The 72089-nt window shown below is 38.1% G+C and overlaps 1 protein-coding gene across 2 annotated transcripts; it reads left to right on the top strand.

The window, feature by feature from the left end:
- The first annotated feature begins 19315 nt into the window (after nucleotides 1-19315).
- Nucleotides 19316-66733, top strand: AGTR1 (angiotensin II receptor type 1). Of its 2 annotated transcripts, XM_019748925.3 has the most exons (4): nucleotides 19316-19611; nucleotides 28743-28827; nucleotides 60574-60719; nucleotides 64751-66733. In XM_019748925.3, exon 4 carries the CDS (start codon nucleotides 64791-64793, stop codon nucleotides 65868-65870), a length of 1080 nt encoding a protein of 359 aa, XP_019604484.1. In that variant the 5' UTR covers nucleotides 19316-19611; nucleotides 28743-28827; nucleotides 60574-60719; nucleotides 64751-64790; the 3' UTR covers nucleotides 65871-66733. The 2 variants fall into 2 exon arrangements, with proteins under 2 accessions (XP_019604484.1, XP_019604479.1); XM_019748920.3 differs by lacking the exon at nucleotides 60574-60719.
- Nucleotides 66734-72089: the final 5356 nt, after the last annotated feature.

Genomic DNA, 72089 nt, shown 5'->3' with positions numbered 1-72089 from the left:
AAAAGTGTTCTGTGCTCTGCTTCTGGGCTCAGACACCCAGAGCCCTGCCAACTCCGTAGGTATATAAGCAACCACACCGTTATGCCCCCTGGTATCTTCTTCATAAAGCCTAGACATGAACTTCATGGATAATGTTTAGACCCCTGGACTAGGCTCACAACCTGACTGCCCACCACCTTGCCCGACATATATCCCCAGAGCAACTTCTGCTTTTCCCAGCGTTCCCTGGCAGCCTGTGGTATTTCACCCCTGGATGGCACAACATACACCCTTCTCCTGATGCAATGCCCTTGACCCCTTACTCCATCTGGTGAACTGGGACAATGACAGAATGCCCACAACCCTCATCTCAGGTGTTCTCAGCGCTACAGCAGTATTTGTGGGTAATATATTGGCATTCCAGAAAAGTTTTTATTCCCACTTAGTCTACATCTGATCAACAGGACTGGCTGAACAGCCCCTTCCCAAGTCATTCTCAATTCAGAGCACTGAGGAAGAAATTCCCAGGTAAACAGCTGGAGGCACTCACTCCTCTGAATTTCAACACCAAGTCCACTCTTAGCCTCTCTTACTTGCCCACACTCATTTCCTCCACCCTGGGGATGGACATGCCCACATATGAGAATGACTGCCCTCACAATACCATCTGTCACTTTCTGTTCTAGGACTTATCTCTAGTCCAAGATTAATGTGAAAATTTAATTCGCTTTTCTCGAAAACATTACACATGGCTGACATTCAGTCTTGCAAATCAAAGGGCCTGGAATTAGCTGCTTCATCATCCATATGCTTTGCTTTATCTCCCACAACATCCTCAAGTAAAAATTGCAAATATTTAGTGCAAAACTCAAAACGCTTTACTGGATATAAGAGCATCAAAGGTCCTGGGACCAGATTGATCCTCTGAAGTTCCCAGGACAAGTGGTTCATCTCTGGAGCAGCTGGCACCTCCTGAAAGGCCTAATCTTTCTCTCCTGTCATCAGTTGCCAGGAGACAGCTGGGAATACTTGGTGGAAAACATGGGACCTGTGAAAGCCTTTGTGCCTCACATCTTTCCTTCACAATCCCTGTCCTGCTCTGGGCTCTTCCCCCAGACCTTCCTGCTGTGCCCTCTGGGACCTCTGCGGAATCACAAACAGAGTAGCCTCTGTCCTGGGCTTCTTGATGCAACATTTCATGTCTCACCTTCCTGCACAGAAACTGGCTTTTCCCATTAGACATCACCTTCCCTGTGGCTTCACAGGGGCACACAGCATCCGCTTACTTCCCCAGTGCCACCTCCGGACCCCCACACCTCTTTCTAACTTGTGTAGTCAACGTCTGCCTCTTTGAGGCTTTCCCTCTCTGGCAACATCCCCCATGTCACCGTCACTCTTGGAAGACATGATAGCACCCATCTTGTTCCATTTCTCCTCCCCAAGATCTGATGTCATCCTGGGTGATATCAATGTCCACACAAACTACCCAACAATTTGACCTCTTTCCTGGATCTTCTCATTGCCAGGGACCCACATATCCAGTTCACTCATGGCCACCTTGGCCTCCACACAGGCACCTCCCAAACTAAATTAAAGCATCCTGCTTTGGCACCACTGCCTTTGCTCCTGCCAGCTGTCTGCTGAGGCGACGCCTTTCCTGCTTCTTCCGTCCACTGCCTTCCAAGCCACTGACCTCTCCTGGCTTCACTGTTTTCTTCTTAAGATTACCTGCAATATTTCAGTTCTTCAACAATCATTTGCCAGTATTCTCCACCCTCCTGAACATTATCTGTCCATAGCACCCATGTGTCAAAAAATAATTTTATTTTTATTGTTTCATTTCAATATTTAACTTGGGATACAACACTATATTCATCTTACATGTTATTATTTAATCAGTTAGGTTTTATTATATTTTATTAACGATATTTTCCCATGTATTATTTGTTATAATTTTCATAACCCTATTTAGTGTAAAGTACCATGTACTTAAAAACGCTGTGTAGAGCAGCCACCATGCTGGGGATATACAGCAAGTGAGGTGGTTTGCAGCTGGAATGGCAGGCCCGCCAAGGATCCTTAACTATGCACTTCCCTTGCTTGCAGCATGGGGGAAATTGGCTAATTTTTAACTATACATTTTTAATATTGTACTTTTCATCTTCGTTTATAAATGAAGCAGAGGAGTTGGGGTTAAGAGTGCAAGAGTCGGATGGAGCTACAAGAGCTGTCTTCTGCTTCATTTCCCTGCATTCAGCTGTCAGCCCTCCATGGGACACACTTCCATCCGGGGCCACCATAAGTGGTTGTGCAGGTTGTACCCTGCGAAAGGGCACCTGGCAAGGAGGCGAGTGGGGGCAAGAACTGCATGTGCATGCACTGCTCTCTGAGGTCCGTGTTCTGGCTTGGAGGAAGAAGTGACTTTTTCTAATTCATACAAAGGTTTAATGTAAGCTACCTTTTCCCCATCCCCTCCAGTGCTGAAGCTCCAACTCAAAACACATTTACAACAAGTTGACCCAGTCAAACTACTGCTGATCTTCTTCTCTTTTCCCATTCCTCCACTTCTTCTATTCCAGTGAAAAATTACAAAAAGGGACAGCTATGTATAGTATCTGCACTCAGACATAACTGAATTTGATCCAAGCTCAAGTGTTTCCACACTAGGACCTTAGACATATTACTTGACCACTTTTAGCTTCAGTTTCCTCGTCTGTAAAATGCATGAGTACTAAGTTTTTATAAAGATCACAGGAGATAAAGGTAGTGAAGCCCCTAGTACAGTGCCTGGCATACAGCAAGTACCTAATAAGTATCTGTAGTTCATTAGCAAGCAAGATGGATGGATGGATGGATGGATGGATGGATGGATGGATGGAAGGATGAATGGATGGATGAAGTGAAACATAGTCTTTGGCTATCTCCAGTCACTCTGCCTTTAAGAAGTAACATATGATCTACATGAGTAGAGTAATGACATTTCAGGAGAGAATCCTAAGAAACCAACAGGGGAGAAAGTTTTGATAAATGGCTTTTATTTCTAGAATTTCCACCATTCATTTTGCCTGGCTGTTACAGGGTTTTGTAATGGCAAGACAAGGAATGATCCCACCTGTTGTATGGGAGACCCTGCCGGCTGCACCATGTGTCGTGCAGGGTGGCCTGCGGGGCCTCTGGTCCTGCTCCCCACATAAGAATACAGGACATGGTGAGGCCAAAAAGGAACACCAGGGAGCCATAGCTATGGGAGTCATACCACTATATTATCTGGCCACCGGGCGAGACACACACAGTAGTAGCCACACCATCCACAGTCTGCCATTCACATCTCTGCCTGCCAACCAACCAACCAATCAACGCAGCCCCACAGTTACATCAGTAGCCAATTGGCCAACCGGTTACAGCTGATGGCCAACCAATCACAGTTGATGGTCATTCACTCCCTGAGCCAGCACCTCCCCAGCGAGGCCCAGAGCCTGGAAACTGCTCTCTGGGACTCTGTCCCCACAACACCTGACCCAGGAGGTGAGGAAGCTGAAAGAAGATTCAGAGGGAGAGGAAGCAACTGTGGGCTCAGTGGCCTCCCCACACCTCCAATTGTCAACGCGAGTGAGCTGCAATAGCACCCGCATTGACCTTCTGAACGTAAAACAATATGGAGGCTGCTTCTTTTCCATCTTTCAAACCTTGCCAAAAATATCTCCTGTGGCCCACCCCAACTGGAAACAGAGTGAAGGGGATTCTGAGAAGTGAAGTGGAGCCTAGCCAAGCTGACATCACAAAGCCACCACAGTCCACCTCTTGTCAACATGGTACCCAAATATGCCTTTAGACCATATTTAACTTCCAAATAAAGAAGGAAAGTCCTGCATCCAGCTAATATGACACAAGTATCCTAGGTACAACTGCAAGAAGCAGTTGGGAAGTCCCTTCCCCAACTTTGAGGGATATTCATTCAGCTCCAGATCGTGGCTGGTCTTCCTAGTCCTTGGGCTTATAAGTCTCCACCCAAGGGCTCTCTCTCTCAGAGTCTGACAATGGCACATGATTCTGCTAGATCTCTATGTGCTTCCTCAGAGCACCGGCAGCACGCCTGCAGGGGTTCTACTGCAGGGAGTTTCCTGTAATAAGTGTTCCCCTAAAAGGCCTACTGTGTGCTCAGAGGATCACTTTCCCTTGTTTGCTCAACAACGTCTTCTTTTAAAATCAATGAATAATGATGACACAATTAAAAATTAAAATTTCCCTAAAATTGTACTGGGGATAATATTTTCATGACTGTTCATGAAAAAGACCTCAAGCAATTATGTAATTTCCCCCAAGTTAAAGAATCTATAACTGTATCAACTCCAAGACTTTGCAATCCGAATTCCTGATATTTTCCTTCTAAAAACTGAATTTCTTTCTCCCGATTCAAGATGTTTTGTATGAAAAATATTAAACTAAATGAGTTGCAGTGTTAAACTTTGGCGAGAGATTTACCCAGTGATCAATCCGTCTATTTAAAATCCAATTTACCTGTTGCTTATCGATTCTCATTTCCTTCTTTTTCACATGAGAAGTACAAACTACTTTACTAATCTGCACATGTTTAATTGCTCTCTCTGAACACTGGACTCGGGCCAGAATCTGTCAATTTTGTTTCCTGTATGATTCTGGAACTTGGTGAACAGCTGAGAATAAAATGAGGAATTATCATTAAGACAAATAAGGTTATAAAGGTCAATTGAACCAAGAAATGAGAAAAACTCGAAGTAAAGATAGTTATTAGCCTGATTTTTAAATAGTCATGTTTATCCTCAAGTCACTCCATGTGAATTTATTCAAGGAACTTCCTCTTTGTTTAGTTTTTACCAGCATTTCATACATTTTAATGGATGAGCTATCTTAGAATAAATTAATATTTTTCTTTATTAATAGTTACCATTATCATATCATAGTATTAACAATGCAATGTAAACACTATTAATTTTACAATATAAAAACATTGATGTCATTAACAATATTAATTTTATAATATAAAGACATTGATGCCTGAACTATGTGTATCCTTCCTTAATCAAATTTGGCAGTTTTAAGTTCACCCTCCAAATTTCAATAGTATTGAAAAATATAGTGGTACTATCCTAATTTCATGTAAATTAACCAATTTAATCTTCACAAAAGATTATTGGGGCCTAGAAAGGTAACTTGACAATAAGTGGCAGAAACAGTATTAAAACAGACAGTATAGCACAAGTCATGCCCAAGTACTGTGTTCTAATATGTAATAACATCTTGCATGATATAAAGCTTTGCAGCTCACAAAATGCTGTCACACTCTCTTCTCACCAAAACTAGGAGGTAAATATATCCATTTTCAAACCAAAGTTGCTAAGACCAAGAAAAGTTAAACAATCGTTCCAAAGTTAAACAGCTGAGACGTGATAAATCCAGGATGAGAACTCTAGATTTCTCTCAATTCATCTCTACTCTGCTTCCTATTAAATAGGTTAAAATTAGCAACATGTGACATGCATGGCAAAAGTAAAAATTCTTGTGCTTTTTTCAAAATTAAAGTTTATTGGGTGACAATTGTTAGTAAAGTTACATTGATTTCAGGTGTACAATTCTGTAATACATCATCTATATATCACTTTGTGTGTTCACCACCCAGAGTCAGTTCTCCTTCATCACCATATATTTGATCCCCTTTGCCCTCATCTCCCACCCCCCACCCCCCCTTACCCTCTGGTAACCACTACACTATTGTCTGTGTCTATGAGTTTTTGTTTCTTTATTTGTCTTGTTCCTTTGTTGTTTTCAGTTATATATACCACGTATCAGTGAAATCATATGGTTCTTGACTTTTTCTGTCTGACTTATTTTGCTTCGCATTATAATCTCAAGATCCATCCATGTTGTCAAAAATGGCACTTTTTCTTCTTTTCTTACCAGTGAATAGCATTCCATTGTGTGTATATTCCACAACTTCTTTATCCATTCATCTATCGAAGGACACTTTGGTTGTTTCCATGTCTTGGCCACCATAAATAAAGCTGCAATGAACATCAGAGCACATATGTCTTTACGGATAAATGTTTTCATATTTTTTGGGTAGGTACTGAAGAGAGAGATTGCTGGGTCATATGGTAATTCTATTCTTAATTTTTTAAGGAATCTCTACACTGCCTTCTTTTTCTCTTTGTTTGTTTGTTTGTTTGTTTGTTTTTTGTCACAGTTTCCTTTAACATATCCAGAATTTGTTACATTTAGTGCTAATTTTTTTGTATGTGTGAGACATATGAGTATCAATTTGGGAATTAAAACCTATGTTATAAAAACAGTTTTTCTTTCTGATCCATCACAATTCTTTATAAATTTAATTCCTCATTTGATGTGTGCTATTAATAGAACACTGGATAGGGAGTTAGGAGAGTTGCCTTCTGGTTCTGGTTTTATAAGTAACAAGTGAATGTGGATGAGTCACCTAAGTGCTTCAATTTCCTCATCTACACAATGAAAGGCACCCAAGTTCTTTACAGCTCACCCTTATGTTAAATCAGGATGTCTTCACAAGACACTTTCCATGTGTTTTAGTGTGTCTGTGGCAAGTAAAGAGAGCAACTATACAAATTTTATTCAACACAGAAACTTCAAAGAATGTATGAGTGAATTAAAACATCACATAGTTGGGGGATTGTCCCCCTAGGAGAGGGGAGATGGATGTTGCTAATAAGGCACTGAGTTGTGTCTATGTTCCAGACACTGTGCTTCATGTTTTCTTATGCGTCTTCTTGTTACGCAGTTCCAAAGCACCACAAGAACTTTAATCAGCTGGCCTGCAAACATTGATCAGGCACTGCTAGACCTGTTCCTTCCATTGCCAACATTTCTTATACTCTATTTTCACTTTGTCATTCTACCTTAGCACTGTTTTTTTCCATGATGTTAACTGGTTTCATCTTGTAATTTTCCAAGGATTGAACACATTCAATTAAAATATAGCCAAGGTTCAGAAGCCAGAGTTAGTAATTATGTAATTATGTAACTTTATATATATATATATATATATATATATATATATATATATATTCATACACACACATAAAGTGATAGATTCAATCCAAATCCTCAGAAATGTCATTTATTTAAGAACTTTAAGCAATTAAAAATTAACAAAACAAGGAAAGTAATTAATTTTAAAAACTGTAAAGACACTGCTGAGCATCTATTTGTACTATAATATTCATTGAAATCTGTTATATTCTTTCTTTTCTCCCTAGGTAAAATTGTTACCATAATGTATCGATGCAAATTATATTTAAACTTGTTCTCTTTATTTAAAAGCTGTATGTTTTGTGTTAGGAGAGGACCATTGTAAATTTGTTAACTGTATGTTAGTCTCCTACTGATTTCAGAGACTATTAAGCAATACAAACAGCATCTTGGTGGTTGGAAATTTGCCTCAAACACAGCATATTCCATAGGAGTTCATATTCACAATCTGTTTCATACTGCAGGCAAAACACTAAAGCTATAGGCAACAGAGTTTTTAAAATATCAAATGAGACTTATATGATAATAAATATTTGACAAGGATGAAGAATCAGAACAGATCTCTTCAACGAATAGATGACATTTGGCTTTCTCCACAGCAAATGATCTTTATTGAGCATCTACTATATGCCAGACATTTTTCTGAGCAATGAGAATATCATGAGCAATATTATACCATCATTTTCCTTTGAAATAACATACCAAGACCAGGATTTCTTATATTATTTCAGATACATATGTACTCAGGTTTATGTATTCAAATGGAGCCAACTAAAATATATCAACAAATAAAATTTTCACCACTTGTGTCAGTCCAAGAGTAATACAGTATCTCTGGAGTCAATTGAATATGTTGACCCTTATTTTTGGTTTCTTTCTTCCCTGTATAAGTGTGAAGCCTTTGGGTGTTTGTGCTTAAATATTTCATGCTTCTAAATCCGAAAGTAACACAAATGATGCCAGGGAAGTACAGTTTTTTATATTACTTTCAAATTAAACTATAAGTTTTTTTTAAAAAAATAATTCCTTTGTCATTTTGGCTGGAATTTGATAAAATTAAAATGTCCAAGACAAAAATGGGTTAGCAAACTTAGGTGTTTCCGCAATGTAGATTAGAAATGCACACCCAGCAACAAAGCCTATAAAAGCTAAGCTAGGATTACACATTTTACTGATCTCAACAGAGCAGGAATTCTGCAAAGTTGTGCATGTTTTCTTCTTCCAAGTTTAAATGTTGGGAAATAGAGGTAGAACCTATGATCAGTCTAAATGTTGAAATTCCTTGTTCTTTCAGGGATTCAGCCTTGTTACACTCTTATGAGTATGATGTACTCTCTGCAGAGACCAAGACAAAAGGAAGTCAGATAAAACACAGATAATAGCTTAGTAAGGCTTTAAAAAGAGCCTCTTAAATGCAGTTATGTAAGTGGGGTAAATAAGAAACCCTCAAATACTAGAGATTTAGAAAGCCATGAATAATTTGACTAGTCACCAACTTGCAGGCAAGTCATATGGGCTCCAACTTGTGATCTTAAGTTAATTCGTATGTTATGTATTTCAATTCACTTTCATACAGATCACCTAATATTCAATACTAGTTAGTCTTTGATATCTCTTTTTACATTTGGATCAGTGTTTTCATTTTTAGCAACAGTTTTCTAATTAAATATAAAATGAAATGTGACAACTATTCAGAAAATTTGAATAGGCATTGTACTTGAAGAAACACTTGCAATTTGTATTTAATAGAAATTTAAGATCCAGATATCAGGTAGGATCCCAGTAAGACACAGAATTCACCCCGGAAGGATCAGTGGAGACTTTCACAAGCCTTATGGAAGTGTGGATAGGGATAAGGAAACAAATAGGTGTAGTAAGATGCTTGGAGGCAAGCAATAGTGGGAAGCCATTATCACCCATAGGACTAATGAGACCAAGTGGGGAGGAAACGATGGTCCTGCAACCCAGTGAACACAGGAGCCAGGGAAGCCAGCCTCCCAGAGGAACTAGACACATGGAGGAGTGGAACTACTGCTAGAGACTCAATTCCAAAGCAGGGAGGGAGCCAGGAAGAAACACTCCAACCTCTTCACCCTCAGATCTCCTGCCTTTGCCTCCTATCAGCCAAACTCAACAAGAAGAAAGAACCAGAATCCAAAAACATTTAAATGTATTCCCTTTGTTGTTATGAAGCTATTAGAAGACGGACAATTTAAAGGTTATGCTTCTAACCTTTAAAACCTGGGCTTTTTCTCTGCAAAAAGGTATGATCCTGTGTTTTGGAGCAAAGAGTAGAGGTATAAAATTATGTTTCTAAAATAATTTATGGTTGAAAATTATCATTATAACAGACCCTATGACCCAGCTATTCCATTCCAGGTGCATGCCTTGAGAAATGTGTATACAAGTGGAGCTGTGTACAGGGCTGGTCATTCCAACGATACCCATATAGACAAAACATCAACCTAACTGTCTATCCACGATAGAATTCGTGGGGTAGGTATATATACAAAATGAAATACTCTACCATAATGAAAATGAACAGACTAGAGTTATACATAGCAACATGGAAAATTCTTACCATTATTATGCTGAACAAAAGCAGCAAGATGGAGAAAAATATATTAACAGTCAGAATGGATCAATATGGATCTATCTACCTGAAGTTTAAAATCTATATTGTTTAGAGATACCATCACCTGTGGGGAAGGTATAAAGAAAAGCAAGGAAATTATTATTATAAAAGTCATCATAGTGGTGACCTCTAAGGAGAATGTGATAGAACAGAGACAAAGGGGGGCATCTGACATTCTGGCCATGTTTTATTTTTTTGACTTGGATGGTGTATTCATCTGCTCGTGCTGCCGTAACAAAACACCGCAGTCTGGGTGACTTAAACAACAGACGTTTATTTTCTCCCAGTTCAGGCAGCTGTAAGTCCAACATGAAGGTGCCTCCAGGGTTGATCAAGGCCTCTCTTCTTGGCTTTTAGATGGCTGCCTTCTCACTGCATCATCACACAGCCTTTCCTCTGTGTGCTCAGGGAGTGGGACAGGGCTCTCACATGCCTCTTCTGCTTCTCATAAGAACACCAGTCCTATCTTGTTAAGGCCCCACCCTTCTGACCTCACTCCACCTTTATTACCTCCTTGTTGGCCACACACAATGGAATTAGGGCTGCAGTACAGAGTCTGGGAGGACAAAATTCAGTCTGTAACAGCTGGTATTTACATGGATGCTCGCTTTATAATTACTTGCTACTGTGTATGTTTGTTTTACGTATTTTTCTACATGTGTGTGATATTTTACAATGAAAATGTGATTTTTTCTTTAAGATTACCTGAGTTTTTTTTACTTGAATATTTTGCATTTTACAATGAGGAGCCTTCTTGGTAATTAGACAGATAATTCCTTTCCAGGAAACTTTATCCTTGAAAGTAACTTCCTTTGGTCCCTAATCTTTAATTAGAGCAGTCACTGAACATAATAAATTAGAAGGAAACATCCAAAACATTTTGTTTCTGAAACCTCTTTTGAAAAGGCATCTTATGTGTATCTGTACAGATGAAAGTAATTTGTCCCAGAACACATACCCAAGCATCCATCTTTGGAAGGAGGTACAGGACAGAAAATATAACTGCATGGTCTGAGCTCAGAGGAGAATAATTATAGTATGGAAACATCATTAAATAATAATTAAAATAATACCAGTGTGCCAAAAATATATAAAATTGGATTCTGAGTGACTTTGGACTCAGGGACCTATCACGGTAAGGGTTAAGGTTAGTGATAAGAAAGTTATATACTCAGAGATCCAGGCAGAGAATTAGAGTCCGAATTTGAGCTGTGAAGTTATTTATTCAAATAATAATCTAGTCTTACTATAACATTTGAATTCTGTTCCTTGAAATTTAGAAAAGTTGCATTACACCTTGGCATTCTTTTTCTTTCATAAGTAAGAATGTTGGAGATGTTACTTATCATGGGGAATGAGAAATGTTTAAATAATAAGGGGATTTGAGTATTATCTTTTTGTGCCAATTTTCTTTAGCTTTTTTTTCTACTTTTAAATGACATGTGCTCTGAAGCTATACTAAGGCTTTCTTCCTTTGTTGAACTCCTTTTCCCAACATATTTTTCTCACGACCTAAAATATTTCTACATGCATTAATTGTTTTTACATTTGTTCATTTTTCCTTTATAATGACTTTCTCTGGAGCCTCCTTGCCCTTCCTGGTTAGCACACAGTAAGGATCTGAGAGTTGAAGATTTTAGGAATTGTTTCATTGGCAGAGGCGGGGCAGTGGTGGGGGTGGTGGAGAGCCAAAAGAAAGTCATTTCCTTGTCAGCTTAGGTAATTGTCTCTAAACTGCTGGGGAACCATGGAGGCCTTAGCAAAATTCAAACTGCAGGTAGAATTCAGTTTTTAAACACCACTGTTTATGCTCCCTCACTATTCTTAGATTCTCTCTACAACATTCCTCAATTATTTAGAAAGTAAAAAAGAAAAAATGGAGATTTTTGATGTGGTTAATATTACAATGATTTCAATATGGATTTAATAAACTGTCTCCATTATTTTTCAACTATACGCAAACATCCCTAAATTTTTGGCGAGTTTTCTTTTCACCCTCAAGAATAATCCACTTACCTGCTATCTGACTATCTAAAGGCTAAAGAGGACGGAGGGATGGTTATAACATTATAACAAGTCAATTGTTCTACAAATGATGTCATCAGAGCAGGTCCCCATGCATATATAGGAATTACCTAAATATAGTTATGTAGCTGAGAGTTGTAATGCAAGATTTCAGGATGCCATTCCTGGGAAAGCTCCTACTTCTGTGGTAAGTCCTTCTGGAGGTGTTGTGGAGACTAAATGAGGCAACATATGCAGAACGTCTAAGACAGCATACCTCACGCCTTGTGTTCCAATCAATGTTAGCTCTTTTGTTTAACTCTCCCCCCTTGTGTGTCCCTTAGGAATGTGTTCCCCAAGAGTTCTTCTTAATTTTGCCCTCTCTTTTCTAGTCACACCCTTTCTTATAAGCCTCATCTCCTTCCATAGTCTCAAGCTATATTCATATATCTCCATATTTGGGACTCTTAAACAACTACATATCCCAGCCCAGATGTTGCTTTACTTGGACGCCCTTCAAGAAAGCAAGCTGAGTACATCCAAAATTAACTCATTCTTCCTCTAAAATATGCTCTCTTTTTGTATCATTGATTTTGGTTAATAACACTGCCATCCACCTGCCTCCCAACCCAGAAATCCAGTCATTTCCTCTCTACCTCTTCCTCACCCTTCCTGTCTGACAGGTTGATGAACCCTTTCCACTGCACTGTGGAAGCGTGTCGCCCCATCCACAGAGTAACCACTTTGAGTTCTCTTCAGCTCTCTCCTGAAATTTTTAGCTCATCTCCTAGAATGTCTAACTCAATGTAACTGCATGCTGGTCCTCTTTGGATCTATGTTTCCACAAGAATTACTTTTCATCTTCCTCCAAAACAAAGGGAATCATAGGACTCCCTGCTCATTGACCCCTGTGACTCTCACTGCCCACAAAATAAGTCCCAACACTTAAACCTGGCTTTTCACAATCTTGTCTTCACCATATCCATTCATCCCCTCAACAAATATTTATCGAGCATGTACTATGTGCCAGTGCCATGCCAGACTATCGGTACAGCAGTGAATAAGACCAGCAGAAAATGGGGTTCTGATCAAGCAGAACAGATCAAGATTGAACCAAGAACCACCGCATTTCCCTCCTACCCATATTGGAAAAGGCACACTGTCACAGTGCCATCTGTACGTGTAGTGACCTTTGTCCAGAATACTCTACCCTCAAGTCCTGGCCCAAATACCTCCTCTGGTATGGACACTTTCCCCATGTGTAACTATCAGAGTTAATGCTGGCCTTCTCTATATTCTCTGGGCACATCTCTAGTACTTAAACACAGCATCACACATTCCTCCTGCTCTTGCCCCACTGGATTATCAACATCTTCTATTAACTGGCTGTGTCTTATGGATGCCCCACGCCTAACCCAGTAGTCATCATAGGTGCTTTAATTAACTGTGTCTCTTCTGTGACTAAAGGCCAACAATTGGTTTATATGTACACTACAATAAGAAGCAATATTTGAAAATATCAAATAGTAAAAAAATATTAAAGAGACAACATGTTGCTCAGGAATAAACAATATGAATAAAATAGTACTTTGCATTTTAAAATAATTAATTTTAATAATTTGCTTTTATATATTTGTTTAATTCAGGAAAAAAACAAATAATTTTCCAATAAAAGCATATTTAGCTGTTAATGCTTGATTTTTATCTGCTAATTTTGTTTCTTATTTTAGTATGTTCAAAGCATATCTTAGTGAAATATAAATCTCTTTGCTAAGAAATATTTGAGAATATTATCCTCCCAATAAGATATTTGTTTTATATGAATAATATATTTATACCCTGTAGATCTTCAAGTCATAAACAATGCAGAGAATAGAGAATGATGGATAGGATACAGAAAGATTCGAGGACATAATTATAATAAGAACTATTCTAATCTTTAAGATGTGCCAAAGGGGAGTTCCAGGAAATTACCAGTTAACATCAGTACTAAGAAAGCATAAGAACAAATAATAATAGAATCGATCAGGAAGTACTTAGGCAAGAACAATTTAATGAGCAACTAGCAGCGTGTGTTCCTCTGAAAAGATCACCGAATACAAACCAGACAGAAAGTGTGAGTACAAGCAGTCAGCCAAAAGAACTTGAATGTGTCTATTTAAAATTATGCCAATAATCATGTGAAAAAGTGTCTTGAGTCAAGATAATCCTATAAGGATAAAGGTAAAATTAACTTTTGGTTGATATACTAGAAAAGAGGGCAATTAATTTTAAAAACTAGCTATCCAGAAGATACACATCCCAAGTGCTGTATCTGAGTGCCAACTGTATTACTTCAATACTCTTACTCCATCTCCCAACAAAATTGCTCAAACCTTGTTATTACGCGATTTTCAAGTCAGCCAAATATGGACTATTAACCAGGCTGTCTTTGCGAATGCCTCCAGCATGAAAACTAATGCAGATGAAATCCTGACAAGACTACAGTTGTTAGTAATCCAGAGGCTGCAGGTGAGTCCACCAAGTTTTACTTTTATAAAGATAATTTGTTTACGTGTAAGAAAGTATTTGGACTGACAGTCAAGTTAAACATTCTAAATGGACAGGAGGAAGCTTCATTCATTAGGAGTTGTCTCTAACCTAATGGAGCTCAAATAAACTATAACATCTCCCCTCTGTCAAAGACAAGCCTTTCACTGATTAGGGAGGAGCCTGCTGGGGTACCAGAAACCAGGCAGCTCACTCAGCAGGGCAGGATGTGCCCTGGGCCAACAGGGGTGGTCCAAGGTGCAGGCTGTCAGAGAAGCAGCATCCAAGGAGACAGCCTGATATTATGACCTCTGTAGTAAGTCAAGGACGGCTAGCATGACTGTGGAAACAAACTATCTGACACTAAAGAAGGGCCCACCCACCAAAATTGAACCAAAATAAAAAAATTGGGATTGTATTCTGAAGACAATGAGAATTTAACTAACATTGGGACAGCCTAATCTCTTTATTTTTCTTCAGTTAATTCAAACACAAATTTGCAAGTGTCACCCATTTTTCTAGAATTTTTAATCTGAAAGTCTATTGAGTTCTTTATATGGGTCAAAATATATCTTCTTTGCAATCCACCTGATTCTTTCTAGGTACTTTATTTCTCAGCACCTCCTTTTTTTTTTTTTTTTTTTTTTTTCTTTTCTTTTTTCTTTTTTTTTTTTAGCATTTATTATATAAAACTTTCTTCTTTTAAAGTTAAATATTCAAGAAATTGATACCACTCATGTATATCAGTTCCTTTGTACAGAGTATGACGTATTTATTCAATGATTGTGAACAATAATGTTCATACATTTAAAATGCTCATATATTACAACTCTCCTGTTGGGAATTTTATTTGTATGATTTTTTTTCATTCTTTCCTATCATCTATCAACATTTTTATTGGTGAATATAGTAATCCTGCTTTTCTTTTAGAAAGTGAAATTAATTAAATCCTAAATTGATCCATCTTCACTTATTATATCTGACTTCATCTCTAAAGTTAAGAGTAGCTTTATTCTTGTTATTCTTTTTCTTCATGAACATTTAAATGTTTTTAGATATTTTATTCATAATTAAAGCAAAATACAACTTAGAATAATATTTTCCTCTTTTAGATACTTTCAAGCCTCTACAAATTTTATCACATTCACCATCTTATTGGATAATATCTTTATGCTGTGGTGAGTTACAGAACGTTACAAATATTCTTTCTCCATCTTTATAAATGAAGGTGATAAGAAATGGTAGAAATATTGTCTGATTAATGATCTATAAAGTTTATAACTTTGTTTTTTTTACAGACGTTACATTTGTAAAAGATAAAAAATAAGAAGGGTAAAGCAGTTGTTTACTCAGACTACATATTAGTTTCTGACAGTATACTGCTGTACGGACAATTGATCTAAACCACCTGAGACTCGGACCCTCATTGCTGCACACAGCATTGTAACACTCAGTGATACTTACTGAGGCTGTCTGTGTGCCCCGGCCAGGAACGCTCCGCAATGCTGCTTTGTCCTCAGCCATCTCTTCCTTTATATTCCTGTTAAACTATTTAAAGCAGGATATCACTTTTGGTAAATTATATTAAGTAAGAGAGATCCTTTAGGATTTCTTAGAAGAGTGATGGTATTTGAATATTTGGACAACATAATGTTTAGAATTATTGGAGTTAATAATAATAATAAAAAGCTAAAATTTATCGAGCACTAATTACAGACCAGGCATTGTTCTATTTGCTTTACATGTATTAATTCATTTAATTCTCATTCACATTGAATTAGGTGCTCCTAGTACCCACATTTTACTGATGAGTAAACTAAAGCATAGGAGGTTACATAACTTGCCTAAGTTCACACAACTAGTAAACAGGATATTGGAAAACCCTTATTTTCAGGAAAGATCTAGATGTCAACTAGCTTGGCCACGCTGCACTGATGCTTCTTGAGAGAATGGAAAATGGACTCAGGGTCTCAGCTCCTCGTTAACGTCTCTTCCCATAAAATCACGTTCCATTTTATTTTCAGAAACAGCATAGTTATAGGCCCAGTCACAGGGCAGAAGCAACTGGGGCTTCAAGTTTAATGTCAGCAAAAACCATCCACAGAAATTGCCCCTCATTTTCCTTGCTTTCCAAACCGTTCCTGTGCTAAGTTCCCGGCCTTCTTATTCATTCTAATTTCTTAATAGTGATGTAACTGTTATATAAAATTTGGATAATATAGACAAAAATAAAAAGAAAATATAACTTAAAAATACCCATAATTACCACATTCAGAAATAGCCACTGTATGCATTTTAGTGACTATACATACAATTTTTTCCATGTGTTTGCATGTGTGTATGTATGTATGTGTGTGTATGTTTTAGATAATTTGAATAACAATATACATATTGTTCCATAGGCTAATTTTCACTAATTTGCATTTCATGAACATTATCCATATCATTACATGTACTTCCACGTGACTCTCAATGGCTAAGTTCTATTCTAGATGTATCATAATTTATTTACCCAACCCTCTATTTGGGGAACATTAAGGTTGTTTCCAATTAAGTGCTATTATGCATAACAATGTAAATAACATCATTGTACATAAATCTTTGCATATATCCATAATTATTATTTAAAATAAATTCCCTACTGATGAGGGTATGCATCACTCCCGTGGTATCATTTTTTTTCTATTTACAAGAGTATCGTCTTTCCTATATCCTTACAAAAATTGAATTCTGTGGTTGTCATTTTTTGTTTTTAATCATGATAATTTTATAGGTAGAAACCTCCACCTTGTTTTAAATTACACTTTGATTACTGAGAAGATAAAACATTTTTTTCACATTAGGCATTGCATTTCTTTTGCCTGTTCTGTTCAATTTTTACTCCCGATAGATATTCTGAGATCATTCACAGATGATGTAGGACGTGACAGGAGCCAAGCCCTGCCTTAGGTGAAGTGAGGCCTGTTCCTTCACTCGTCTGGCATTTCAATGGCCTGCGCGCTTTGTTTCTGTGTCCTCATTTCCAGCTTCATGGTGATGGCTCACTCCATCCTGCCTTACATGGCACATAAAGAGAGGAAAGAGGGAAGGACAAAGCCTACACTCAGTCCACAGTATCAGTAGACTTCATTTACCTCAAATTTTCAATTTTTAAATACTAGAAACAAACTAATCAGAACTATATCAATAAGTTTATATATTTTTTAAAGTATCAAAATCTATTACATCCCTGACCAACATGCAAAACTGCCAGCTTCTCACTCACTAAAAATGACTGCCATTTATTAAAGCATTTACCGTGTGCCAGGCACAGTATTGGAAGCTTTTATATACACTCTTTCCATTAACCCTGACAAAAGTTTAGGGAACAGTATTATCCCAGATATTTAAAAAAATCCCTATCAGAGCTGGTAAACTTGTGTATGCGCGTGGAGCTAAGGAGCAAAGCTGGGTTTCACCTTAAGTGTTAAGTGTTTAAACCATACCATTACTCATCGCAACAATAATAATGCCATGAATTTCTTGGAGACTTCTCCTTCTCATCTGCTTGTTTCTGATGACATAACATCCCTGGGAGCAAATCCCACCCTCTTGAGAGGTTTCACAAAAAAACAGCTGACTCTCGAAGAAATTTCCATTCCTAAAAAATTATGATCATTTCTAAAACCAAGTTGGAATTTGGTATAGGCATGACTATGATTAACGAGTTATAGCACTAAATAGATTTAAAAAATATAAAGCTCTCCTGAATCCTAAACAATAATCACAGGAGCATTTCCTAATTTTACCCACAGACTCTGGAATTTGGTTGTCACCCACTTTTGACTTTTCTACAAGGCCATCTCTCTCTCCATCATCTGTGCATAGTCTTTAAATAAATAAACCTGATCAGCTGCCTATCATAGCCAGCTCAATGCATCTCCCCCCACCACCCCAGTTATATTACACGTAGGTTCTCCATTCTGTCTTGGCACTGTTTCTAGTCCTAATGTAGCGCAGGCTCTGGTTGCGTCTCGTCTGATCCACTGCTATCCTTCTTCCAGCGTCTGATACTTTGATCTATACTACACATCATGCTCCTCCTGAAAAACCTCAGTCATTCCTCAACCACCAAATTCAATTCAAACCCCTCTACTAATTTCTGCACTCCACACTCATGGAGAGCTGACATCTTTGTTTTGTTCCCGAACTTAGACATAGAAATATTGTCTTTCACCATTAAGCATGATGGTAATAAGTTTATCATACACAGATTACGGTTTGAGGACGTTCCTGTCTATTCCTAGTTTGTTGAGTGCTTTTATCATGAAAGGGTGTTGAATTTTGTCAATTTTTTTTCCAATTTATTAATATGATCCTGTGGTTTTGTCCTTTGTTTTATTGAAATGGTACATCAATTGATTTTTGGTAATCTTGCATTTCTGAGATAAGTCTCACTTGCTCATGGTGTATAATCCTTTTTATATGTTACTGGATTTGATTTGCTAATATTTTGTTGAGGATTCTTATCTATATTCATAAGAAATATTTGCCTGGAGTTTTCTTTTCTCCTGATAGCTTATCTGGTTTTGGTATCAGGGTATTTGGTATTGGCCTGATAATATGAGTTGGGGCGTGTTAATGAAGAATCTATATTTTGTTTTTTGAAAGAGTTTTTGAAGAATATATATTAATTCTTCCTTAAATATTGGTCATATTTTGTTTTTAAACTTTTTTCTATTTTTCTATTTAAAAAATGCAATTCTGATAGCATGTCCAACAGGAAGAAAGAATTCTACCCTTTCACCCTGTAACCCTGAAATTAACCTATGGAATGGCTCTGTGATCCACAATGTAATGTCAAAGTCTGAGTTACAGGAAAGAGAAAGAAGTCACCTAATTCATCCTTAAAAGTTTTCCAAGTTAAAAAAAAAAAGTAGAGGAACATTAATCTCGGCTTGACCCGCTGCTCGTGTACCCCCCAGCTTGCTTCCATTTCTGGACACCTCCCCACGTGGGGTTCCGGGCCAGGTGGACGCAGACCTGACACTGGAGATGACTGGCGTTATCCCGCTTCCGTCAGCATCTGGAGAGGAAGAGGGTTGGGCCGAGAGGGTCTCCTGGGGCGGGGCGGAGGAGGAGGGAATGCAAAACAGAGCCTTGCCCCTGGAACCCAGGGTGCAGCAACGCCCCACCGTATAAATTCGGAGCTGCCTTGTCGCGGACTACTCGGCATCTGTCAGCTTGTGCCCCAGGCAGTGGACGACAGGGCTCCTGGACTGGCACACGGCTGGCAGGCTTCCCCCGCCCGCGGCGGCGATCGTGGGGAGCAGCACCAGTGACCCGGGCGTGAGGGCTCACCGCCGGGACGCGGAGGCGGCGCGCCCAAGCCCCGCACCAGCGCCACCAGCTTGCTGCCCAAAGTGGGCGCAGCGCCGCGGGCGCGGGTGAGTGGACGCGGACTTGGGGGCTCGCCAGGCTAGGGAGTTTGGGGGCTGCGGGGCGGAGTGGTCAGTTTCATGTCACGGTGTCCTCACTGCGGGCGCTGTGCTGGGAGCCTCCCGGGATCCACGGCCAGAGCGAGCACCCGGAGCTGGTCTCCCTTCCCAAAATCAGGTGAAGCGTCTGGGTTGGGAGGGTACAATTTGCGCTTGTTTGCCACGTGCTCCCCAAATTTCATTCCGATTTTACCAAACTCTTTCAAATACAAGCAAGAAATATGCAGAAATGGGATTAAACCAAGTGAACTTTCTTTCCCAGGCTTTTAGCTAACTAACTCTTGTCTTTTAGCTGCGCGACCTGGATGGAAAGCCAGTAGGACTCTGACTAACGTCAGTTCCAAAATTGTGTTACTTTTAAGGCGAAGTTACAGTGGTCCCCACACTCCCCCTCCGCTTTCCAGGCGATGCCGCTGCCCCGCTCATCTCCCCTCCCCGCAAACCATACCGATGAGTCTTTGGCACCGGACGCCGCCAAGACGTGGGGCAAGCTCTTCCACCTTTAGGTGTTCCCAGATGTCCTTTGATTCATCAAATTGAGGAAAGGAGAAATCCCGGGCATCTCCGCATCTCAATCCCCACAGCCTTGGCCAGTGCCTAATTTGTAACTGAGTCAGGATTTTAGGAAAAACTCTTGCTGGCTCCTTCCCTCCACCCCACCTCTATCTAGCACCCAATCTCCAATTCTTTAAATGCCCATCCCAATCACTCCGCAGTGTCTGCCTCCTAAGGTCTCCGGGTTCCTCAGCAAGTCTTACCCAACGTTCCCTGCGCTGTTGTCTGTGGCCAGCCACAGACCTGACTGTTGAATCCATCTTTACCAAATCTTGGTTTGCTGATGGCCCCATTAAGTATCAAAACCCACTAGCAGCCCCCAGGAGCCCTCTCTTTTGGAGAAAGTCTAGCTGGTCACTCTCTCCTGGGATCACTTTAGGGACTTGGCTACATTCATTTCTAGTGTCATCTGGGGAAGAGAAAGTAACAGTGAAGAAGGCAAGAAATCTGGCACCCTGCTGTTCTGTGGTATAAGTCTGTAGAGCAACTGTACCTCCTCCTGAAGGGACCTCATCCCCATCATGCTTCTCTTGGCAGTTACCCGAGCGACCTGGGTCCCCAGGCCCTTATTCCCCTTTGCATGAGCTGCAGCCCCCTTACAAGTCTTCTCTAAAAAGAAAACTGCCTGTTTCCCTTGTCTCCTTGTTTCCCTACCTCTAAAGGCCTGGTGGATAATCCCTCCTTAGTCCATGCACCAGGAAGCACCAGTGACTCCACTTAACTGCTGTATGCTATTCAGAGAGCTATTTCACAACTCTGAACCTCAAGGCCCTGTCCATAATGTCCCTCCAGTGATAACATTCTTTGATTCCTTTTGTTTCTTAGTTATTGCTTGGAAACAAAAGTCTAAAATAATTGCCCTTTTAGTCCATGTTTGGTGTTTGCAGAACTGTCAAAATAACTCTCCTGGTGAATTACCGGCTCTGGAAAATCAGTAGGTTTTCCAGTGCTGGCTCCAATTGTCCATCCGCCAAATTACGGCTAGCAGTTCCTATAACTTGGCTTGAGGCCCCAGGAGTGGCCCCAAGTTGCTCGGTCTCAACATTTGCTAAAGTTTCATGATTATTAGTGCCAAGTCTATTGTCTACTCTCTCTGCCGTGGTTTCCTGACTTCATCGGTTTTTGTGCCCATCTTGAGGCCTTGATTTCTGGTTTGACCTTAAACTAAATCAGCTGCTCCATCATCCAACTCAGAAGAAAACTGGTTTTCTTCCACTGGTTTCACTGATGCCAAAGAAGACTCATCTTTGAGATTTAGAAAGTGTCTTTCTGTCACCGTTGCTACAGCAATGCTCCATATCCCGAGCTCTGAGCTGAAATCTTTCCTGTTACTCTCAAACCCCGGTTCAGTGTTCAGAAAAGAACAGAATTGTGGATTGTTCAGGTTTCTTATTTTGGTGTTTTTTTTAGTTTGAGGTAAGAATTGTATATGATTTTGAATTTTTTTTTGCTACTGCCTATACTGTTGTTGTTATTACTATGACTTAATGACTAATTATTTACCTTACGCTAGAGGAAAAATAATGAAAGAAAATTTGATCTGCTGCTTACCCAAAGGCCAGGTAAAACACTTAGCTGAGAAGCAGTTTGAAACTCATAGTGTAAATGCATGATGCTTGTCTCCTTTAGTTTTTTCTGTGCTGTCACAGTGTCATTTTGAAGCAGTTGCCTGAGAGTTGCTGTATTTGCTTTCAAATTTGTTACAGGGACCAAGCTCAAGAGTCTCCCTCTCCACACCCATTAGTTTACCTAGTCCTTTTGCCACTCAGTCTGGCAAAAGGCATCGGAGGATGCCAGAGGGCCTCCCAAGTAGGCTAGGAAATTAGGAATTTTATCTAGAAGTTTGAAGTAAATCCAAATGTTGTGAAGATGAAAAAGCTGTCTTGAAGACATGCTGTGGCAATAAATAAATACAAAGGCAGAGCAATAAAATATGACAAAGTACCCAAGGCCGGTGAGCAACACTTTTCTCCATGTTCTCTAGCGCTGGACAAATCAGCTTTTAAACCCGTTGCCACTGAAAAGTACTATGATTTTTCTTCAAAAAAGTCCTATGCTTTCTCTTTCAAAATTGCCTAACGATGTTGGATTACATGGTTCATGTTTCTTTTCATGTAGGTGTTTATTAAAACAATAATCTAAAACTCCCATAAGCAAAAGTAAATTTTGTTGCATTCCCAGTGTAAATTTAGTTCACTTTAAATTTTTTATTTTATTTATGACATGATTTTTTTCTATAGAAAATCAACTTTTAATGGCTTAATATATAAAGCCATCTTAAATCAAAGAGTATCTACAGGGATTTAAGGTAATATTGAACTGATTTGACAAGTGAGTTCCATTATCCTATTAAAGCTCTAAAATATGTTTTCAATCACAGCAAAAAAAAAAAAAAAACAACAATCAAAAGAACTATGAATTTGCCAGATGTGTCATGTCATTAGCTAGTGGTTAATTAATGACAAATTGACAATTGGAAATAAAAAAACAAAGCATATATTTAGAACAGTATTGGAAATGACAAGTGAATCTTGCTCTCAGCTCTGGTTGCTATTTGATTTTGATTCTTTCTCTTCATAGAAGATGATCACGGGGGGTGGGGGGGAATTCCCTTGAACATGAAAACCAAAACTGTCTTCCAAAACAAATAATTCACTATATACTGTAAATACTGTATGACTGCATTATTTTACATTATTCTTATAGCTCAATTTAGAAGAGTTGTTTTTTGTTTTGTTTGTTTGGTTCGTAACTTGGGTGCGTCATCTAAATGTCTTAAGTAGAAATAAATGTCTAGAGTCTACCAGTTATTGTTAGAGTTTCCTTCTTATAACCAAGAACACTTTAAATTGTGTTGCTAGTCTCACGTTTAATTTTGTGAAATTTACAAGTTTTGAAAATGGGTAAGAAATGGGCATGCTTTGTTTTTCATAGTCTCATTGTGTCATCATATCCCAAGTTCCAATTCTAGATGTCCTTACAATTTTAAATCATAGAATTAATAATCATTCAGCTTGAGTCAAATTTTATGGGATTTTTTTTGTTCATTTTATGCGTTTATAAGCGGCTTTGTTCTTCACCAACTGATGTTAAAATCTTATTTAGATCAATGGATTTAAGTACTTTGGTTAAATTTCCAAGTAAGAATATTGCAGAATTATACATACTGTTGTACACTCTTAAAGAGAGTGTATGATTGCTAATTTGCTCTCTAAGTTTTCTTTAGATATTTCCCATTTTATACTAATCAAAGCTCATCTTATCTACTTTGGAAGATGAAGAATTATACCTATGAAATATATTAATAATGGTAGAAGATACTTACAGAAGGAGTACTATGGATCTGAGTGATATTAAGCCCTGAGGACACACCAAAGTAGAGAAATGATCTTTGCCCTAGAGAGATGTTGGTCAAGCTAAGTACAGGTTTAGATATGGGTCTCTCTAAGCATCTCAATGCCACTGTGATGGGAAACCATGTAGAAACAACTCTCTTTTTGTCCACCTGTCAAACCAGGGGAATGTCTGATGTGGTCACATTGTTTGATTCTGGCCACTTCCATGATAACCACCACAATTTTCCCCTGCCCATGGAATTATAACTCCTTTGATAGAATGGACCACATCCCATGCATCCTTATATTCTATTATTAAATGCTTCGCAAGTCACTTGCTTGCCTCTTTGTTGTATGTTTCTTCGTTTGTTTTCTGCTTGAGCTATGTGAAATATTAAATACATTTTCAGTTCCTTATATTTTAGAAGACAAACGTTAGAAACCCTTTTCTGATCTCATTTAAGTATACCCTGTTTCCCCGAAAATAAGACCTAGCCGGACAATCAGCTTTAATGCATCTTTTGGAGCAAAAATTAATATAAAACCAGATAAAATAAGACTAGGTATAATATAATATAATATAATATAATATAATATAATATAATATAATATAATATAATATAATGTATGGGTCTTATATTAATTTTTGCTCCAAAAGATGCATTAGAGCTAATTGTCCAGCTAGGTCTTATTTTGGGGGAAACATGGTATTACCCTGTTGTAATACAATGACTTAAAATTGATGCTTTAGTCTTACTAATTGGGGAATTAAGTATTAATACCTTTTATCTTTAAGTCTTAAACTAATGGTAAGGGGCAAGTAGAGGAGAGAATAAGAAAAAGAGAAATGAAAAAGAATAAAAGGTTGAACTATTAAGTCAGTGGTTCTTAACATGTTAGGAAACAAGTAAGGCAACCATATTACAATCAGCTGGGGGGAATTTTAAATCCATACATATTGTCTGCACTTTCCTTTCTGCCCCTTCCCCATTTCTTCTATTGAGAACCACTGTATCACAAGTTAGGAGTAATCATCCACAATTATCTAAGGTGTCAAGGCCCACAGATGAGCACCACGACATAACCTAGGGGCTTGTTAAAAATGCAGACTCTCAGACCCCACCTAGACCCATTGAATAAGAGTCTGCATGGTAACAAGACCCCCAGATAATTCAAAAGCACGTTCAAGTCAGAGAAGCACGAAACCCATGCCTTGTACAGAATGATCACCCAAAGATTCTTTTCTTGTTTGTTAATGAACATTTTAAATAAAACTAACAGCACACATAATGTGCCAAACTCAGTGTTCAGCCTTAAACATGTTTTATTTAATCCTCACAACATCTCTATGAAATAGCCACTGCTTTCTCGTCACTTTGTGGCTTGGGATACAAGACAAGTAGCTCACCCAAATGGAGTAACTGGTGGAGTCAAGACTTAAAGGTGGGAATTCTGATTCCTGCGCTCTTAGCGGCCACCCCACCAGGGCCGCTCTACACCAGGCTGCCTGCTTTATAAGGCCAGCTCGTTACTTGGGAATTGATATAAAGTTATAATTTGAAATCAAGTTCTGTTTCTCTCATAGAAAAAGCAAGATCTACTCCATTTTAGTTATAACATTCGCCTGTGATCTTACCTGTAGGTACAACAATAAAGAATTCTAGAAATTCCTTCTTTAGTTGGGAAATACTAAAATGGACAGCCCATTATTTAAAACTTAAGGTTTGATATCTCTGTGTTTCCCTATAACTTCACTAAAATTTACTGTTTTTAACCTTTTGGCGTTTTGACGGTATAAAAATAAAGTTATCTCGAATTGAGCAAGTCATTTCCTACATACATAAACTGTTCAGCATTCCAACTCAAATTGCATATCAGTCTTTCAGCTTTTAATGTAAACACTTAGTTATCTACAAGCAATGGTTTACAAAACTGTAGTTGAATGTAGTTACCAACCCGTCGGTGTGCAAGCAAGTGGAAACTTATTTTCAGCCAGTGACTCCACGAACAATTCAGGCTTCAAACAGGTTCTCCCAGGTGCCTAGATTCTCTGACAGCTGTCATTTGGACCCGGCCAAATGTCTGTTGTTTTGACTGGGCTCGTTGATGTTGCTCAAAAGATTGAGGTGAGTATTGGTTCCTAGTGAGCATATTTGAGAGGAGAGGTGCGTCATCCCAACTGAGCAGCTACGGTTTTCTCGGTAATAGAGGGACATCCCTGGGAGACAGAATTTCACCAGCTGCTTGGATCTAGAACTGTAGATGTACAGGCAGAGCTAACAGTATATCGTCTAATTTGTATGTTACTGGTTACACCAAAATGGAGACGAAGCAGTGTTCACTGCTTATGGCAGGCAGTGTTTGTTAGTGCTAATAAGTTACAAAATGCCGGTGACCCTCTTCAGGCCCTTCCGAGGCCTGCTGGTCTCACTATGCCCAAATACTTGTGGCTGTGACTCAATAGATGCACCACGTATTTTTCTATATAATTTTTTTAAAATTTCACTGCATTTACTTTAGTAAACTTCATACATTTATAATTTTATCATTACATATCCTCTCTTTTTCACTATTTGACCCAAACTCTTCTTGTTATCCAATTCAGATGCATTTTCCAAGCGTGTAAATCTCTGTGGTATTCTCCTGGAGCAAGAATGTGCCATTAGCCCAGCTCTAATCATCTCTTTCCAATCAAATGATGTCACTTCACATAAAACACATTATCCCATGATGTCTCCCAGCCCTTAACCTTCACACAATTAATCGCTGCCACTTTATCAGGAGTGGAAAAGAATCCGATGTGATTACTACATAATGATTTCTTGAATGTGTTCTGGCATTTGATTTACCAAGTTAACAGAATGGATCTTTGAGAGAAACACAAATCTATTCCTATTCTTTTAAATTCCCATTAGGTTAAGCCATGCATATTTAATATAAAATATATTTAAAATATTTAATGATAAGGAAAGGTAATCACAAGTGAATAAAGCAATGCATAAAATAGAAATCATGAGTGTGATCCAGTGTGTGTGTATATTTGGTAGATTCTCATCAAAGTACCATTAAAGCACTACTTGGGTGTTCTAATGAAAATAATTTAGGTATATTAGCACTGATTCATGAGTAAAATCACTGAAATATGTTTTTTAAATGCCTACATATTTGTAGAACAGATAACAAAGACTAGGAAAAATATATAACAGATCTTAAAAGCTTTTGAGGGTTATTAAGATCAAGGCTAAGATCAAACGTGACTTTTTCTTTCCTTTTTTTTTTTCCATGTGCTTTCAAGATTTCCAAAAGTGAACCTCTGTTACTCATCCTTTTCACTTTCTGTTTGTCTTGGAATTTCTATTACTTTCCGTCTAACCCAGTCTAGATTTCAGATCTGAGACAACCACTGTTAACTTTCTGGAGAATGACACTGATAAACCTGATCCTGTCTCTATTTTGTTTTTTTCTCCTAAGGTACATTAGAGCCTTTCAAGCATCCACAGAATTCACACCACAGTGGTATTTTGTAGGAGAAATCATCTTATGGGAAACGTGTTTTGCTATAGCAATAAAATCACCAAGAAATAGGAATACAAATGATCCTTCTAATGTTAAAATTCTATATAACAATGCTTTAGTAAAGTTGATGTACGTTATTTTTAAAAAGTAACCTATATACAATCTTCCTGATTAACTCTTCAGCTTTAAAAAATTTCTTACTTAAAAAACAAACAAACAAACAAAAAACAAAACAAATCCATAATGAACTACATTGACGAATTTGGCCAAATGAAAAAAAAAAAGAAAAGAAAAATGGCTGTATAGTAAAACACACCATAAACAAAGTAGAAAGATAATCAGGAACTTGGAAAAGCTATTTGCGACACATTATATGTAAAATGACAGTTACATTAACATATCATGAGCTCTTTAAAATAAGAAATAATGAACAACCAAATTGAAAAATGAGCAAAAGTCATGGCTGGGCAAACTAGTAGAAGAATAACTATATAAAATAAGAAAGCAAAGAGAAGCTCAGTCCCATTCATAACCAGAGAAATGCAATTTAAAATACACACTTTTTACTTATCCACTGAGAAAATAATTTAAGATTTGATAAAAGATTTTTCATATCGTAAATTGGTGTAATTTTTATAGAGGACACTTTCTAAGTATGTTTCAAAAACTTAGAGGGTACAAACAATTTGCTTCAATAATTATGTTTGGAACTTATTCTACTGATATATTCATATAAGTACAAAAATGCATATGTATAAATATCATTGAGGCTTTTTTTTTTTCAAGCAGTCAAAAAGGGAAACTGAAAAAAACACAAAAAACCCTAAGGCCCATTAATGGTGGGCTTGTTAAATAACTTATCATGTATCAATGCAATAAATATAATACCGTATGGTCATCAAAATGAATAAGGTAGATTTATATATAGTGATGTAAAAAGTTCTGCTAGCCACATTGTTAAGTTAAAAATAAAGAAAGCAAAGAGTAGAATAGTATGATGTATAAAATGGAAAAACATGGATATACACATGTATATACAAGTCAATACATTTTATTAGAGTCCTAAAAGGATATACATAAGAAACTATTAGTAGGAAGTATCCATGGGAAGTGGATCCAGAGAGACAATTAGGGCTAGGAGACATGTGATTTTATATTATACTCGTCTGTAACTTGCCGTTCATATCATACACATGTATTACTTATATGAAATATAAAAACAGGAAAATATATTTTAAAATGATATTTTTAAAATTATGGTTCAATAACACTTGTCTAAGCATTGTATTAAAAATAATCATTTATCAAAGCTTAACTGTAGATTCACGAGTAAAAATCTATTATATTTATTTAATAATTATGTCTACATTAGTGTCTTAGAATAAAATTGTACTATTTCACCCCAAAATGTTCTTTTTTCCTTCTCTAGTGTGTGTTTACAAGGGTACAGGGGAGGATGCTGGCTATAAGCAGGAAGAGAGTGAGATCCCACGACAGAGCCATTTAGTGCAGCCTAACGCTATATAAGGAAAAATATGTCCTTGATGGGCCCAGATGATTTCATTCCCTCTGAAAATATTCATAAGATGTAGTGCTAATGCTTACTCTGTAAATTAAAAAATAAAAATCTGACCATATTCAGTGAATCACACTAATTTTTTTTTTTCTTTCCAGATTTCATACATGATAAATTGGTCTAAAATGTCTGGGTTTCTATTTGAATAAGTCACTGAAGCCATCCCAGAAGGTCTGCATCCAAGTAAGTGTCTTATACCTATAGCATTGTATGAGGTGTGATCAAAACATACGGTGAATGTTTAAATAAAAAATAAAAAAATTATTAGAGTAAAAGATACATTGCCATTAATAACCCTCAAATACTTCCCCTCACTTCAAACACCCTTATCCCATTGTTCTTGCCACTTTCTGAAGCAGTTGTGGAAATCCTCTTTTGTGAGTGTCTTTAGTTGTGCTGTCGTGGCTGCCTCGATGTCCTGAATCATTCTGACTTTGGGGAAGAGCCATAAATCGCACTGTGCCACATCCAGTGAATAAGGTGGATGAGGGCACACCATGATGTTTTTATTTGACAAATTGCCGTATACCAGAAGCGATGTGTGACACGGAGCGTTGTCATTTATGGCACATTTTAAAAGACTCCTTCTCTCAATTGTAGTTCTCACCCGACTGACTGCACTAAACAAGTTGAAACTTGTCACACACTGTTACTAAGGTTCCACGTGTCACTTCCCAATTGAAGATCCCTGCCTTTCTGTTGGATGGCACTTGGCAGCAACATGCACCGTGTTTTGTGATCACACCTCGTTTCTGTCAGTAGTTTTCTGTAATATGTCAATAGTGGAGGTAGCACAAAAGCCACAGAGACCATTGTCTAGTGACAGAAACAGAAGGAGCAGAAAAGAAGGAAATTCCAGTCTTATCCCATCCCTTCCAATACAAGGCTTAAGAACACATATGTATTTCTATGATACTAAATGTAAGCAATGTAAGAATTACCAAGATGTGCCCGTGTCTGTGCTGACCCATGTAAGAGCAGTGCAGTGCCAGTGACAGGCCCTCCTTCTGGCCGTGGGGGACTACTCTGAGCAGTGCTTCACACTATGCAGCACAGACCGTTAGGATGGAAGTGACTGTGCTCTTTCATCAGCCATGACATGGGACGCTTGGCCTTTGTGGGGCCCCGGCACTTACTTCCAGAAGCACAGAAACCTTAAAACTTGACCTACTCACTTTTTGAAAACCCAAATGTTTCAATCTCATTCCTACAAAAATCTCCCTTACTCCAGGATGATATAGGAAAAACGGCACTGTGAAATTGGAGGTAGAGGTGCTCCTTTATCCCCATGCAGGCTTGCCCCCTGGTAGAGTCCCACAGAGTCCCACAGCAGAGCATTCCACTCAGAACCTGACGGGGCAGCTGGTGACTCTCAATCGGTCCAACTGCTGTCATCATATGCACTTGTATGATAGTTTTCATAAAACTACTCTGGGATTGACCCAGTTCTCAAGAATTTTTTTTTTTTCCCCGATTAAAATTCACCTCAAAGAATAAATTCTCAGCTTCCCAAATTAACAGTGGAGACACTCTCTAATCCCTCCAGGGAGAATGAAAAAAGTAGCTGCCCCCTTCTGAATGCATGTGATTGCATTTTATGAAAGTAGAAGATAGGATAAGTGGTAGGTGGGTAGACAAAAGTCGAGGTGAGTTTATTCTTTGCTCCATTGGCAAGTTAGGAAACACTTGCTGGAGGGCACTCCACTGTGGTGTTAGGAAACTATTTAGGACTGCTTTAATCTTGGAGACAAAAATAGTAACATTCCACAGAGTTCTGTCACTGGAAATTTTTAGGTGCTTTTTTTTTTTTTTTGAGGTGCGGTAAAGCCTAGGAAGCTGGACTATGCGTGTTTTCAGCAAAAATCGAGCTCTAGATAAAGTGCATGAAAATATATGTCCTTGTTAGGAAGACACTGAGACAGGAAGCTTTATTTTATGTCCTAAGAGTCCTGAATAGAAGGAGCTGTTTGTCCATAATATCCCTCCAGCCTTACCGTGGGAGAAGCAGGATAATAACTGGGGGTGTCCTGCTGCTATGATTCTCGAGCGTGCTGCCCTCCTACATTTTGGAAGTCCTCAGTTTCTGACTAACATTCACACATCTATAGCAAAACTTGCAAAGTAATATAACATTTTGCTTACAAATAGCAAAACACTGAAGAAAACATTCTGTAAAATTTTAAACTTTTTCAAACTTTGAATTTCAGATGAATAAGCAAAACATGCTTAATTCTAAGAATTTTTTTTTTTCTTAAGGACTTATGCTTGTTAAAGAACTGATGCTATACCAATACTGCCACTAACTAGCAACTTAGCCTTTGGTTTCCTGTAAAATAGTCTCCAAGGCCCCATCCCACTCCGTGGACACTATACTGAAATACAAACGGTGTTTTCAGAAAGAGCTTTTGAACTTTGTAATGTTCCTTTACCCAACTTACGACTACAGAACTCTGATCTCTTATTGATTGAAGCCAGTAATGTGTAAATAGCATTTCAAAACTTGTTTTATAGGACCAAAAGAATTTAGGTTGAAATCTACTTATAAAATGTGGAAAACTGTCCGAATTAAGGACATTAAAAAGAATAAAAGACAAACTGATCCATATGCTTGAATTGTTTTTAAAAACATGCAGCAATACCATTGGAGAGAAAACAGATATACCATAACTGTCTAAATATACAAAACAAAAATGTCAATCTGTGAACAAAATTCTTTTCAAGAGGTATCTGCAACAAACCATTCAGAACACAATCGTTCCTTGGGAAATGGAGACCCTAAGCATGACTATTATCGGTCTGATGATATCTAGAACCACCTAAACTTTATGCAGAATCATCTTGGAGTTTGCCTACCTGGAACTTCCGGTTATAGAGAAGAGGACCCCAAGCCCTGAAGGCAGGGGCTTGCCCAGAGCCATGCTTGCAGTTCCAGGTCTCCTGGCTCCAGGTCTATGCTCCCTCCATTTCATCACGTTATGCTCCTAGCATGTGGCTCCAAACCTGACTACACACTGACATCATCCAAGCTTCAAAAAATTCTGATGTCTGTGCTCTACCCCAGATTTGTGGTTTATCCGTTTGTGGTATAGCCTGGGCTCTGACGTTTTTAAGAGATTCTCAAGTGATTCTAGTATGCAGATATGTTTGGGAACTTCTCAGAACTTATGAGACAGAAGAATTCCTTGCAAGCGCCTGCCTTTTTTAAAATCAATAATTATAGTTCTATTAGTGAGTATCATTTTTGGCTGTTTCTAATTCCTAATAACCTATCCCTAAGACCTTCGAGTTTACTGTTTATAATTCATTGTGGGCTTTTAAAAAATCTGCTAACCAAACCAGTTAAAACTAGCTATAAAATAAAAATAGAAAATCTGTGCTGATTGAGAATTGGGTTCCTTCATTTGCATACACTTTGGTATAGTTATGTTAGCTTCTTAGATGCCTTTGTCAGGTACAGCCACGTTGGGAAACAGGCCATTTCTTATAAACTTAAATAAATGCTTAACAACCCACCTGCGCTGCTTGTAGGTATTTACCTAGGAAATATAAAAATATATGTTCACACAAAGACCTGAACGTGAATGTTTATAACAGCTTCATTCATAATCACCAAAAACTGGAAACAATCCAAATGTCCACCAACAGGGACATTGAAAAAGAAACTATGCTCCATCCATACGATCAAATACCATTCAGCAATGAAAAGGAGCAAACTAGGATCTCACTAAGAGAAAGAAGCAGACAGAAAGTGCTACAGACTTTGTGATTCTATTTATATGCCATTCTGGAAAAGGCGAAACTACTGCGTTTCCCCGAAAATAAGACCTAGCCGGACAACCAGCTCTCATGCGTCTTTTGGAGCACAAATTAATATAAAACCTGGTCTTATTTTATTATAATATAAGACCGGATCATAATATAATATAATATAATATAATGTAATGTAATCTAATCTAATCTAATCTAATCTAATATAAATAATAATATAATAATGTAATGTAATATAATATAATAATATAATGTAATATAATATAATATAATAATATAATAATATAACATAACATAACATAATATAATATAATATAATATAATATAATATAATATAATATAATATAATATAATGTAGTACAATATAATGCCAGGTCTTATATTAATTTTTGCTCCAAAAGAAGCATTAGAGATGATTGTCTGGCTAGGTCTTATTTTCGGGGAAACATAGTATTGAGACAGAAATCACTCAGTGACTGCCAAGGACTGGGGTTGGGAGGAGGGGACAGAATAAAAGAGGTATAAGGGAATTGTGGGGGATGGTGAAAATATTCTGTATATTGACTGTAGTGGTCATTACACAGCCGGATACATTTGTCAAAATTCATCAAATAATACAACTTAAAAGGGTGAATTTTACTGTATATAAACTGTACTTCAATAAATGTGACTTAAAAAAAATTTTTTTAAGTATTTTGTGTACTCATCTAAAGTTAGAGGTTCTTGTTTTCTTAAAAATTGTGAAAAGAGGTACAAACAGTTACATTGAGCTAATATATGCCTGTTGGCTTGTTTACCTTCATCACTGACGTCTCCGAGTAAGAAAAACTAGAAAAGATGAAAGGTCATTTTTGTAGGCTAATATTTCTTCCTTACTCTTTATATTCTCTAAGATTTGATTTTTCCTACAATGATAGATATGTCTCAATTGTAGTGACCAAAACTGATTTATGTTTTATTTAGGCAATTGGAGAATGAAGCAAAATAAATCTTAGACCGCTTCTTCTTTTCTTTTTTTATGGGAATGTACAAGATAGTAGAAGTCTTCATTTTTATTTCCAAATTATACATGTCACAGATAACACTAGTTTGTTTTTAATTTTAATTAATATAATCACCCCTTGTTATAGATATTCTAAAGTTCTTAGTCAGCATTTCCCACTAATCTAATCTAATTATTAGAACTTCAGTCTCTGTTACTTTCCAGTCACATATACCTTGAAGTTCAATTACATTTGGTTCCTGGACTAATAGTCATGTGTTACACAAGGCAAAAAATTAAAAACAAATTTGTCTTTGAATCACTGAAGCATCAAGGATGTGAAATAGCTACATAACTAGCTGTGAGAAAGACATATAAATATCCCGCCATTATTCCTTTTACTCATGTAATAGTATCATTTTTCAGTGAAATCACAAACAATAGAAGTTTGGACCCAATTTGGAACTGTCAAATATGAATCCTAGAGACTTACCAATAAAAAAAGGCAAAATGAACATTTGTGGGGTTTTTCAATAAACAAAAATATAGCTTTTTTTTTCTAGTTTACTCCAAATCACCTATTATTCACACAGTTTATCTACAGAAACACTGTTTCTAGGCTTGAATAATATAGGTAGATAGGCTTAAAATATAAATAACTACTTAGGAGATTCTAATTTAAATTATATTAGTATTAATATTTTTAATAATTAAAAGAGCTCAGAGAATTAGCCTCTAAATTTAGAGGCTCTGTTTTTTTGGCAGAAGAGTTTTTGACTAGTACCAAACAAAAGTGATGGCATCCTCTCCCTTCAACTACTAGTCATTCATTTTAAGTCTTTTAAGAAGATTTAGACGTTTAGGAGTAACTTTTTAAATTCCAGAAAGGTCTAGGCTAACCTTAGAAAGGTACCAATACAGTGCATACCTGGCAGAAGGTAACAGTTACCTGGATGTAGGTCTCTGGCATCTTTCCAGAATGTAAACAAGTGCTAAGTCACCCATGGGGCCCTGGGACAACAGGAGCAATATCGTACCACACATCCAAAGTCCATCGGGAGCAGCCTTCCTCCTCTCACCCAGGCAAAGCCAAAATACCTCTGCACCCAGCACGGGCCACCACAGAAAGTAAGCAGTGCAGAATGTCTGTCCCTTGAGCCTGAACTTTGGCTCCTCAGTGATGCTCCCATGTCACAGGAAGAATCATGTGGGTGTTTTGCTGCCTCCTGGTCCCTCTAGTGTAGTCTGTATATAGAGCAGGAGGATAAAACGACTGAGTGGCTTCCTTAACAAGGCAAAGCAAGAATTCCAACCTGCTTCGGCAGCGTGAAAGCAATGCAAATTCCACTCCTTGACAACGGCTTCTCATGTGATATGTGTAACACGAATGGGCTAGCCATATTTTATTCACCTCTGAACCATTAATGAATGCTACTCGTCACCGTACATAGAACATGTTTCTCTATACACAACTGAACAAAGAGGGAACATTGGAAATGGCCCTGTGAGGAGTACTGGACCACAATGCACCAGCTTGCTTTGGGGCAACGGAAGTGGTTAGTAGGCTCCCCCTGGATTTCTGCTAGAATTTAGATTTAATTAGATGGGTAAATTAAACAAAATATATCGTCTGAATTAAAGAGTGAGAAATACAACATGCACCAGTTAAGTGAAAAAAAAGTTATACTATAAATGAAACAATAAATGTCAATACCTTTATTTGAGCTTCTTTAAGATATATGACAAATTTAACAGACCTAGTTTAACATCTTAACACAAAAAGATCTGTGTAACCAATTTTGTGATTTCTATCTTCTTAGGAGAATGTTTGGATATCTTTAACTTTCATATTTAATATATTTTTTTTCCTTTTTTTAGTTTCTATGGTGTCACCATCTATAGAAACAATCCATATTGGTTGAATCTATATATACATTTAGCTAAACATCCCAAGAGAAAGTAATTCTGTAATCCTCCTCAGCAATTGATTTTGACAATTAAGAACCCTTAAGCTAAATAGAATAATTCATTTCATAGGAAACTTTTATTCAATATGCATAATTAGTTTTAGTTAACTTTATTAATGAAATGTCGTAAATCAATTAGGTTTGCAATAATCAGTTGCTGAGGACCCAAGAGGGTCCATATGTCTCACAAGAGAGGAAGGTGATACACAATTTAGTTGGAAAGCAAATGTAATTAGATTTGATCAGTTGAGTATTTCTGTCCTGATGTGGAGTCAGAAACATAGTCAAGCCTGAGTATATAGCTGAAAAGAGGTAGAAAAAACAGTGTCACTTAGTAAATGTCTTCATGTTCCTACTGGCCATAAAGTGACAGCTGAAGTGGGCCTTGGAAACCACAGTAGACAGGTTTTCTCCAGCAGGCCTATTTTTACATTTCCTTTTCAAATCTCAATGCCTTTAGGTGGGGTTGTATGTAAAGTCTCCTATTTATCACAGACCCTACGGTTCCTTAATGCCTTACACTGGGGGCTTCACACAGTTATGTAACTGCCCAAATCCTGATGGCATTTCAGTTTGCAACTATCGTGACTAGTTTTGTTTTTGAAAGGGTGTGGGGTAATCCTAGAGTTTCTTTTCTCCTAGTCTAGAATAGGGATATCAAGGAAATGTCATGACAGCAAGAATCCTTCTCAATGAGAATTGTATTAGATACAACTTATTCCTATTTAGGGCTGCAGTTTGCAACAGATTCTGCTGTGATTCATTCAATAAGTATTTTTGTTGGACACGTATATGCCAGACACTGTTCTCAGCACCACGGACCAAGTGTGAACAGGCAGACAAAAAAACAGGCCTCATCGAACTTATATTCTAGCCCATGTAGACAGAGAAAACAATCAAGTAAAATATACAATATGTTGTAAGACGGGGAGAATCAGACTAGAACGTGGAAGCAGTGGGAGGAGAAGGTACAGTTTTAAAAGGATGTTTGGGGAAAGCCTACTTAGAAAAAAGGAAGGAACTCTATGAATCTCTGGGGGCAGATGGCTCTAGGCAGAGGGCAGAGCAAGTGCAAAGGCCCCGAGGCAGCATATTCAAGGCACAGCAAATAGGCCAGTACCCTTAGAAAGAATGACTAAGAAAGAGTGATCAAGTATTGAAAATATGACACACTAACAGGTAGAAAGTAGTGACATTTAAAATGGATGCTGGGAGAGGGGAAGCAAATGGGATTTTAAAGCTTACATGGTATAAAGACTTTAACCGCTTTGACATGTAGTGAAATGTTTCCAAAATTGGATATTTTAGAAATTTAGCTCTATGATTCAATCCCTAATGGCTGGTTCTATGGCTGTAACTAATCAGAAACCTGCATTTGCTGTCACCTCCTCCTGGACACACCGCTGATTTATTTGGTGCCTTTGGTATATTTACGAACAGTGCCTGTCACTGACCTGTAATCCCACATCTCTGGGCCTTAAAATAAAACCCCTCCAGTAACAGAGAGTTGGGGGTACACGATGGTGTCATTATTTTTAATAATAATTCTTATTCTGAGACAAATACACCAATAAATAAGTCCTAGGAATATCACCAAATGGAAAACGATTTCATATACTGGTTATTCCATTTAAATTATTTTATCTTCAAGTCCAACAAAAAGAAAATTCTAAACAAAAAGATATAGTTAGGATTGTATATGTGGCATCCATGCACATATAACTAGGAATAAAATTATTTAATGGAAAATTTCAAATTCAACCAACTCGAAACATGTAAGATAATCTGAATGGGAAGGAACAACCCTGACTTTTTTTTTCAGTGGTGGTGGTTCCTCAGAATCCCATGCCTTTTTTCTGGCCTGCTATTCTTCAAGATTTCCTAATGAGCATTAAGGAACAGGCGTATTTAACAATTTGTATTTGCAGGTTGGAAACAAGAAAATGAAGACAGATAGTTTCTCTCCTGATAATTTGATTATCTAAGCTCTTCTCCTATGAGTTTAGGCAAAAGCCTTAGTTACTATTTCAGCCGATGGGGCCATGGAAAACACAAGCCTCTGTGATTGCATGCTTCTCCAAATGGGCCGGTGTTTTAACTGCCTTACAGTCCTCCACTAGAGACTCCTGGAAGAGTAAGAAGCGAGAAGTGACCATAAATAGAATGAGAATTAAAAAAAAGCAACTTCCTTTATTCTAGAAAAACGATACCCAGTGGCTGGTTAACAATGCTACTGTAAACATTGCTGTACATTTCTTGTGCACATGTGGAAGAGTTTTAGGGTATGTACTTGGAAGTGAAAATGATGATTTTATTTCCAAAGAAGTGGGGATATATATATATATATATATATATATATATATATATATATATATATGCAGACTCTGGGAAACAGGGTTGTGCTGACTTGGCGGAAAGACGTGGGGTTCAATCCTTCACCGCCAGTGGGTGACTGGCTTTTAAACTGAAATATGACCCCAGAAGAACTTCTGATGTAATTCCAGATCCTAGGGCTAGTTCATGACACAAACATTTATTTGTAACTATGTAAGAATTTGTTTCCCAGTACCCCTCATGTCACTGACATCCCATAAAATTAGCCTTGCAAGGAGCTAGAACATTCTGAGAATATACAATAGATAACTTTAAATGAGAGGTCTTCCTTATCTCACACAAAAACATGAAAGTTGGTTAGCATTGACTCCGACGTCTGTCCAGGCAAGTGCCTCTAATTTCAGAAGCACGTGCCTCTTTTGTAACTCCAGGGTGTCCTTGGAAATTGCTGCTTAAAGACCAAACTGCCAAGTCTAGTCCTTCTCCTCTTAGTAAAACATTTTTAGTTGTATGTCAGTAGTTGGTCTTTGTTCTCTTAGTGCCGTTGCAAAATACAACAATTCTATTTCTAAATCCCAATAATATTGGGAAGACAAGTTGAGTTAAAATAATGCCTGAAATTGAACCAGAATTCTGACTCTAATAAAAAGCTAGTTAGTCACAACTTCCTTCAAATCCCTCTGCCACAGAAATCTCTCCTGAAAAGAGATACTATACAGCATTTTAGGGCAAACAAACTTTCCTCAATTGCTAGGGGTGGAGTAACGAAAGGGGTGAAAATAGCATTTTAAGCACGATCATGTTATTTCTTTTAATTCCCCGAGGTTGATCAGATTTTTAACTTCAGTTTTTTAACTGCCCTGAAAATAATTTCTGTCTCTAGGTGACTCTTATTTCAATGCAATATTTTATCTTCTTAATCTGGTAGAGTCACACATTTAAGTCATCATCCAGATCAGAAAGAAATAAGTGAGACTTGAAGTAATCTAAATAACACATCTTCTCACTAAGAAAAAAAAACGAAAATAAAAAATTCGAAATCCAGGAATGAATCATCCTTGAAACTCTCCCAACTTTTGGTCTAGTTTTATGGGTGAAAACTTTGGGGGACAAGTTTGGGAAGCAACCAGTGCCAGCTATTGTTTCATGCATATTATCTTATTTACTTCTCAAAATAACACTTAGAGGTAACTCTGATTATTGCCATTGTATTATATTACTGTTTTGTAAATGTACACACAAAGGATCAGATAAAATAATAAACATCTATTAATTGGACATTTACTGGATCAAGCACTGTGTCAGGCACTCCAGCTGCATTTTCTTACTTAATGCACCAAAACAACAACAAGACCCCCTGCAGGCTAGGTTCCCTCATTGGCTTCATTTTTTCAGACTGAGTCTAAGGGCCCACATTGCTAACCAATGCCAGGACCAGCACTGGAATTTGGGACGGACTCCAACGCCCGGGTTGTAATCATTTCTCTCCCAGATGTAACCCATCAAATTCTCCAGAGCCTGAGACCTTCCTGTTGCTGTTTTTAAGTGCTACGCTACCAGTATTTTTTTTAAACGTATGTATATGTATGTAAGTGAACATTGTTAATATTTGGTTATAGGTTTATACTGATATTAGATGCAAGTATAAGCGAGCCTTGTTTTGAATAACAGAACAGTCAGGAGCTCTGAAAGGTGTGTTCAGGATTGGGTAAAGCAGATATTTTTCTGTCACATTTCAGTGAGAAAATTGTTAATTCATATGCCGCCAGCCATATACAGAAAAGCAACAGGAAATGAAGAAAAACGTAACTACTTTAAATAATGTGGTCTAAAGTACAAATGATTGCACTGTGAATTAGTTTCCTTCTGCTGTAGAATTGATCATTTGGGTTATGTAGACAAGCAGGGTAAGACGTTACTAAAATTATCTTGAATCCTAGATTTGAGATCTATATAAAACACTAGATAATTTGCCTGTGAATACATAGAAAACACTTTTTAAAAGGATTGGGATGGGTTATTTTCCCCCTCTGTTAAATATTAGCCTTTGAAATGCACCCAACTGATCTGCTAAATAACACTTGCAAATTGTTGTGTTTTAATAAAGTGACAGACTGAGAGAGATGCCACACTAGACTTGCTTATATTTCTGGAGGCGTTACAAGCCAGGAACATGATGCAATCATGCCTTTTAAAAGAGGAGAGCCTCTTAGCATGACACCTTGCCTGGCAACAAATGTAGCCACTTACTCCAAATGCAGGCATAATTAGAATCTGAAAATCTAGCATCAGAATCCCAAACCCCTGGTGCAACACTCAGTAAATTACAGCTTTTATGTCTGCAATATTTCCAACCATGCCATTTAAATATGTGAATTTATGAGTGCGTGATGTTTTAGAAGTCCTTCTCTGTAAGGCTATGGGGAGGTTTCATCATGACTAGTCAGGTGTCCTATAAATGGCTCGCCTCATTTTTAGATTTCTGGAGGGCTCCAAGCCCGCACTGCTGCTGGCAGAGGGCCGACCCAAATGGACTATTCTAAGGAAAATCCCAGGGCGAACATGCAGCACAGTGAAAATGTAGGAGACCCGCTTTACAGAGGGTACCATTAGCAATCATTATTTCTTTCCATTAGAGCTTTAACCAGCCAAGCCCAGCTTCGTGCATCAGTTTATACAATTGCAGCAGAGCCTTATAAAGTCATCCTGAAAGAACATTAATTTTTAATTTAATCTTGGATGACTGATACAAAAAAATCCTATTAAAAACACTCACAAAAGTTGTAAAATTGGTGTTTGAAACTGAGAATTAATTCAATCACTTTAACTGTTTTTGTTGCAATAGGAAAATAAAGGCTTTAAAATTTAAAGTTAGCATCTTAAAATACATTGGGATGAACTATTCTAAAGAAAATAAATTTTGTTCCTCTGATTTGTGACTGACCACTGACTTCTGAGTTGCAGGGTGTGAGTTGTGCTCAGCTGGCCACTTAGCAAGAGTTAGCATGGAGACTCGGTTCCCTTCCAAATGGAAGAGTTCCTGTTAGTTTTTCGCCTTCATTTCCTAAAGTGTTGTGATTTTTAATCCCTGGTGTTATGTCTCAAAGAGATTTGAAATCTTAAAATATTGAAATTTGTATTGAAATTGATTGCTCAAAGTCTCAGCCAGTTGGGTATGACTTTTTAAAATAGGTAATACAGACCTCTAGTGGTTGAACAGTTTGAAAGCCTCTGCAAGGAAAGGAAATTGTGAGGCAAGTGCCTGCATTTTAAGGAGAAAAAAACAGTTGTTCGTTAAAATGACTCACATGGCAAAATCCATATATTTCATACAAACAAAGAAGGTAGGAATGTGCTACAGCGAAGGTAGACTACTTCCCATCCTTTTTGATTCTCTCTGATTCCCCTAAAATAAGCAAGGAACTTCCCTCCAAAATTCCAGCAAGTAATCTGGATCTGTATTGAGTTTCCCCTAAAAGATGAACGTCCAGTTTACTTATTACCTGATTGGAGCTGGCAGATACTTGTGTTCTGTGAATTATTTTCCTGGGGACACAGTGTTGCCTCACCGGAACTTTTCTTTCTCCAAACTCCAAGGGCTGCCCTTGAAAATGCAGGAGACACTCACACAGCCACAGCCTATCCTGTTCCCAAGTCTCTTCCTGGGCAGCCACGTGCCACTGGAGTGGGCTCAGCGACTGGGGCAGCTCTCCAGGCCGCACGAGAGGCAAACCATTGGATCTATGCACGAACTTTTATAGTTTTTGTTCTTATTGATTTTTCATCTTTTTTTTTTTTTTTTAACATTAATGGCATCTCTTAAAATTTAATTTTTGGGTTTATAAAATTTTCAAAGTTCTCTTTCACTTGATGCACAAATGTTGCTGGGAACGTGTTATTTAAGTTCTTTGAAGTTGATCTGACATTGTCAAAGTGGCTTTGGTGTCACCTGTTTAGCTTGCTCAATTCATGCTGGTTGTGAGCTCCCCTCCAAGCATTAGAAAGGACTGGGCACTTGGAACCACAAGTAAATGTCCAATTAGGTGTATGGGGAGAGTGGGTAGGATCTGCTTTTATGCATGTTGAAAAACTAAAGGTCTAAGTAACATCCACATTGGAAAATCCGGCAGAATAAAAAGCATAAGCTAAAACCATAAGAGTCAACCTATTAGAGTAAAGCGTGGGAAAGTATGATTTTCAGACAAAATCTATTATAATTCCATCATCTAAATAACTTCCTATCATAGCATGTTGTCAACCTTAATTTTGAAATACATAATTTTAGATCTTATGTCACGAGGTAGTCTTTAAAAGCCTCTTGCAAACTTTTAACATCTAGTTTCAAATCAAACATAATATATTAACAAGCCGTAGGATGGAGGAAGTACATAAATTATCATCATTGCCCTGCATGCACAGTAATTCACAGGTTTGGCTCAGACACAACTTAGATGAAATAATTAACTGTACAGTACTTAACAGTATAAAAGTAATTAATCTAGCTGCCTCATACTGGTTTGGCCTAAATAAACATGCAATAAAAAAGCCATACAATTTTATTATTTTCTCACTCCAGTTACTACTTTAGTAAGTTGGAATTTTAATATGTCAGAAGAAAGATAGCTTTCCTTTAAAAAGAAAATCACTATTTTCAAATGTCAATGTACTGATTATAAGCTGAATGAGGCCCATATATTTATAATGGTGGGCAAATGTTCTCAATTACTAGTTCCATGCATTCTGCTTCACTGTTCAGTGAAAATGATTATTTTTAAAAAGCGTAAATAAGAAAAAGTAATCGATTTTTAACCACAAATCACATAGACTCCATTGATGGTACCACAATCATGTGGTAGTGCAGCTTTGGCAAAAGGTTTCAGGTAACTTTGGTTTGTACCCCGTGGGTTCTGGGGAGGAGACAAGTTGCCTTTTGGCCTATGGTCCTTTCACCAGCAGTTTCACCAGGAAAAGGGCAGTGTCATTAGTTGGGGTGAGGACAACAAATAAGGCAAGTGTGGGCAAGAGAGAAGGACTCAGGTGATTCCTGCTCAGGGGAGAGGACCATCCCATTCAGGTGATTTTTTCTTAAGTCCACTCTCAGTGCATGGACACTCTTTTGCCGATTCTTATAGACTATAACATGCTCTCCTCTCTATGATTCTATTGATTAATCACTGTATTATTATCCCCATTTCATAAATGGGCAAAGAAGAGGATGAGGCTGAGTAATTCTTCCAAAATCAAATAGTACACAAGATGTAGGGTCAAAAAATCAAACCAGAGACTTCTGCTTCCAGCCAAGATGCAGTAACAGGGATTTAATGTCTCACCTAAAACAATTAAAAAATTGGAGACAGAGAGATAGAGAGACATAGACGTAGACATAGACAGATATAGATATCAACAACAAAGGGCAGTGATCTCTGAGGGATGGGAAGCAAACGGAGTGAGCCCTATGACTGCCCAGCTCACTGCCTAGAGGGAGTCTGCAGCATAGCACAGGGATGGGGAATCCAGAAGGCGATCCTAAATCTCCCTGAGTTGAGATGGAGCTGGGCGTCCAGAGAGGCAAGGAGCTAGACATCATAGGAAAGTGTACCAGAGTGTAGAGAACTTTACAAAGAAGGAGCCCAGAGATCTGTAAAGGGGCCCCTTGAGTTTCAGTGCAAGTGCATGAGCCATCACCCAAAAAGATTACAGGGAACAATCCCCAGAGATCATCCAAAGCCAGAAAATAGTTTCTGTTCCCACCATCCAGAGTGGAAAAACCTCAGAGTTCATGGGGCATCAGATAGCATACTCAGAAGGGTTTTGCCTCAGGAATGGGAAAAAAATCAGGCCTAGACTAAATACTGCTCTGGTCCCGCCATACAAAGCCTAAAAGCCAGATCTGAAGGGATCAAACTTCAAATAGTTTAACTGCTTCCCAAAACAAAGCTGGAGAATTTTTATAGGAATACAAAAACTTTCAATACCCAACAAGGCAAGATTCACAGTGTTTAGCATCCATTCAAAAATTACCAGGCATGCAACAAACCAGGAAAGTGCAATATATAAAGAGTGCGGGGAAAAAATGAATCAATGGGAACAGACCCAAATGATAGAATTAGTACATAAGGACATTAAATGGTAATTATAACTGTATTCCTTATGTTCAAAAAGCTAGAGGAAAGTTTGACCATGTTAAGTAGTGATATGGAAGACATAAAAAAGACTGAAATTAGGTTTCTAGAGATGAAAACTACAATGTCTGAGATGAAAACCCAAATCAAGACTTCAGATACTAAGATTATATTCCTTCCACTGACTCCACAATATTCTTGCCTGCATCCTGAGTTTGATCCCAGCAGCCTAACACTTAATACTTGCTTAATACCAAAAGTCCCAGGTAAATGCTCTCCTTAAGAAGGGGGGATACCAGCTGAAGACAACAGAGTTCCTCAGGCCCCTCCCATCTCCCTCTGGTCATCCTCCCCTTCCGTTTTCCCTCTGGTCATCTTCCCCTTCCCATCTCCTGCTGGTCGTCCTCCCCTTCCCATCTCTCTCTGATCATCATCCCTGGCCTGTCCCTGGCTCATGGAGCAGACTCCACCATTTTCCATGGACTGACACTCCTTCATTCTGGCGTAGTCTCCTCAGTAAAGTAGCTGCTAAAGGTCCTCATGTTACCTTCTGAGGTACAAGGAAGTTTACATTATCAGAACACCATTTTCCATTTTTGTTTTGTCTCACCTTGAAAACTCTGTATAGCAGTCCCCCCTTATCCATGGGATTTATGTTCCAAGACCCGCAGTGGATGCCTGAAAGCATGGATAGTACCAAATCTTATATATACTGTTTTTTCTTGTACATAAATATGTATGGTGAAGTTTAATTTATAAATTAGACACAGTACGAGATTAACAAAAACTGATAATAAAATAGAACAATTATAACAGTATACTATAATAAACCTTATGTAAATATGGTGTCTCTCAAAATATCCTACTGTACTCACTCTTCTTGTGATGATGTGAGATGAGAAAACGCCTACATGATGCAATGAAGTAGATGAATGCCATAGGCGTTGTGACACGGCATTAGACTACTATTGGCCTTCTGATGATATGTCAGAAGGAGGATCGTCTGCTTTAGGTGCTCTTGGATCATCAAGCCAGGATGATGTCAATGCCAGGAGCAGATGATGTCAATGTCTGGGGAAATTTAATATTTGTGGACCGCAGTTGACGGTGGGTAATTGAAACAATGGGAAGAAAAGTAGTGGACAAGGGGGGACTACTGTAATTTGAAAAGCATAAAATTTTCTCTCTTCACATAAAATTAAATTAAAATGGAACTTAGTACTTCTGCAGTTCCCCACCCTTCCAATCCAAGATACTAGGTACAAAATCATGAGCTGCGTTCTTCCCACTAACCAAGCAATTAACCAAAATGTGCTTCTTCTTTTACAGAATTCAAAATATGCTCATGAGAATGAAACCACTTTTCCAACAAAGCTGAAAAGTCAACTTATTTGTCCAAGTTCTATTAGGGTTAGAGTTCTAAGACATGTATATGCTAGCCAAGTGTTTATCAGAAATAATCCCTATTCATCCAGAATTAATACTGCATAACCCCCTCAGTCAATGTATCCACCTAATCAATAGCAGACATATTTTCTTTATGTATTTCCTTTGTGTTCTCCTAAACCTGCAGTGACTGAGTTTAGAAAACACGTTAGTATTAAAAACACAAATGTAGCCTTGTGACATAAATGTTTAGATAATTTCATGCTTAGAGCATCACAGTTCACCTTAGAAACACTTTACTTGACAACAAAGCTTTCAAAAATAAATACTTTTTTTTAGCATTTACTAAGCATTATTCAAAATGTAACCTCATCAGCAGTGATATCGCCAGGGCCATTGGTCAGTTCAGTGTTGTTCTATGAAATAGCATCAGTCCCTTTCACTGTTGAAAATCTTTTGGGCACTAAATGATATGTTTGAATAAATGTTAAAATAATATGTAAGAATACCCAAACAAGAGAAAAATAAGCTGCGGCAAGAACAATGACGCAGGGAGGTGCTGTCCGGACTGCCATTCTGAGACAGACCTCAGGCTGGCTAAGCCAGTGTCAGGACACCCAGCGGGGAAAGCCCGGCTGCATGAGAGCAGGGCTGGGTAATAACCTCATCCCATCACATCTCTGTATCTCTGTTCTCTGTCTACCTCGAACTCTTCAGTTGTGGGGTTTTGTTAAAATGAAAGGAGGGGATGTCTAACCGAGGTATATTTCAAGTATTTAGTGTAGAAAGAAAGAGTGCAATTCAGGTCTGCAGCATGTTGCGGGAGCTTAGAGCCTGTTTTCTCAGTTGTAAAATTAAGTGTTTGGCCTACATCCTAAGTTGTAAATTGGCGTCCCTTGAATTAGATTTGATCTATGGAAGAGTTCTGTTTAGTTCAGCATAGTGTTGCTTTTTTTGTTTTGTTTTGTTTTTGCATTTGCGTTTGCATTGGTTGAAAACATTTCAACCAAAATATTTCACATAAAATTTGTAATTTCCAGCCTATTTTAAAAAATCAGCCTGTATCTCCCTCTGATCACAGGTGGCCCAATTAGCTGTAGCTGAGTGACTCTCACACATCTACCTCCTCTGAGAAAGGGGAAGGGTCTTCCATGTACCACCATGCCCTCTGCACCCATCTCTGTCACTCCCAGGCCCTGTGACTAATTGACTATGTGAACCCTGGAGTACGGAACTTCTAGGGACCATTCCAGCAATAAAATGTTATGAATCCCTGACTTAAGTTGCTTCAAGAAAAGCAAAATACAATAGAGAATAATAATTCAATGACATTATAGGTTACAATAGTCTTTTCTTGGATAACCTGACAACGAAAACACCATTTACAATATAGTAATTGCGTATGTTTACAGGGACTAAAAGCTTACATATATTTTTCCGTATTTTGCTAAACTAAAGCAATAAATTTGACCCTTAAATTTCCTTCTATAGCAGAAATTTCTGTGACTTCCTGATCCACATTGAGACAAAGCTATTCTCCAAACCTAAATTGAAAGTCCATAGTTGCAGAATGACGTTTTATGTAAAGAGAACATCTTAATTTGTTGGTGTAACATAAAGAAACCACGTAATTTATCTAGAGAACGGCTTTAAGCTGAGCGTTGACACATATACAACTATGCCTACTGAAATAGACTGATTCTAAACATATTTTATCTGAATTATAACCTCTTAATATCATGATACTCAAAATTATTAGCATATTATATTATTCTCACAAAGTTCTAATGAACTTCAAAAATCTGCCTGCTCTATTCTGAGTACAAAAATATTTAGCCTAATTTGTTTTTCCATTATTTTGTATAGTAATAAAGTAATACCAAAAATGCTATTACCAGAAGCAGTACAGCGTTGTATAATTATTAAAAGTGAATCTCATAAAGTCACATTAAAGATCAACAATTACCACATGTTAACTCAAATAATTCAAAGAAGAGACTTACATGAATACTAGGGGAGCTGTTGGCAAAGAAATGTTTTTCTCTGACTCCTGCATTTTGAAGGACAGTTTTGCCATTTAATTAGTTGAGGTATGATTCACCAAGCAAAGGTCTATAATATAGTTTTTCATTCTCCAACTTAAAGTAATCTTCAAGTCATCTGTGCTTTAGATGTTCATACTTCTACTTCTTAAAAATGGATCCTTCATGGATCCGTTCTAGTTTTATGGGATTAATAACAAATTATAGCATCTGTTGACAGGGCTCCTAACATCATTCCAATCTCCTTCTTGGCCATGTGTAATAACGTGACAAGTAAAATTTTATGGGGTAATTGATGTAGTATTTGGATAGGGACATATGAATTTGTATTGAGATTATATATAATGATAGTAATACTAGATAATATATTTATTGAGTTTGTAATATATGGCAATCTTTTTTCCCCATGTTTTATTTAACCCTCATGTTAACAGTATACAGTGAGTTTTTATCCCATTTTAAAGAAGGAGGCTAATGCTCAAAGAGGATGAGTAGATTAGCCAGTGAGAAGATTAGTTGATGGTGGATCCAGGATCTTAACAGACCTTTGTGACTTCAAAGCTCATGGTTTGTGTGTTTCCTATAATGTCTGCCAGCCAATAGACTGTTAACATTAATTAAATTAATGTTCCCTTTTAAGATTCTAAGTGCTGAATACGTGCTTATATAGATTATTAAACTTGTTTTTATTGTATCTTTTCTATTCATATTGAATGAGTATAATATACTCTCTTTTAAGGAAATTACTTTAAATATATAAACTTATAACATTCTTCCAAGAGGCAGGTAGAGGCTTTAGAGCACCATTCCTGTTTGTCAGATCGAAGTCCAGTAAAGGTGTAATGATTTGCCTAAGGCCTCAATATCTAGAGGGGCAAAGAAAAAGCCCAAGTCCTCTGCCCCAAGTTCTAGAATAGTGTTTGTTCTAAGTGTTTTCCTCACCCCTGGTAAATCGTGCAATCGACTAATTTCTACTTTTCCACTTCTTAAATTATGTTGCTTTCTTACTCATTGCTTTTGGTTTTATATATTAAAATCTGACATCAGCATTCACCATATCTTTCACTCCAAATTCTGAGTGGTTCCATCTGATAGCTTATTTTTGTACTTTATGGGCTTTTTCTTTATTTGTCTTTGACCAATTACCAGGAAAGGCTGCCTGAATCTTTTGAAAGCTCTGATATCCTCAATAAAAAGGCCTTCTAAGTGACCTTGTTTGTCTCCCAGGCAGTGGCCTATCACAACTTCAAATGCCTCACGAAAATGTTACCCGTTTGGCATCAGTGTACAGAAAAGGCTGCACTTTGTGATAAGAAGCACACTGGTGTTTAGGACCCTAGTAAGAGAAGAGAGCTCTTAATGGGAAGAAAAGGGAAGTATAATTTCCTCAGATTTAGCTGGTATTTCAAGCACAATGGTCTTTTCTTCTAGACCTAGTCAGAAGCAATAAACAATTCCAATTTTGGTCATAGAACTCTATTAATATTGCTCCTTTAGAGACCCTTTTTCCAGAAATGTTCTTCTTTGGCTACAAAAACAACTATTTGATGTCTTTATAGATCATTAAAGCAGTTGGGTAGAGGATGCAAGTAACAGACTCAAACTGAGTAACTGAAATTCTTTGGTTGCCAAGCTTGCAGAAATTATTGTTTGTAACTAGATATGTTTATCCTGTCTCTTTCTCACGTTTCTCTATTCGGCTTCATTCTAATGAGAACCTTGATGACTGGCTACATTTAATGTGTTGTTCCACAGACAGAAAAAAAATGCTTCATGTGAAAGCAAAGCTGAATTTACATTCAGATATTGCACAGTCAGTTCAGACCCTAACTGTTGCAGACTGACTCCCTCTGGCCCTGGTTCCTGGCACACCACCAAAGGGCAGTCACACCACCAGAGGGCAGGGTTTGATTTCCAGACTTGGTGGCTTCCTCCCTCCAGAGGTAACCTTGGGGCCACTATCACAGCCATCAAATCCCTTAAAGACCTTATAATGACTCTAAGCTCAAATTCTCTCTTCCAGTGTACTTATGCAGAATACTGGAGCTCTGGAAAATGCTTAGAGAGGGTAAAATCTAGAATGATCTGACACAACAGATATTTAGTCAGCTTGCAATTTCAGAACTCCTACTAAGTACACAATGTGACCTTGGACAGGTTACTTGACAGGATTTTATTTTTTGAAGGATGTATAGTTTCCTTGGGAAGATATGAATGTAATACCTGAAATAAGTCACCAATAAAATACAGCATACAGTTAACTTATTCCATAAAAGACATATACTACAGATTATCAAGAATTGGGGGGAAAAAGTAGAGACTAGAGCAGGGTTTCTCTCAACAGCAGTACTATTAACATCTTAGGCTATAGAGCTCTTTGTTGTGGAGTCCTGCCCTCTGCTTTGTAAGATGATTAGCATTATCGCTGGTCTAGCAACACCTCCCTCCTCCTGCTCTCCCTGTTGTGAGAACCAAAAATGTCTCCAGACATCCTCAAATGTCCCTGAAGGGCAAAATTACCCCTATTGAGAAGCACTGAGTTACTGTATGAAGAAATGACCTTACTGAAAAAAATAAAAAATAAAGAAACTGAGCCTTGAAACTTTAGAATGTCAAAAATGTAAGGACCTGCCTTCTAAGCCTGTTTCCTCATCTGAAGAATGGGAACAATGGTGCCTTCCCTCAGAAGCCTCCTATTCGTCTGCTCCGGCTGCCATAACAAAATACCACAGACTGGGTGGCTTAAACAACAGAAATTTATTCCTCGCACTGCTAGAGGCTGGAAGTTCAAGATCAAGGTGTTGGCATCATTGGTTTCTGGTGAAATCTCAATTCTTCCCCTGTAGATGGTCACTTTATCGCTATCCTTCACATGACTTTTCCTCTGTGCAAGTACATTCCTGGTGTGTCTGTCTCTTATAAGGACACCAATAATATTAGATTAGTGCCCCAACATTGTCACTTTATTTAACCTTAATTAGCTCTTTGAAGGCCCTATCGCCAACTATGAGGTCTGACAATTAAGTTTGCAAACTTGTTGCAATGATGTTGCTAACCTTTTATGATATCAGAGGGATCATTCATTATGAATTTTTACCAACTGGACAGCTAACCAAGTTTACTACTTGGAAGTGCTGAAAAGGCTGCGTGAAAAAGTCAGACGACCTGAACTATTCGCCAACAATTCATGGCTCTTCCATCATGACAATGCCCCAGCTCACACGGCACTGTCTGTGAGGGAGTTTTTAGCCAGTAAACAAATCACTGTATTGGAACACCCTCCCTACTCACCTGATCTGGCCCCCAATGACTCCTTTCTTTACCCAAAGACAAAGGAAATATTGAAAGGAAGACATTTTGATGACATTCAGGACACCAAGGGTAATACGATGACAGCTCTGATGGCCATTCCAGAAAAAGAGTTCCACAATTGCTTTGAAGGGTGGACTAGGCACTGAGATTGCTGCATAGCTACCCAATGGGAGTACTTCAAAGGTGATGGTACTGATATTCGGCAATGCGGTTTGTAGCACTTTTCGCAAACTTAGTTGTCTGACCTCCTACAGTTAAGGCTTCAACCTATGAATTTTGGAGGGACACAGGGCTCTTATAGATATAAAACAAATTATCACAATGCTTGGCTCATAGTCAGCATTTAGTTAATCATACATGTTACTAATGCTAATATTAAGCCACTATTATAACTACTCTGTAAATCAGATATCAGCTAAAACAAAGAAGAGTATAAAACAACTGTACATTAAATAAGCTTATTTAAACACCTATGTGTCACTTAGTGCTGAAGTTACACAGCTGAAAAGTTGAAATTGACATTTTCCCCACTGACACAGCTAACCATTTCAAGGATGCTCTGTTTCCTTTATGTGAAGGCCAAAGGGCAGTAGCTCTTGCATCCCCGGCATCTGATGAGTTGTTGATGATCCAGAAATGATCTAATTGATTTGGAGGATTTCTGTGTAAAAAACGTCTATGCAAATATTTCTCCAAGAGGAGGCATGACTGATAATTCACTTTCACCCTCTTAATTTTATGTATAAGCTTCACCTGTCTTACAAGGAGATAAGAACAAAAATAAATTGGCAAGAAAAAAAATAAACAATTTCAAATAGCCATGGCCTTCAGTTGGAACTAACTGGAGAATTTGAAATCGCAGTGGAACATGGGCCTTCTTCAGCCAAACATATTTGTTTATAAAAACTAAAGGATGTTAGAAATTGCTATCACACCAGCTTATCATCTGAAATTTCTACTGGCTCAAGTGAAATGGTGCTGCCCTATTTCCTACTGTGGGGTTCCCTTCGTAACCAAAATTGCGTTAGGATTGGAAGCGTGTAACTTTGAGGACAAGAACAGAGTGGACTTAGCTAGCTGGACAAACAAGAGCAGAGTTTTAATATCTCGTGAGGAAGTGAAGCACTAACAGGTTGTTCCAGGAAGTTCAGGAGGAGTAGAGTCGATGTGGACAGTTCCTACCTGAACAATTAGTTTTATTGTTGGTAATAAAAGCAGAAGTCCTTCCTGAAAGTGAAGGCGTGAAAAGGAGAAATTGCTATAGCAAAATTAAAAATAAGAGGAGATGGTGGTCTTGGTGTGGCACGGAATGTTCCAGAATATTCTCCTTGCTCTTAGTGAGTTGCTTCTGTATGAATAATGTGCCACATCACTACATCCTCCTCCTATGCAGAAATGCTACATTTCCACTTTCCAAACCAAGGGATGCATTGTATTTTACCTTTAGAAGAGAAACAACAACCAAAGGCAAAAGCTCTACATTATCTTAGGCAGCTCTCTTGGAGAGTTCCTTTTTTCCTCCTGCTCAGACTACATACAAATACTGGGAATATATTTTATTTCCAAATCTGATGTATGACATATGGTAACTCATTTATTGCTAATGAAGTTTTCACAGGAAGCAGCAGTCACAGGTATCTGATTGTATTTTTCAGTTGCCAAAGTGTCATTTACCTTTTATTGGTCCAGCATCCCTGCCTCTTATCACAGGCTCATTTAATTAGAAAACACGACACCCCACATAGAATATGGAGTGGTAAATAATAGAAGATAGAATGGCCTAACCTTCTAAAATTACAATCAGTGGTGTGGTACTATTGTAATTTAATTTCTTAAATTATATAGGTGTTCAAGAGAATGATTAGAGCGGGCAAAACTGTCTTGTCCAAGTAGCTTTCCAGCAGTGTCAATCAGCCCCTCTCTGAGCTTTTCCACTTGTTCTTGGTGTTTCAGCTTCTCCCATTTCCGGCACCGCACACAGTTTCCCAGTCTGTCTTATCCAAATTTGCTTGCAGCAAGAAAGTTAGTCATTTACAACATAGTGTGAATTTAATAACACTAACGGAACTCTCACAGCTACATGATCTTATAGCATCTCCACATACATGATCTCACTTGGTGTTGCGAACAATGCTGTGAGCCAGACTAGACAGGTACTTTTTACTTCATCATTACCATGAACTTCATTGTCATTATGATCAGTTCCAGATGAAGAAAATGAGTCACAGGTCAAGTGAGAAGCTGCAGACCCCACAGCTCATAAGAGGTGAATCATGTACGGCATGCCTTGTTTTATTGCACTGCGCTTTATTTGGCTTCACGAGTGTTGCATTTTTCACAAACTGAAGGCAAGACCCTCCACCAGCAGAAAGGGTACAACTCACTCTGTTGTGATACTTCCTTAATAGTGACGGTCTGGAACTGAGTCTACAATATCTCTGAGCTATGCCTGTAGCTGGTTCAGACCTTTTGGTTCCCATACCACGCTCTTGAGTCTTTTAACTCTGGCTCTCACATGAGTCAGTGTGTACCCTCCCCCAGTAGATCTTCATTCTAATGGATGCATGGATGTGGGTCTTGCCCACCCCACTTCAGTTAAAGAAATTCCAGACACCTATGAGTAGGTGCAAGTATTTTACTAGGTAATACCCTGTGGGTCTCCCCACAACGACACTTGTCCTGAATGTTTAAAAGAAATATACAGTTTACTGAGTAATTCTCAAGCTGCACTTAGGTTTTGAGGACTCAGAAGAGCCAAATGAAAACATTTTATAAAATGTTTATAGCTGAGGGCACTTGTATTTGGTTTTGCCTGTTAGTCATAATCATCAGTATACGAGGTCTGACAATTAAGTTCGCAAACTCATCCTAGACAAAGTACTACACACCTCATTGCTGAATATCACTATGTCACCTTCAAATTACTCCCCTTGGGAAGCTATGCACTGATGCCAGCACCTAGTCCACCCTTCAAAGCAATTTTGGAACTCTTTTTCTGGAATGGCCATCACAGCTGTCATCATATTACTTTTGATGTCCTGAATGTCATCAAAATGTCTTCCTTTCAATATTTCCTTTATGTTTAGTAAAGAAAGAAGTCACTGGAGCCCGGATCTGGTGAGTGGGGAGGGTGTTCCAATACAGTTATTTGTTTACTGGCTAAAATCTCCCTCACAGACAGTGCTGTGTGAGCTGGTGCATTGTCGTGATGCAAGAGCCATGAATTGTTGGCGAAAAGTTCAGGTCATCTAACTTTTCCACACAGCCTTTTCAGCACTTCCAAATAGTAAACTTGATTAATTGTTTGTCCAATAGGTACAAATTCATGATGAATAATCCCTCTGATATCAAAAAAGTTTAGCAATATCCTTGCAACAAGTTCTCGAACTTAATTGTCACACTGCATATAAACCATAGTTGCAAATTAAGATGCTGATGGGCAGTGATTTTAACACTTCAATGTACATTACAATCACCTGGAGGGCTTATTAAAACTCAGATGGCTGCACCCCACTAACAGAGTTTCTGATTCAGTAGGTCTAGGGTGGGGCCCGAGATTTGCATTCCTGAGGAATTCCCAGGTGACACTAGTAGTGCTGTTTCAGAGACCACATTTTGAGAACCATTGCTACATGATAGGTGACATAAGCAAAAGAACACTAATGCTGTGGCCCCGAATGGTGATGGAGCACTTGAAGTGTGGCTAGGTTCAACTGAGATGTGCTGGAAGCATCCATTAGACTCTGGATTTGGAAGACTTGGTATAAAAAAAAAAGAAAGAATATAAAGTAACAAATAATTTTCTATTGACTACATGTTGAAATGACAATATTTTGGATATGTAGTGTTAAATAACATATATTATCACAATTAATTTCACCTGTTTTTTACTTTTTTAATGTAGCTACTAGGGAAATTGAAATTACATATGTGCTCATAGTATATTTCTTTTGAACAGCACTGACCTAAAGCATCAGAAAATAGTGAGTGGTGGGGATTATAGGATCCCCTGTAGAGGATTCAAATCCCCAAAGCTATAAATATTTTGAGGGGCAAAGAAAATATATCTGTTGGCCAGATTTAACCTGAGGACCCCACTTTGTACCCAAACATTTGCTGTCACAAGTATTAAATGTAGAAGCTATACAGTATCTACCATTTTGCCTTTCTTTCATCATTAATCAAGTGCCTCATTATAATTCTTGAAATAAAAGCATTTTAGATTATACTAAGGAAAATATGTCTGCATTTATAGACACAGAGAACAGACTGGTGGTTGCCAGAGGCGGGGGCTGGGGACAGGCAAAATGGGTGGGTCAAAGGGTACAAACAGTTATAAAATACACAAGTCATGGGGATGTAATGGACCGCATGGTGGCTACAGTTTATAATACTGTATTGCATATTTGAGTGTTGCTAAGAAAGTAGACATTAAACATTCTCCTAATAAGAAAAAAAATCTGTATGTATGGTGACGGATGGCAACTAGACTTATTGTGGTGATTATTTCTCAATATATACAAATATCAAATCATTATGTTGTACACCTGAACAAATGTAAGTTCTATGTCATTTATACCCCGATTAAAAAAAAAAAATTCTACTGAACTTCTGAATGAAAAAATTTCAATTAGTCTTTTGAAGTTCTGAGCTTTCTTTTACTAAATTTATTTTCAAAGTGCTTTTTTATGTATTCCAAAGACATTACTTTTTACCTTTAACAGTCTATGAGAACAGGTTTTGGTATTCCCACTCTAAATATTTTGTAATATTTAAAGGATAATAAAGTAAGAGATTAAGTTACTTGCATATGATTATGCTGCTGGTTAGTGAGAGAAAAGACTTTTCAACAGGACTCTAGTTCAGTGCTTTTACTGTCAGTCTGTTCTGCTGTCTCTCCATTTTAACAGCACTTTAATGTTGTTGTTTTTTAAAAGAAGTATAATACATACAAAACTGTTTGAAAAAATGTAACTATGAATAAATCAAATAAAATTACTGTCATGCAAGGTGTCATGCGGGGTCTCTGGTCCCACTCCCCACATAAGAACGCAGGACATGGTGAGGCCAAAAAGGAACACCCACGGAGCCCTAGATAGGGGAATCATACACCACTATAGTCTCACTGGCGGCTGGGTTGGAGACACAAGAAGCAGGAGCCACACGATCCGCAAACCGCCGTCCACTTGTCTCTGCCAACCAACCTCACTTGCTAACTGCAATCCATCTCTCTGCAATCCACAATCCACACTCTGCCCTCCACACTTGCTAGCTCAGCCACCATCTTCTTGCTAGCCCCCTATCATCCTCTAGCGTAGCCATGGCAGTTATATTAGTGGCCAATGGCTCACTGGTTACAGCTGACGGCCAACTAGCCACAGCTGATGGCCATCCAATCACAGTTGATGACCATCTACTACCCGAGTGAGCACCTTTCCACGTGAGGGCGAGAGCCTGGAAACTGCACTCCTGGCTCTGTCACCACAATTACCCTTATGGAATTCAATTTCTCAAGACAAAAGTCCATTTAGCTCTTCAAAACATTGACTAATATAATACTTCATAATGTTATTCTATTAATAAATAATATATTACTGTGAGGTTCTTTTATAATTCTCTCCCTTCATATCTGTTTTTATCTGGTCAGCTGAACCACCTTAACTAATTCCTGAACTTTAAAGTTGGATTTCCCACAAAGAATCTGAGAGTAGGTTCATTTTGTATGAGTTATTTTAACAATAACACATCGTGCCAACTTTTTCATAGGATGATGTAATCTTGAGTGCCTAACTTCAGGGTATGCTTTTATTTTGATTTACAGCCATGACCCAATGTCTTTAACCTTTCACCTGGTATTGCCAATGAACAGCAAAGGGGATGCCTGAGAAACTCAGAGTCTTTGGCCATAAAAGGAATGAAACCATCTCGTCTAGCTAGGGCCCAAACCTGTAACCTTGACCTCATTAACCTTGGGTCACAACCAGTTATCCAAATGTTGTGCTGGGGAAACATTCCTTTGAATAGATAATTTTTTAAAGGGAGGGGTAAAAAAAAACCCACTGTCACTATAATATAATTATCTTATATGGAGTTTCTTTATTCATCTTCATTAAAAAGTAAAATTATGTTCATTTTGTTTTCAATAAAAAGCATTCTTATATTTACTTATGGAATGTTATATCATTTGGCATTAGTAATATTTATATTGATAATAATTAGCTGATTTATCAAGTCACTTGTACTTGTCAAGCCATTATTGCCTTTGTCTTCAAAAGATTATTCCTATTTAAAAGAAAGATTATGAAATGTCAGTGTTTCGGGAGATTTCTTTACACATATACCAGTTCCCTGAGGATGGGGAGAAGCTAAGTGACTGGTTCAGGGTCACCTAGCTAGTGAGTGGGAAAGCCAAATTAGAGCTAGTCTCCTTACACATTATGCAGGACTAATTAGTAAACTATCATTTGAAGACCTACTGCAATCAGGACATTGGGAAAGTTGGGGAAACATATACAATATATTGAATATTTAATTCTTCCAGCTTCATTTAAAATTTATGGTGATGTGATTTGCATAATGTTAAAAACTTTAATCTGAAATAAATTGCCATGTGGTCAATAATATCTAACATAAAATGCATAATACATATAAGTTCTATAATAGTATCATAATTTCTTAAGGGTATAAATGAATTAGTGCTTCCTTTCCTGCCCAATAACTTTCCTCATGCCCTGTAAAATGGAAATTGAAATGAGATGAGCAGTTTCTGTTGCTGACTTAGTCTCAAAGAAGCAACTGGGAGTGGCCTCCCAAGTTGAATAAAGCACCTATGGTTGACCGAGGGGCCCACCTTTTTTTATCAGCTGTAAAAGAAAAGCTTGTGAAGAGTTTCTAAGAGCCATATTATTAAAAATGATGTTTCCTTCCCCTTGATGTCGAAGATGCTGATCCTTTGAAATGTGTTTATGATTCCCTCAAGGAAATTCTATGAGTCCATAAGTTTGAAGAATTTGGGAATATACTAGGACAGGGGTTCATTTCTACATAAACTTTCTTCCAAGTTAGATTTTATCATCCTTTCCTCCTGATCTCTGGAGCCCTACTCTGTCTAGGCTCATTGAATGGCCCTCTATATTCAACATAACAACAATATTTTCTACTAATACTAACACATCGAAGGAAGATTTTTAAGCACATGATTAGACGTAATCACACATCTTTCACCCCTACCTGTTTCTCTTTTCCTTTTGAAATTAAAAAAAAAGAAATCATACAACACAAATAGCCAAGAGCTTAGGATAGAAAAGTATAAAGAGAAATATAGGAATGAAGACAGTCGTTCAGCACAAATGAGTTGTTTAAACCATAATTTATGATAAGTAGGAGCTTCTGGAGTGGAGATGTATTTCATTATGGTTTAATGTTACATTATTAGATATTAGAGTATTGAATAATTTCCAAGAAGCTAAAATTTAGAATTAACATTTTACTTTCCTTGAAATGTGTACCCTAACTTGAAAAGAACTTCTGAAGATCCTTTCATCAATCTGAATTCCTTAAGTTCTTGGACTATTTTGAATGAAGCAAGGTGATGGAGGGGCAGTTAAGGATGACAGAACACTTCACCACCATTACTACAGTCGGTTACAATTGGTATGTGCAGAAATAAGAAAGCAGCTCGTGCTGTTTTCATTTCTTGTGAGGGCAGGCGACCGTGGGTAATATGGACTTGGGAAGAGGGCCCCAAACGGAGACATAGCATGCAGCCATTCTTTAGTTCTGAGGAGACTGACACTTAAATACTTAATTAGTATAGTATTAATCATTTTAATAAAATGTTTTGTATTAAGAGAAATAATCATCCAGGAATTTCAGAGATGAAAAAAAGTCACCTCTAAGGAAGTTAGGCTAGGATTGCCAACCAAGAGCCTGACATTCTCCTGTCCATCTGACTTGAAAAAAGTTCCGGTCATCTGTCCAATATGCGGGCTCTCTGCCATGTTCCCGTCTTCGTGGCTGCCAGCATGGAGGAGAGTGCCACTCGGAAAGACTCAGATGTCACATCAAAGGGCATGATGGGGGGTGGGGGACAGGAAGAGGGGCAAGACTATGCTCCAAAGTTTATTGGGTCCAAGGAACTTAAGTACTATCTCCAAAGAATGTGCAGGGCAACTTCCAGTCAAGGCGAAGACAATGGACTATGCAGTCACGGACATCCCCCTTCTTTCTCTAAACACATGAAATATCAGATCATGGCCCTAAATGGAAACTGCATGAGCTAGAGAAGAACCAGCACCAGATACACAGCTGAGATTAGGGTTTCCAGGCGGGAATTCCCACCCGCTCTCGGGAATTTTTTTCACTTTTCTGTTCCCAAAGCCCAAGAAAAGGTGGTCAGGAAATCGGGAAAATCAGCTCCTTGAACCTAGGTGGTAGGTAGTATTGGCCATCACTTTGTAGAAACGATTCATCGTGGAGAACAGAAAACAGTTTATATCTCGGGATTCGGGAACGAGAAAGCGAAAACAATCCTGAGAATGGGCAGGAATTCCCACCCGGAAACCTTAGCTGAGATAAAGCTCTAATGACTGCGAGGATGGAAGTCAAGACCACAAGACTCATGTACTGAGGGCAACTGAAACTGGGTTTCCTGGTTAAAGCCAGGAACTGGAAAAGTACTGCCTATTGTGACCAAATACTAGAAAACTAATGTAGACGAGCCAAAATTTAAGAATGTGTGAAGAGTTTAATCTGTAGTATCTGCAGACAAAGTATGGGATTGGAAACTAGGCTGGGAACTGGCATTAAAAACTTTTCCAGATCAAATGAGTGTTTGTATGCCCAAGCAGAACTTTCAGAGCCCGCCACCATCCAGACATTAAGGCCTCCTAAGGAAATTATTTCCCGCTACAGATGACGTCAGAGTCAAAGATTACAACACCTAAGATGAGGGCAAATACCAAGAAAGAGCCTCTACCAAGTAAACAAATAGAGCTTATACCTTAAGGAACTACAAATAGTAAAGCAATTAGACAGGGACTCTTAACATACAGATGTTCAAACTGTTTAAAGAGAAAAGGGTAGAAATAGATCCCCTAAAATAAGAACAGGAGGTTTAGAAATAAGAACAAGTAGATTTGAAAAAGAACACGTAGAAACCCTAAAATTTTAGTGCTCCTTCTATGTCTCAGTGAGCTCACAAATGGATGCTGACTAATAGTTGTTCCCTGCAAAATGCCTCATTCGCTACTGCGGGGGAACACACAGGAGCAGAAGGTTGCTTTCTAAAGTCTGAAGTATAAACTCGGAGCAATAAAGAGCATGACTTTTAAATAGGATGGTTTATTGAGCTGTCCAGCCTTACAAGCAAATGATGTACAAACACTGGCCTACTCTTTTTGATATTTGAGAAAGATACTTTGATAGAAGATTATTCTAAAATATAATTGTTGGTCTTTTAGTTCTCTCTTTATTATGATAGGAAACTATGAGGTATTTTTTTTTCTTTAGAGTGCAGACATTTAAAGACTCTTGAAATGAAAAATTTTATTGCGTAAAAGCTTAAGAAGGTATTAATATTCTAATCAAAAGTCTTGGACAAATATTCTTAGAATTAAAAAAGAAAGAAAAAATCTTCTTTCTTACGCGTGTTTTTAAGAGCCCGAGAAGCTGTCAAGGCATACAGGTGACTCCCAGGGGAGCAGGCGGTAGATTAATGTGGTGAGGCCATCACGAGCCAGACTTGTGTTTGCAGTGGACTGAAAGTTCCCACCTGACTCATGGCAAATTTATTCAGCTGCTTACAATTATTTTTTACTCATACTTGGGAAGAATAATAGCTTAGTATTTTTAGCCTTTTAATGGCAAGAGGAGGAGATTACCAACAGCAAAGATTCAAATAAAGCACGTCTATGAGACACTTACTGTTTGAGAGATATGCCCAGTGCTTTCACGTTATCTCATTTAATTCCTACAACAGTCATGTGCAATGAGGTCATTGTTCCCATTTCTTGCAGAAAATGAGGCTCATGTTCAGAGAAATGGGGTGACTGACCCAGAGCCACACAGATTTTTAAGTGGCACAGGAAGATTCCATGACAAGTCTTTTGACTCCAAATCCCATCTTCTTTCCCTCAAGAGAAAATGGTGCTGTAGAATTCACGTAAGCCACAAATCCTGGGTGAAGGCTATGGTGAGACCCAGACAGAGGGCGAGGTGGAGCCTCTGGAGTTTTTCTCATCAGTACCCTACCTACTTACATACTGGGAGAAGAAACACGATGAAACTAAAATGGAGCTGCGTTCTGGGACTCACAAGTTTGGTTCCTAGTAGAACACATCATTTTGTCCTTCAGCTCTTCACCAAAACGACATCCTTTCAAAGAAAAAAGAACCCTGGTTTTTCCCACTCATGTATCATCCATGTAAGGTGGCTGCCAATCCCAAGTTCAATTTTCCCCCCTTCCTGAGAACCAGGTTTCCTAGGGAAGCCTATCAGTGGGAGAAATGGGTGAAGGCGGGGTGGCAAAGGTAAAAAGAAAAAAAAAAGGGCAATCATTATAAATGTTCACACTAAAAACAAAAGAAAGCCAAAACGAGTGCAGACCAGAGAACGACATGTCTTATTTCTTACACACCAGTAGGGCCTGTTCTCCTCCCATCCAGTGCACCTTCAGACCCTACACCCCAGCCCCGACACTGGTGCAGTGTCTGTAAGTTTACAGGAACATTTTCCCGTAGATGATGCTGCAGACATTTGTGAGAAGGGACGAGTGATGACACATCTCTACTTCGCCTTGGCTGACCAGCTGGTTGGTGGCCTTTAAGTTCTAACCACCGTGTTTTTCACACACCCTCCAAAGCCAAATGCCACCTTCTTGGGGAAGTACCCATGATCACCCCCTACACCACCACTACCAGGCTGGGTCAGTGGTTTACATAGAACATTCCACAGGCCTCTTGTATGGAAAAGTATTCAACACACTGGAGATAATTCTGTCTTTAAGGCTCCTGTACCCCCAGCTAGACTCGAATGGAAGAGAAGGAGTGTGACTTTATTCACTATGCATCCCTGACCCCAGCACACAGTATGTGTTCAGTGAATACAGGATGATGAGTGGATGACTACCCACAGAATGCACTATTTGCATTTCTGCTTCTCTACACTCCCCCCGCCCCCTCCATCTCCCGTTTCCATCACTTAAAATTCTTCTCCCCCTTTCCTCTACCCTCAAGTATGAGGAAATTTGTTTCCTTATTAGGTAGGAAGTCTTGGCAATTACTTATATAAACATTTATGTAAAATGTTCTTAGGATTAGTATAGTCAGTACTATGTCCAAAGTTTCTCAAGTGACATAGCCATTAAAATAAAATATGCCTCACTGAAATTTCCAGGGATGCTCTCTTAGCTGTTCAGAGCAACCTTTATATGTTCAACATTAGTCAGTCTGGACGGATGGCAACTGAAGGAGAGGCTGACCTCAAGTCTGTGAAGAAACTGCAGTCCCAAACTTTGTTTCTAAATTGGTCCTTTTAAATACAAAATTTTTCCCATAGAAATTCTTTTTATAAATGATGGTTACAGTTTCAGCCTGTCAATAAAATTCTACCTACTTTAGATATAGGATTAATGAACCCAACCTTAGTTGTGTGCTCTCAAAGGAGGGTCAAGAGAGGAAAGAAGGGTGCGGGGGGGGGGGGGGGGGGGGGTGCGGGGGGGGGGGATTTCCTCCCTGAATCCAAGCTCAGGACACCCGAGGGATCCTAATACATCAAGTTTATTCTTTCCGATCTTTTAGTGCCCTTGTGCCCAAACTGAAACAAATATTTACCTCTGCCCTAGTTTTTCCTTATGGAGTTCACCCAGGCTGTTTTAATCTTTGAGATTCTTTAACCTTGACATTTTTAATTTTTTCCTAGGCAAAATCCAACTTATCTCAACTAGATGTTAGCAGAGAAAATAAGTAAATGAATCCACATTAAGGTATAAATGACTGCTAGCCAATAAACCTTTTATGAAGCAATTTTTAATAGAAAATATTTATTTACTGAAATGAAGTTATACTTCTAATTTGGCATAATTTCAGTAATTATAATAAAATGTTCTGAAAAGTCAGCAAAGTGTAGGGAAATCTATCTGGATGAGAAGAAAATAGGTCATACCTCCATGAGATCCTAGCCCTAGTTTCTGTTAAATTATTCCTTCTTTTCATCTTCTGACTTGTAAACCACAGATTTCTTAAAGTGTCAAGGGCTTATTTTTTTTCTGGTTTGGTTTGGGTTTGGGTTTCTCATCCAATTTGAGGCCCAGGTTGACTTGGAGTATTTTCTGAGATTCTTTGAGGAGCAGAATGGAAATTGATTTCATTACCCATAGAAATTAGTCTCAATAGTCTACACTATTAGCTTTTAAGTTATATGCTATTCATTCATTCGTTTCTCCACTCACTGTCTTATTTATCATATGGCCCATGGGATGTGCCAGGGCCCACACTGGTAAACAGGCCCTACTCTCAAGCAGCTGACAAACCAGCAGAGAAGATAGATATGCCAACAGACCACTGTAATACAGTCTCAAAACCTGCATCCAATGTGCCAAAGCAGCTCAGAAAATGGAACAGCCAATTGCCCAGAACAGTCAGGAAGGCTCCTCAGAGGATGGGACATTTGCCTGTTTGCAGATGCTAATGTCCCCATGAATGAGAAGAGAAGAAAGGGATTTAGATTATATAAAGCTGAGTGCAAAGGAGACTTGTTAATGAGATTCCCCAAGGCACAGATGGAGAGAATAACTGCCTCTGCAGGGGAGGCAAAGTAGCCACTTAAGAACCCCTCTTCCCAGTTACCTCTTAAAATCTGCCTCTTTGAGTCTCATCTCTTTCACAGCAGCACTTTGCACCCAGGTGGACCCTACCTTAGGCCAGTGTGTTCATCCAGCCCTCCCAGATGCAAACACTGCTGTCCTGGGCAGGCTAGTAGTGTTGCACCTGGTCCTCTTGCCCAGGACACGTTGCTGTAAAGAGAATGTACAGCCATGCTCGCTAGGGACCCGCTCCTGCAGTAGCAGTAGGACCTTCACCTGGCACCACTGCCCCGCCAACCGTGCCTGTGCCCAGGGCTGGCCTTCCCCAGAGAGTGCTGATGCCACATCCTGTGATGCTTCCCTCACAGCAGCTGCAGTCTCCTTCCCGAGGATTCTCTCAGGAACCCTTGTCTAGGGCAGAATCTATTGATGTTTTTAAATCACATCAATGAATAGTTTAATTGTTGATTATGTAAGATATTGGAGCAAATATTTGCATTAGTCTTTATGGAGCTCAATCCTAAGCATCTGATTCTTCCTAAAATCCTAAAGAACTGTTGCTATCTCGAGCCCCCACAAAAAAAACATGATTTATTGATAATTCTGACCTAATCTATTCACTTGACATCCTTGTTATACAAATGGTTAACCTTAAAGTTAACTCCAGAAATACTTGGCAGGCACAAAAGTTAGGAAATTCAGACCCTTTTGCTAGACTGAGTTGGAAATTAGAGTCAGTGGTTACGGCCTGTAGCAAGCAGCCTGGAAATCCAAGGAAAGTTCTATTCCCCAGAGTCCCGAGCCCTCCTTCTGTCCCCTCTCAAGTCAGTTCCCCCAATAACCAATTCCTCAGTCACCTAGAGACAGCTATTCTGACCACTTAAGGGAGGATGCTAATAATTTTCATACCTAAGTAAAGATTGGGAGATGAGATAAATGGTTTAAAAAATAAGATGCAGATGTGTCACACTTCTGTGGTTAAAGACAAATTAATTACTTAGCCTAGCTTACCTCAGGAAAATTTCAAGTCTTTCTGAATGATTTAATTCAGTAGTGTTTTCTGAGATTTAGATTATGTTTTTAAAATCAGTTTGGAAGCTAGGATTTACTTCCCAAAAAAACACAAAGGACCTAGATAAGTTTATTCATATAGGCCCCCACTTCTATTTGGAGGATATTATCACTTCCTAGAAAAACAATGTGTTCTAAAAATTAATTTAAATGTGTAATCTAAACTTTATCAGGTCACAGTTTTTCTCCAGAAAAATGTTATCTAATTTTTTTCCCCTAAGACTAAAGTTGAGCTACTGAATTTATGATTGAGAAATGAAACTTTGTTTATAACTGGAAATTCATTTTTTTCTTTACCTTTCCGTTTTCTTTTTCTTCAGGTGCATTTGTGTCTGAGAATAATTAACCCAGGAGATCAAAATGATCCTCAACTCTTCCGCTGAAGATGGTATCAAAAGAATCCAAGATGACTGTCCCAAAGCTGGAAGGCACGATTATATATTTGTCATGATCCCTACTTTATACAGTATCATCTTTGTGGTGGGAATATTTGGAAACAGCTTGGTGGTTATTGTCATTTACTTTTACATGAAACTGAAGACGGTGGCCAGTATTTTTCTTTTGAATTTAGCCCTGGCTGACTTATGCTTTTTACTGACTTTGCCACTGTGGGCTATCTACACCGCTATGGGATACCGCTGGCCCTTTGGCAATTACCTCTGTAAAATCGCGTCAGCCAGTGTCAATTTCAACCTCTATGCTAGTGTATTTCTGCTCACGTGCCTCAGCATTGACCGCTATGTGGCCATCGTTCACCCAATGAAGTCCCGCCTCCGGCGCACAATGCTTGTAGCCAAAGTCACCTGCATCGTTATTTGGCTACTGGCTGGCTTGGCCAGTTTACCAACTATAATCCATCGAAACGTATTTTTCATCGAGAACACCAATATCACCGTTTGTGCTTTCCATTACGAAATGCAAAATTCAACCCTCCCTGCTGGGTTGGGCCTAACCAAGAATATACTGGGTTTCTTGTTTCCTTTTCTGATCATTCTTACAAGTTATACTCTTATTTGGAAGACCCTAAAGAAGGCTTATGAGATTCAGAAGAACAAGCCAAGAAATGATGATATTTTCAAGATCATTGTGGCAATCGTGCTTTTCTTTTTCTTTTCCTGGGTCCCCCACCAGATATTCACTTTCCTGGATGTGCTGATTCAGCTGGGCATCATACATGACTGCAAAATTACAGATATTGTTGACACTGCCATGCCCATCACTATTTGCATAGCTTACTTTAATAATTGCCTTAATCCTCTCTTCTATGGCTTCCTCGGGAAAAAATTTAAAAAGTATTTTCTCCAGCTTCTGAAATACATCCCCCCAAAGGCCAAATCCCACTCGAGCCTATCAACAAAAATGAGCACGCTTTCCTACCGCCCCTCAGATAATGGAAGCTCGTCCACCAAGAAGCCTGCGCTGTGTGTGGAGGTTGAGTGATGCACTTGAGGTCTGTCTGTGAAGTGATCTTCTGAGAAAAGGAGCGAGAGAAACATTCCTCAACTGCATTTCACTGTGCATCAGCTACTTTTCAGAAATTTAAGGGAGTGGACTGCCTGGCTGCATTGACTTCTAACCGCTGAACAAAAGCTTTTCTTTTCCTTTGCAACAAAACAAAGCAAAGCAACATTTTGCCACATTTTGCTTTAGATAGATGGCTGGTTGCTCAAAGAACAATGTCAGAAACTGGTCAAATGTGTTGATTTGGAAAATTTTACTAGCAGAAGTGCCATCTCCCCAGTCCTCTTGTTCTGTTATTTTTGATTCCCACCTAAAGGTATTTAGAATATGTTAAACATTTAGAGGAGCAAGACAAGATCAGAGCTCAAGATAATTTTCCCCAGTTTCCAAAGGGCCATACAGCTTTTGTGCTTATTTAGCTATTAGCAACTGTGGTCCACTGGTACCTGCTACTCCACATTTTGTACAAAGACTTGCTAAGCAGTGGCTGTCAAGTGTCAGAAACTTGTGCAGTTCAACTAGTGTCTTATTGGTTCACACTGCCAAAACATGCCAGCTAAATGGCTTATTTGTATAATGATGTTTCTAAAGCCAAGTATTAAAGTTAAACTATTTGGTCCCAGGTAGTAGTGTCTTCCTAGTCATATTAGTTTCATTTCACATGTGAGAAGTATATATATTTGTGGTAAAAAGATCATATGTCATAAAGTATGCCTTACTGTTATAAAAAGTATATATTCTACCTATATATGTATATGTATATCTATATCTCTAAACTGTTGTTACTTGATTAAAATCTGGTAAAGTTATATTTACATTAAAATAAAATAATTTTATTGTAACTTAATCTTCATTACTTAAAATAGGTACTGATTATTCAGCTTCAGCTTCAGGTGTACAGCGCAGTGGTCAGGCATCTACACTGTCCATGAAGTGGACTCCCTAATAAGACAAGTGCCCACCTGACCCCCTACAAAATCTTTACATTATTGATTATATTCCCCAAACTGTCTTCTCCGTGGCAATACTGTGGCTACCAATTTGTGCTCTCTAATCCCCTCCCCTTCTCCCTCGTCCCCACCCCCTCCCAACTAGCAACTATCAGTTTTCCTCTATATCCCTGAGACTATTTCTGTTTAGTTTGCTCATTAATTCGGTTGTTTAGATTCCACCATATAAATGAGATCATATGGCATTTGTCTTTCTCCGTCTGACTTATTTCACTTAGCATAATATTTTCTAGGTCCATCCATATCGTTGCAAATGGAAAGATTTCCTTCTTCTTTATGGCCGAATAATACTCCATTGTATCAACTATTATATATATATATATATATATATATATATATATATATATATATATATATATATATATAATGTGTGTATATATATGTGTGTGTGTATATATGTGTGTGTATATATATATATATATATATATATATATACACATATATATGTATATATATATACACATATATATGTATAGTCACAGGATGTGGAGTACAGCATAGGGAATATAGTCAATGGAATTGTAATAGCTATATACGATGTCAGAGGGGTAATAGTTTGGGGGAGGGGGTTACCACTGTGTGAGGGGTGTAAATGTCTATTACATTGTTTTATACACCTGACACTAATAAAAAATACACGCACACACACAAAGACACATATAAGGAATGACTGCCAAGTTCTATAAGATGCTAAAACCTATTATACACCTATTTTAATAAACACATTTTTGTTAAAAACATAGATACTGATTTATTTTTAAAACAAGACAATTGTGAATAAGTACAAACATATTTCCATTTAAATGTTGATACAACTGATGGTTTAATACTGTTGGTTATAGATTTTATATTCTACCATTGAAATAATACATCTTATTTCAGTGCACAGCATGGAATAAATACATCATTTTGAATTTTCCAAAGTTTTTCACACAACAAAGAAAAAACTCCTTCCTTATAACACTAAAATAATGAATTATTATTACACATTTTTAATAATAGGATTTTTCTAATTATATAGATGTTCATTGTATGAAATTTAGAAGATATAGGAAAGCACAAAAAAGAAGTCATATTACATCTTTCACTCAAAAATTATCATTTTTTGACACTTGGGTGCATTTTCTTCTACTTTTTTTGTATTCATTATATACATGTACATATATAAATAATGATATTGGAGTCACAATGTATAGAGTACTTTGTATAGAGATTTTTCACTTAACGGCATAGCATAGTAGATTGCTACATCATTAAATATCCTTCTAAAACATTTTAACTATGAAGTTAGTTGATAACTTCAATGATTAATGTTGTTTTTTCAGTGAGATCAACTTAATATTGAAGTTGATAGTCTACTTACTAAAATTATAGGATGGGATGCCATAATTTATTCTTCATGAACATATTTACAGGTTAGGTGGACTCCTTATTTTTTGGAATATTTTTAAAATTTATGCAGAAAGGAATATTTACCACACAGATCTAGGCGCCCAACAAAACTCAAGGTCAATATATATTTCCTAACTTACATTCCAATTCTTGTTTTCCCCGTCAAAGATTTGTCTTTTCAGTCAATGATTCATTGATTCATGGAGTCTATACATTTTGTATTATATACCTACTCTGTGCTGGGGAATTAGAGTTGTGTAACATAGCTTAGAACATATGCCAAACATTTCAATCAGCTGCTGTGCACACTATGAAGGAGCCAAGTGAGAGGTAGCTTGATTTCTAAGGCATGGAAAGGCTCACAGAGGTTTGATACCACAGATTCTCAGTTTCATAACTCAGTATACTGAGGCATTTTTTTCCCAAAAAATACACGCCAACCTGAGGAAACAGGGAGGATAAAACAGACACAGACAGGTCACAAAAGTCGTGAGTGAAGTAAACAAGTTCCAGAGAATTTTGGATAGTGGTATGAAGGGTGAGATCCCTGAGGGTAGAGAAGAAACTAAATCAGGAGGAGCTGAGATACAAAGAGACTGTGGACAGTAGCCACACACTGCCTCAATGGCCAGCATGCAAACCTCAGAAGAGAGCTTCATACAGATGTGTAGGGTCCCAGAGCCATGTTGGAGCCACTGGACCCAGACCAACCAGAAGAAGAGGGAACCTAAATATTAGGGAGGGAAGTAAGCTATAAACAAAACGATATGGGGCAAGACTCAAATGTATCTTATTTATATATTTTAAGTGCATGTTGGGAGATAAAAGGTCCTCTGTAGAGCCATACTGGAGACTTTGATGAGAATGAAAAATGAATAGAAAGAGAATAAGGAAATGGAAGAGGCGGAATATTGGAACTAATGATCAGAGTCAGATTTTCCAAATTTAAAATTTTGATTGAATCAGTTAAAATATGACATCTGTAACTATATCCACTCTTGTCTAATATATTTTTGTAGTGGATCCTTGTGTGCAGTGTCCATTATCATGGGAATTTTCCACCTCACCCAAGGACAGGACTACCATTTTCCTACCTAACCCTATCCCCAGGCCACAGTTAATTGGGCCAATGAACCAATCTTTTAAAATGAACCAATCTTTTTTTTTTTTCCTTTCCTAAGGATTTTTCAAACAGGTACTAGTGAGAGTGAAGTTAACAGTAAAGTCAAGAAAGCCCTAGTGTTATTGGAGTCTTTCATTCTACTTATGTTGGATGCCCAGCTGTATCCCTGCCCACCTCACATTTGAAACCAGCATCCATGTCTCTAATGAAGGGCCAGAATATAATATCTATAGCTGAGATCTACATGTATTCCTCCCTCTTGATCAATAAGAATTTCCCTTCTGAAGTGGCCAGAACATCACCCATTGGCCACCCAGCAGGAATGATACCAGTTTAGATCCCAAGCTATTTTGGTCCATATCTTAATAAGAAGTCATATGGACTGTCTCTCTTCCATGTGCCTTATTATGAGAAGGTGAAGACCAGGACGTCCAGTAGTGTGTGTGTGTTAGAGGAGAAGACGTGCGATGATATAGGAGGACCTATAGTTGGATGGGACTAAGAGAACTACAGTACCTACTACTGTAAGTTATTGTATACTGAGATCTCTGGCTGAGGTGGCACACTGGTAAAACACTCTTCTCTTGCCTAAGAAATTGTATAAAATCTGATTTGGGCCATGAAATAGTAAGTAAAGAGAGGAAATGAGCTTTGTATATGAGTGACTTAGAATGAAATATTAAGCTAAATTCTCCTGAGAGCTCAAATACATGGTCTGCAGCTGCCTGGACCCTCCTCTGCTCTGTGACCTGGATGTTCTCTAGTTCTCATAGAGCCTGACAACACAGCAACATACCCTGCCCAAATCCCGTGGAAAAGGCCTTTGTTCAACGAGGCTACCCTTTACTTGAGAAATGAGGTAACTGGAGTCTAAAAAATGAATTTTCACAATCAGAAAGAACCAGAATTAGATTATTCTGTCTTTTTTAAAGACAATAACTTAGAATGAGAGAATTTAGCTTAATATTTCATTCTAAATCAGTCATATACAAAGAAGCTTTGTATTTATATATGAGTGGTTTAGAATCATATATCTTCTAAGACTTTAAAACCAAGATTTGTACTTCAGGCAGCATGATAGGAAAATATTTATCTATGTGCACAAGAGACATAAATTTGATGAATAAATGATGTTAATTTTGTAACTATTAAAAGCCAGTTTAATACTATGATAACTTTGCTTCAAATTCAAAATGATGATGAGCCATATATGCCCCTGAGCTCATTTCTTGATTCGTCCCATGTCTTTAAAAGCTTCTTTCAAAAAGCAAAATGAGCACTAGAAATACTTGCTGAACCTCCCAATGAGTTGGAATATAGCTCACAGAACTTCTTTTTCGAGCCTAATGAAGTTCCCCTATGCCACATGGGCACACACAGTTGCTACATGATAATTTTGACAAAATAACTTCAATTCTCCAAAATGGGAGCTAGACAGCAGGCTGGGTGGTGTTAACCAACAGGCAGAAGCCCTCATAGAGTTTATCACAGACAAGAGAGCATCATATATGCAGACTCCTGAGCAGATGTGCTGTGAATTAGCAGTCACTGTGTGATGGAAGAACCCCCAGATGTGGATTCATTTTGACTGGTGGCATTCTCCTAGCTATTGCTGTTAGAGAAGTTTCTAAGTAGTACTGAATGGACACAAAGCAAAGTATATTAGAGGATATGAGGGCAATTCTCTAAAGCTGCTCCTCAACTTCAATCATTGGAGACATGCAATAACAACAACAAAAATAACACACACACACACACACACACACACACACACACACATACACACACACGAAGAAAGAAAAGAAGAATCTCTAAGCAAATAATCTGAGGCCCTTACAAATAAGTAACTGCCATTCTCATTCATTCACACAGCAAGTGGACAGTAGAGGGGGGAAAAGAAAAAAAAAAAACCTTTCACTGATGATATCACCATTATAGCTGTTCCTTGAGTCCCCTATCTGTTCCATCTCCTTCTAGAAATAGCCCCTTTATTTCCATTTGGGTGTCTACCCCTTCCCACAGTTAGTGCAGAGACTGGACACGGCTCTATCCTCATTGCCAACACATCCAGCAGGGGATGTGAGAAGATCTAAGCAAACTGGTCCATCACATTCCAATGACTGCAATGGGATGGGCACATAAACTAAATGGACCCAATTAAGGTGAATTTTCTGATTTTGCCAGGAACCACCAGGAAAAAATGCTTGTTCTTTCTCATTATATGGAATCTAAGTGGATATGGGGAACGGTTGTAGTCATTTAGTTGCTCCAAAGGGAGAAGCTAGAATTTCCTGAAGTTTTCACAGGGAATATAAGAAAAAGCCAACATATGAAGCCAACATAGTAAAATCCTGGACCAAGAAATGGAGAGGGACCAAGTCCTTACGACACTGTTTGAGAATTCACTTTCTGTGCCAGGAGCTAGCACTACCCTCCAGACTTCTCTTTTTTCCTTATGCCAATTGAGGGTGAGTTTCCTGTCAAAATTATCCACTAAAATCCAATCTTCACCAAAATCATTATAGCTACCATTTATTCAATTCTTATTACAGAACAGTCACAGAGTTCTCTGCTTATATGGACTGTAATATTTAATCCTCACAATGACCAGTCTTGTCAGTTCTATTATCATCCTATGAGACAAAAAGAGACTTCTAGATTTTATGTGATCGG

This window comes from Rhinolophus sinicus, chromosome 17 (assembly GCF_057876585.1).
Source record: "Rhinolophus sinicus isolate RSI-liver-muscle chromosome 17, RSI-T2T, whole genome shotgun sequence".
Lineage (NCBI taxonomy): Eukaryota > Metazoa > Chordata > Mammalia > Chiroptera > Rhinolophidae > Rhinolophus > Rhinolophus sinicus.
The sequence above is the reverse complement of the archived record's forward strand: the minus strand, read 5'-3'. Positions and strand labels throughout refer to the sequence as shown.

Bases quoted from the DNA above. Each gene is read 5' to 3' on its own strand.
- AGTR1 (XM_019748920.3), top strand. From the start codon at position 64,791: ATGATCCTCAACTCTTCCGCTGAAGATGGTATCAAAAGAATCCAAGAT.